Genomic DNA, 57,500 nt, shown 5'->3' on the forward strand with positions numbered 1-57,500 from the left:
CTCCACCTCTGTAACACCACACATATAGATACTTGTAAGGTCCCTCAGTAAAGCAGTGACCAGGGAGGTTTTCCAAAGCCTCGCAAAAGGGCACCGATTGGTAGTAAAAACAATTAAAAGCAGACATTGACTATCCCTTTGAGCATAGTGAAGCTATTCATTACACTTTGGATGGTGTATCAATACACCCAGTCACTACAAATATACAGGCATCCTTCCTAACTCAGTTGCCGGAGAGGAAAGAAACTGCGCAGGGATTTCACCATGAGGCTAATTGTGACATTTTAATAAACTTTTTTTTTTTTTATCATCTTGGTCGAACGAAGGAAGTCTGTTTCTTTCGACCAATCGATTGTTTAATAAAAATGTTTAAACACAATACGTGTTTCAATAAAATATATATGAATTTGTGTCTTATCTCAATCATTGTCATGTAGTTAATCTAAATTATTTCTAAATGGAAAGGATACAAACTTAAAGTATCTTCTATTGCTGTTGCCAACTATGTAAAAATATCCTACATAAAGCCAACAAATGAAAACATTGCAGGTAGAAAATATCCTGATAAAAAAAAAAAAATATCAATCACATTGGCAACATGTCTGTAACGAACTTGAAACATTCTATAAAACGATTGACTTGGATCCGGGCTGAAGCTTGAAATACCAAACTTGCAACATTGTATACAATATTAGTGGTCCTCAGAGTTGTCTCCACCAGTGAGCTCCGGACAGACACAGCAGTAAACATTTTTTATTTAAGAAAGTCAGTTAAGAACAAATTCTTATTTACAATGACGGCCTACCCCGGATAACGTTGGGCAAAATTGTGAGCCACTCTTTGGGACTCTCAATCACGGCCGGATGTGATTCAGTCTGGATTCGAACCAGGGACTGTAGTGACGCGTCTCTTGCACTGAGATGCGTCCATGTGTGTGTGTTAACTATTTAACTGTACTAGAATGCTTAAAAAGGTCGCTAAAATGGTAAATATCGGTATCGGTTCTTTGGCAAGGAAATAATCGGAATTGGACAAAAATGTCATATCGATGCATCACTAGTTATCGTGAATCGCCCATGAATTTGAAGAAATTGAGATATGACCAAGGACAAGATATGATACTCCTAAAGAATGCATGAAGTGCAAAGCCTTCAGGAAATGACCATGACCAATCACCTAGCAGCATATAATTCCCAGAGGAAGTGCAATCACACGGGCAATTCAAACGGAATTACGCTTTGACTCAGTTTTTTCACTTTAAAATGTATGCCAATTTTTTTTTAAATAACATTGATTTCAAAGTTTAACAAACCATACAACTATGCACAATGACAAGTCCAGTCAAATATTTGACAAAAAAATGAATTTAGTAGAAGATGCAAACTTTGTTAATGGAATTACGATAAAAATCAGTTTTTTTACGAGACCACGTTTTCAAAACTATATATAAAAAAGTACAGAGAAGAAAAGCCGCTCCTTGCATCACCTAAAAAAACAACGCAGATCCTTTGAGTTTCCTCCTTACTTGCCCACGTTCCCTTTCCATACCTAGTGTTTGGTTGCCATCTCATTGCAATAAAGGATTTATGCAAAACAAAAAGTGTGTGAGATAACTTGTATGATGTCCACATGTCCATATTCTGACCAATCCAATAGTGCACTAAACGAACCTAAAGTTACATGTTATAGTCCAAGGACCGTAAATGTGTTGTTTAATTCAAAGGAGAATTTGCTCTGGAGTGTCTCAAAACACCATCCAAACGTAAATCAATGATCAATTTCGGTGATGGTTCTGGAAACATGAACCCCTCTGTCATATATCGCATAATAATTTCACAAATACAAAATACACACTTACGGTACACTGTTCAGATCGAGCGTCGGGGCTCTTTAATTAACAAAACTACTACACAGAAGACGCCTTTGTCCAATTAATCTTATGTGTAATGGAATTGACAGCCATGATCAGTGGCTAATTCTGATAAACATCACTCTCTCCTATCGTCCATGACTCTTGGATTATCGGATTCAAGCGAGGTAGTGGCAACGTTCCCTTCCTTTTACACGTTCATTGAAATGCTGCGCTGCTCAATATGTTTGGTGACACTTCCGCTTTCACTCCCTGTTTCTGTAAACAGTCCATGTTTTACTTTGACCTCGGTCCGTGGCAGATGTGCGTGGTCGTGATGGGAAGTTCGGCTCTTTTTACGGACTCGGATCTTTTCGACTCGTTCGGTCAAAATAAGGAATCGTTCGACTCTCCCGAGGTTCTGAGCCGGAGGAGCGTGTAGGACAGGTTATCAGTCCTGCTGTAGGCTGGGAGTCATTGCGCAACGTTTCCTCTTAGCAGGTCAAAACGAACGACTAAAATTAACGAGTGGCGATTAATGACTCTCGAGTCAGTAAAGAGAGTCGTTGAAATAGAATGAATCGTTTTCGAAATGCACATCGGGGAGTGTGGTGACATAGAGGTGTCACCGTTTGTCTTTACTGTATCAGTTATCCTGTCAGAGCTGCAGAATCCACTGCGCTGTTTCCGGCGCCACGTTTATGGCCATGTCGCATCAGTATGTAGGAGGGCATGGGACAGATGTGTGTAATGTCGGGTTAGTTGGAATGGGTATTTTATATGTCCCTTTTTCCCATTTTGTATCACAAAGTATAATAGTTTTATATTATGGTCCAGTTGAGGGCGATAATGCGACTTATTGGATGCCATCCGCAGGTTAAACCCCACCGAAGAAGAACTGCGCATCACCAGCGCAGATATTTCACCGGATGTATAAATGTGAAGCATCCGTTTGGGGTTTCCACGGTAGTGAGAGGAAGCCCAGTGTCCGGCAGTGGGAGAAGATGAAACGATATGGATTTTGGCCTACATTTTGCACATTTTATCATCGATGAAACATTTGATATCAATACCATGTTCTGTTCCAAAAAACTAGAATATGTTACGAACAGAGTGGAATACGTTTTGTACATTTTACCCGTTGCTAAAGTTTTAAAAAATAGTGTTGTTTAGAAGGAGTGCAAAGAGTAGGCGTTCCCTAACCGAAATATGCAAATATATGTGCTAGAACGCGCCAATAGAATCGCTCTGGATCGGGCTTGGCTCTGCCCACAATGACTAATTTGTTCCTGTTTGAAAGGAAAGGCTGTGATCTATCTTGGTCTAGTTATACATATCTGTGTCACTGGCGTGAGGTTCAACGTGCAAAGCGTCAGAAGAAAACAACAGCAGCAGCATGAAGGTAAGATAACTGCAAGAAAACAATGAAATAAACATCTCTAAACCCAATTAAAACGTACACATTAACGGCCTGTTTCAATGCAAAGTCACGGAATGCTGTAAATACATTGTCTTGGGATGCTTTTGAACAGAGTAGCCTGCAGAATGGTGAGCCCTTCGTGATTGCATGGCAGACACAGGTTCAAGCCAAGGAACAGAGTCCATTTATTGCCATTAGTGCAAAAGGACAAATGTAGCTAACGAGAGGCTTAGGCCTTCGATCTTTGGCCTCTTGTTTTGTACAGTATTACATGATCTGGGTCAGTGTTGTTGTCTGCTACAGGGTCAGTGTTGTAGTCTGCTACAGGGTCAGTGTTGTAGTCTGCTACAGGGTCAGTGTTGTAGTCTGCTACAGGGTCAGTGTTGTAGTCTGCTACAGGGTCAGTGTTGTAGTCTGCTACAGGGTCAGTGTACCATGTAGCCTAGCCTCTGTAGGTCTATATATCAGATGGTTACAGGCATTGGGCCTTATGTCTCTCCTCTCCCAGCCCCAACAGAAGTTATTAAACTCGGTAGACCGCTGTGTAGACGAGGCCCTGGAAGGCATTGTCTCTAGCTCTGGATATCTCTCTCTGCTGAGGGGCCACAGGGTGGTGGTCAGGGCTGATCTGGAGGCCCTTAAGGGCCGGGTGGCCCTGCTGTCTGGAGGGGGGTCTGGACATGAGCCAGCACACGCAGGTAGGACACTCGTTTACCTGTATAGACACATTCAGACACCAACGTTGTAAATCCAAGGGAAGCCCTGACTGGGAACCTGAGTCCAGCGACTGTCAACCCAACCGTTCTTGATGAGGTCTCTAGGTGTTGGTGTGTATGCACACACACAGTCCCTCTCTACTGAGGGGCCACAGAGTGGTGGTCAGGGCTGGCCTGGAGGTCCTCAGGGGACGAGTGGCCCACCTTACAGTGAAATGCTGAAATGCTGAATACAACAGGTGTAGTAGACCTTACAGTGAAATGCTGAAATGCTGAATACAACAGGTGTAGTAGACCTCACAGTGAAATGCTGAATACAACAGGTGTAGTAGACCTCACAGTGAAATGCTGAATACAACAGGTGTAGTAACCTCACAGTGAAATGCTGAATACAACAGGTGTAGTAGACCTCACAGTGAAATGCTGAATACAACAGGTGTAGTAGACCTCACAGTGAAATGCTGAATACAACAGGTGTAGTAGACCTTACAGTGAAATGCTGAATACAACAGGTGTAGTAGACCTTACAGTGAAATGCTGAATACAACAGTTGTAGTAGACCTCACAGTGAAATGCTGAATACAACAGGTGTAGTAGACCTTACAGTGAAATGCTGAAATGCTGAATACAACAGGTGTAGTAGACCTCACAGTGAAATGCTGAATACAACAGGTGTAGTAGACCTTACAGTGAAATGCTGAAATGCTGAATACAACAGGTGTAGTAGACCTCACAGTGAAATGCTGAATACAACAGGTGTAGTAGACCTCACAGTGAAATGCTGAATACAACAGGTGTAGTAACCTCACAGTGAAATGCTGAATACAACAGGTGTAGTAGACCTCACAGTGAAATGCTGAATACAACAGGTGTAGTAGACCTCACAGTGAAATGCTGAATACAACAGGTGTAGTAGACCTTACAGTGAAATGCTGAATACAACAGGTGTAGTAGACCTTACAGTGAAATGCTGAATACAACAGTTGTAGTAGACCTCACAGTGAAATGCTGAATACAACAGGTGTAGTAGACCTTACTGTGAAATGCTGAAATGCTGAATACAACAGGTGTAGTAGACCTCACAGTGAAATGCTGAATACAACAGGTGTAGTAGACCTTACAGTGAAATGCTGAAATGCTGAATACAACAGGTGTAGTAGACCTCACAGTGAAATGCTGAATACAACAGGTGTAGTAGACCTTACAGTGAAATGCTGAAATGCTGAATACAACAGGTGTAGTAGACCTCACAGTGAAATGCTGAATACAACAGGTGTAGTAGACCTCACAGTGAAATGCTGAATACAACAGGTGTAGTAGACCTCACAGTGAAATGCTGAATACAACAGGTGTAGTAGACCTCATAGTGAAATGCTGAATACAACAGGTGTAGTAGACCTTACAGTGAAATGCTGAATACAACAGGTGTAGTAGACCTTACAGTGAAATGCTGAATACAACAGTTGTAGTAGACCTCACAGTGAAATGCTGAATACAACAGGTGTAGTAGACCTTACAGTGAAATGCTGAAATGCTGAATACAACAGGTGTAGTAGACCTCACAGTGAAATGCTGAATACAACAGGTGTAGTAGACCTTACAGTGAAATGCTGAAATGCTGAATACAACAGGTGTAGTAGACCTCACAGTGAAATGCTGAATACAACAGGTGTAGTAGACCTTACAGTGAAATGCTGAAATGCTGAATACAACAGGTGTAGTAGACCTCACAGTGAAATGCTGAATACAACAGGTGTAGTAGACCTCACAGTAAAATGCTGAATACAACAGGTGTAGTAGACCTCACAGTGAAATGCTGAATACAACAGGTGTAGTAGACCTCACAGTGAAATGCTGAATACAACAGGTGTAGTAGACCTCACAGTGAAATGCTGAATACAACAGGTGTAGTAGACCTTACAGTGAAATGCTGAATACAACAGGTGTAGTAGACCTTACAGTGAAATGCTGAATACAACAGTTGTAGTAGACCTCACAGTGAAATGCTGAATACAACAGGTGTAGTAGACCTTACTGTGAAATGCTGAAATGCTGAATACAACAGGTGTAGTAGACCTCACAGTGAAATGCTGAATACAACAGGTGTAGTAGACCTTACAGTGAAATGCTGAAATGCTGAATACAACAGGTGTAGTAGACCTCACAGTGAAATGCTGAATACAACAGGTGTAGTAGACCTTACAGTGAAATGCTGAAATGCTGAATACAACAGGTGTAGTAGACCTCACAGTGAAATGCTGAATACAACAGGTGTAGTAGACCTCACAGTGAAATGCTGAATACAACAGGTGTAGTAGACCTCACAGTGAAATGCTGAATACAACAGGTGTAGTAGACCTCATAGTGAAATGCTGAATACAACAGGTGTAGTAGACCTTACAGTGAAATGCTGAATACAACAGGTGTAGTAGACCTTACAGTGAAATGCTGAATACAACAGTTGTAGTAGACCTCACAGTGAAATGCTGAATACAACAGGTGTAGTAGACCTTACAGTGAAATGCTGAAATGCTGAATACAACAGGTGTAGTAGACCTCACAGTGAAATGCTGAATACAACAGGTGTAGTAGACCTTACAGTGAAATGCTGAAATGCTGAATACAACAGGTGTAGTAGACCTCACAGTGAAATGCTGAATACAACAGGTGTAGTAGACCTTACAGTGAAATGCTGAAATGCTGAATACAACAGGTGTAGTAGACCTCACAGTGAAATGCTGAATACAACAGGTGTAGTAGACCTCACAGTAAAATGCTGAATACAACAGGTGTAGTAGACCTCACAGTGAAATGCTGAATACAACAGGTGTAGTAGACCTCACAGTGAAATGCTGAATACAACAGGTGTAGTAGACCTCACAGTGAAATGCTGAATACAACAGGTGTAGTAGACCTTACAGTGAAATGCTGAATACAACAGGTGTAGTAGACCTTACAGTGAAATGCTGAATACAACAGTTGTAGTAGACCTCACAGTGAAATGCTGAATACAACAGGTGTAGTAGACCTTACAGTGAAATGCTGAAATGCTGAATACAACAGGTGTAGTAGACCTCACAGTGAAATGCTGAATACAACAGGTGTAGTAGACCTTACAGTGAAATGCTGAAATGCTGAATACAACAGGTGTAGTAGACCTCACAGTGAAATGCTGAATACAACAGGTGTAGTAGACCTTACAGTGAAATGCTGAAATGCTGAATACAACAGGTGTAGTAGACCTCACAGTGAAATGCTGAATACAACAGGTGTAGTAGACCTCACAGTGAAATGCTGAATACAACAGGTGTAGTAACCTCACAGTGAAATGCTGAATACAACAGGTGTAGTAGACCTCACAGTGAAATGCTGAATACAACAGGTGTAGTAGACCTCACAGTGAAATGCTGAATACAACAGGTGTAGTAGACCTTACAGTGAAATGCTGAATACAACAGGTGTAGTAGACCTTACAGTGAAATGCTCAATACAACAGTTGTAGTAGACCTCACAGTGAAATGCTGAATACAACAGGTGTAGTAGACCTTACAGTGAAATGCTGAAATGCTGAATACAACAGGTGTAGTAGACCTCACAGTGAAATGCTGAATACAACAGGTGTAGTAGACCTTAGTGAAATGCTGAAATGCTGAATACAACAGGTGTAGTAGACCTCACAGTGAAATGCTGAATACAACAGGTGTAGTAGACCTTACAGTGAAATGCTGAATACAACAGGTGTAGTAGACCTTACAGTGAAATGCTGAATACAACAGTTGTAGTAGACCTCACAGTGAAATGCTGAATACAACAGGTGTAGTAGACCTTACAGTGAAATGCTGAAATGCTGAATACAACAGGTGTAGTAGACCTCACAGTGAAATGCTGAATACAACAGGTGTAGTAGACCTTACAGTGAAATGCTGAAATGCTGAATACAACAGGTGTAGTAGACCTCACAGTGAAATGCTGAATACAACAGGTGTAGTAGACCTTACAGTGAAATGCTGAAATGCTGAATACAACAGGTGTAGTAGACCTCACAGTGAAATGCTGAATACAACAGGTGTAGTAGACCTCACAGTGAAATGCTGAATACAACAGGTGTAGTAACCTCACAGTGAAATGCTGAATACAACAGGTGTAGTAGACCTCACAGTGAAATGCTGAATACAACAGGTGTAGTAGACCTCACAGTGAAATGCTGAATACAACAGGTGTAGTAGACCTTACAGTGAAATGCTGAATACAACAGGTGTAGTAGACCTTACAGTGAAATGCTGAATACAACAGTTGTAGTAGACCTTACAGTGAAATGCTGAATACAACAGGTGTAGTAGACCTTACAGTGAAATGCTGAAATGCTGAATACAACAGGTGTAGTAGACCTCACAGTGAAATGCTGAATACAACAGGTGTAGTAGACCTTACAGTGAAATGCTGAAATGCTGAATACAACAGGTGTAGTAGACCTCACAGTGAAATGCTGAATACAACAGGTGTAGTAGACCTTACAGTGAAATGCTGAAATGCTGAATACAACAGGTGTAGTAGACCTCACAGTGAAATGCTGAATACAACAGGTGTAGTAGACCTCACAGTGAAATGCTGAATACAACAGGTGTAGTAACCTCACAGTGAAATGCTGAATACAACAGGTGTAGTAGACCTCACAGTGAAATGCTGAATACAACAGGTGTAGTAGACCTCACAGTGAAATGCTGAATACAACAGGTGTAGTAGACCTTACAGTGAAATGCTGAATACAACAGGTGTAGTAGACCTTACAGTGAAATGCTGAATACAACCGTTGTAGTAGACCTCACAGTGAAATGCTGAATACAACAGGTGTAGTAGACCTTACAGTGAAATGCTGAAATGCTGAATACAACAGGTGTAGTAGACCTCACAGTGAAATGCTGAATACAACAGGTGTAGTAGACCTTACAGTGAAATGCTGAAATGCTGAATACAACAGGTGTAGTAGACCTCACAGTGAAATGCTGAATACAACAGGTGTAGTAGACCTTACAGTGAAATGCTGAAATGCTGAATACAACAGGTGTAGTAGACCTCACAGTGAAATGCTGAATACAACAGGTGTAGTAGACCTCACAGTGAAATGCTGAATACAACAGGTGTAGTAGACCTCACAGTGAAATGCTGAATACAACAGGTGTAGTAGACCTTACAGTGAAATGCTGAAATGCTGAATACAACAGGTGTAGTAGACCTCACAGTGAAATGCTGAATACAACAGGTGTAGTAGACCTCACAGTGAAATGCTGAATACAACAGGTGTAGTAGACCTCACAGTGAAATGCTGAATACAACAGGTGTAGTAGACCTCACAGTGAAATGCTGAATACAACAGGTGTAGTAGACCTTACAGTGAAATGCTGAATACAACAGGTGTAGTAGACCTTACAGTGAAATGCTGAATACAACAGTTGTTGTAGACCTCACAGTGAAATGCTGAATTCAACAGGTGTAGTAGACCTTACAGTGAAATGCTGAAATGCTGAATACAACAGGTGTAGTAGACCTTACAGTGAAATGCTGAATACAACAGGTGTAGTAGACCTTACAGTGAAATGCTGAATACAACAGGTTTAGTAGACCTCACAGTGAAATGCTGAATACAACAGGTGTAGTAGACCTCACAGTGAAATGCTGAATACAACAGGTGTAGTAGACCTCACAGTGAAATGCTGAATACAACAGGTGTAGTAGACCTCACAGTGAAATGCTGAATACAACAGGTGTAGTAGACCTCACAGTGAAATGCTGAATACAACAGGTGTAGTAGACCTTACAGTGAAATGCTGTATACAACAGGTGTAGTAGACCTTACAGTGAAATGCTGAATACAACAGGTGTAGTAGACCTTACAGTGAAATGCTGAATACAACAGTTGTAGTAGACCTCACAGTGAAATGCTGAATACAACAGGTGTAGTAGACCTCACAGTGAAATGCTGAATACAACAGGTGTAGTAGACCTCACAGTGAAATGCTGAATACAACAGGTGTAGTAGACCTTACAGTGAAATGCTGAATACAACAGGTGTAGTAGACCTTACAGTGAAATGCTGAATACAACAGTTGTAGTAGACCTCACAGTGAAATGCTGAATACAACAGGTGTAGTAGACCTTACAGTGAAATGCTGAAATGCTGAATACAACAGGTGTAGTAGACCTCACAGTGAAATGCTGAATACAACAGGTGTAGTAGACCTTACAGTGAAATGCTGAAATGCTGAATACAACAGGTGTAGTAGACCTCACAGTGAAATGCTGAATACAACAGGTGTAGTAGACCTTACAGTGAAATGCTGAAATGCTGAATACAACAGGTGTAGTAGACCTCACAGTGAAATGCTGAATACAACAGGTGTAGTAGACCTTACAGTGAAATGCTGAAATGCTGAATACAACAGGTGTAGTAGACCTCACAGTGAAATGCTGAATACAACAGGTGTAGTAGACCTCACAGTGAAATGCTGAATACAACAGGTGTAGTAGACCTCACAGTGAAATGCTGAATACAACAGGTGTAGTAGACCTCACAGTGAAATGCTGAATACAACAGGTGTAGTAGACCTTACAGTGAAATGCTGAATACAACAGGTGTAGTAGACCTTACAGTGAAATGCTGAATACAACAGTTGTAGTAGACCTCACAGTGAAATGCTGAATACAACAGGTGTAGTAGACCTTACAGTGAAATGCTGAAATGCTGAATACAACAGGTGTAGTAGACCTTACAGTGAAATGCTGAATACAACAGGTGTAGTAGACCTTACAGTGAAATGCTGAATACAACAGTTGTAGTAGACCTCACAGTGAAATGCTGAATACAACAGGTGTAGTAGACCTTACAGTGAAATGCTGAAATGCTGAATACAACAGGTGTAGTAGACCTTACAGTGAAATGCTGAATACAACAGGTGTAGTAGACCTTACAGTGAAATGCTGTATACAACAGTTGTAGTAGACCTCACAGTGAAATGCTGAATACAACAGGTGTAGTAGACCTTACAGTGAAATGCTGAAATGCTGAATACAACAGGTGTAGTAGACCTCACAGTGAAATGCTGAATACAACAGGTGTAGTAGACCTTACAGTGAAATGCTGAAATGCTGAATACAACAGGTGTAGTAGACCTCACAGTGAAATGCTGAATACAACAGGTGTAGTAGACCTTACAGTGAAATGCTGAAATGCTGAATACAACAGGTGTAGTAGACCTCACAGTGAAATGCTGAATACAACAGGTGTAGTAGACCTTACAGTGAAATGCTGAAATGCTGAATACAACAGGTGTAGTAGACCTCACAGTGAAATGCTGAATACAACAGGTGTAGTAGACCTCACAGTGAAATGCTGAATACAACAGGTGTAGTAGACCTTACAGTGAAATGCTGAATACAACAGGTGTAGTAGACCTCACAGTGAAATGCTGAATACAACAGGTGTAGTAGACCTTACAGTGAAATGCTGAATACAACAGGTGTAGTAGACCTCACAGTGAAATGCTGAATACAACAGGTGTAGTAGACCTCACAGTGAAATGCTGAATACAACAGGTGTAGTAGACCTCACAGTGAAATGCTGAATACAACAGGTGTAGTAGACCTCACAGTGAAATGCTGAATACAACAGGTGTAGTAGACCTCACAGTGAAATGCTGAATACAACAGGTGTAGTAGACCTCACAGTGAAATGCTGAATACAACAGGTGTAGTAGACCTCACAGTGAAATGCTGAATACAACAGGTGTAGTAGACCTCACAGTGAAATGCTGAATACAACAGGTGTAGTAGACCTCACAGTGAAATGCTGAATACAACAGGTGTAGTAGACCTCACAGTGAAATGCTGAATACAACAGGTGTAGTAGACCTTACAGTGAAATGCTGAATACAACAGGTGTAGTAGACCTCACAGTGAAATGCTGAATACAACAGGTGTAGTAGACCTCACAGTGAAATGCTGAATACAACAGGTGTAGTAGACCTCACAGTGAAATGCTGAATACAACAGGTGTAGTAGACCTTACAGTGAAATGCTGAATACAACAGGTGTAGTATACCTCACAGTGAAATGCTGAATACAACAGGTGTAGTAGACCTTACAGTGAAATGCTGAATACAACAGGTGTAGTAGACCTTACAGTGAAATGCTGAATGCAACAGGTGTAGTAGACCTCACAGTGAAATGCTGAATACAACAGGTGTAGTAGACCTCACAGTGAAATGCTGAATACAACAGGTGTAGTAGACCTTACAGTGAAATGCTGAATACAACAGGTGTAGTAGACCTCACAGTGAAATGCTGAATACAACAGGTGTAGTAGACCTTACAGTGAAATGCTGAATACAACAGGTGTAGTAGACCTTACAGTGAAATGCTGAATGCAGATAATATAGATCAGAGATATGGAGCCTATCACTAACTAACAGCTCTAGGATCAGATAATATAGATCAGAGATATATAGCCTATCCCTAACAAACAGCTCTTTGATCAGATAATATAGATCAGAGATATATAGCCTATCCCTAACTAACAGCTCTAGGATCAGATAATATAGATCAGAGATATGGAGCCTATCCCTAACTAACAGATCTAGGATCATATATTATTTCAGCCCTCTAATGGTTCAGTGTGAACTTAAGGTTAGATTATCTGATCTTAGATCTGTGGTTAGGTAATAGCTACAGCTACTTTTATATGAAGCTACAACTACAGCTACAGCTCTACCTCTGTGCTCTACTGACACCTATAGGAAAACAGGGAAATTACACCAGAGAATACCTGAAAGACAATTTTTTAATTTTTTTTAATTTTACCTTTATTTAACCAGGCAAGTCAGTTAAGAACATATTCTTATTTTCAATGACGGCCTGGGAACAGTGGGTTAACTGCCTGTTCAGGGGCAGAACGACAGATTTGTACCTTGTCAGCTCGGGGGTTTGAACTCGCAACCTTCCGGTTACTAGTCCAACGCTCTAACCACTAGGCTACGCTAGGCTCTCAATTTAAGGTGCTTTATTGACATGGGAAACATATGTTTACATTGCCAAAGCAAGTGAAATGAACAGTAAACATTACACTCACAGAAGTTCCAAAAGAATAAACACATTTCAAATGTCACGATGTGTTGTAACGATGTGCAAATAGTTAAAGTACAAAAGGGGAAATAAACAAACATAAATATAGGTTGTATTTATAATGGTGTTTGTTCTTCACTGGTTGACCTTTTCTTGTGGCAACAGGTCACAAATCTTGCTGCTGTGATGTCACACTGTGGAATTTCACCCAGTAGATATGGGAGTTTATCAAAATTGGATTTGTTTTCGAATTCTTTGTGGGTCTGTGTAATCTGAGGGGAAATATGTGCCTCTAATATGGTCAAACATTTGGCAGGAGGTTAGGAAGTGCAGCTCAGTTTCCACCTCATTTTGTGGGCAGTGAGCACATAGCCTGTCTTCTCTTGAGAGCCATGTCTGCCTACGGCGGCCTTTCTCAATAGCAAGGCTATGCTCACTGAGTCTGTACATAGTCAAAGCTTTCCTTGGGTCAGTCACAGTGGTCAGGTATTCTGTGAACAGCTGAAGTTTAAATACACGATCGTCGGCAGGGTGGAAATGACCGGAAGGTGCAGCAACTTTTTATTTCTTGATAAATGTCACCAACAGAACAAGGAAAAGACCCTGAGGCTTACTTAGGCTATACAGGCCACTAACAAAGACAACTACCCACAACTAAGGTGGCAAAACAGGCTGCCTAAGTATGATTCCCAATCAGAGACAACGATAGACAGCTGTCCCTGATTGAGAACCATACCAGGTCAAAACATAGAAACAGAAAACATAGAAAACATAGAAATAAACTAGAATGCCCACTCTAGTCACACCCTGGCCTAACCAAAATAGAGAATAAAAGCCTCACTATGGCCAGGGCGTGTCATACACCTTAGCCAAATACATTTAAAAACAGTTTCACAATTCCTGACATGTAATCCTTGTAAAAATTCCCTGTCTTAGGTCAGTTACGATCACCACTTTATTTTAAGAATGTGAAATGTCAGAAAAATAGTGCCTTTTAAAATATTTAACTTGTCAAACATTTCAGGTAGCCTTCCACAAGCTTCCAACAATAGGTTGGGTGAATTTTGGCCCATTCCTCCAGACAGAGCTGGTGTAACTGAGTCAGGTTTGTAGGCCTCCTTGCTCGCACACATTTTTTAAGATCTTCCCACATTTGGGTCAAATTTGGCTCAACTTAAAATTTGTTTAAGTATTGCCACTTGTAATTTGTGGTCTGTATATTTGATCATTGTTACGGTTTTCTAGGTGTGAAGGAGAGTCGGACCAAAATTAAGCGTGTAGATTGCGATCCATGTTTAATGAACAACGTGAAAACGAATAAACACAAAACAAAGAACGTAACGAAAACCGAAACAGCCTATACTGGTGCAAATAAACAAAGAGATAGGAACAACAACACTAAGGACAATCACCCACAACAAACTCAAAGAATATGGCTGCCTAAATATGGTTCCCAATCAGAGACAACGATAAACACCTGCCTCTGATTGAGAACCACTCCAGACAGCCATAGACTTTGCTAGATAACCCCTCTAGCTACAATCCCAATACATACACACCAAAACCCCAAGACAAAACACACCACAATACAAAAACCCCATGCCACACCCTGGCCTGACCCAATACATGAAGATAAACACAAAATACTTAGACCAGGGCGTGACAATCATTTCATTGAGGATGCCAACAACACCACAGGCCTTTCTGGGTTGGAAGGTTTGTATGTTGTCCTGTAGTTCATTCAAGGTAATTGGAGAATCCAGTGGGTTCTGGAATCCAGTTTGTTCTGGAATTCAGTGGGTTCTGGAATCCAGTTTGTTCTGGAATCCAGTTTGTTCTGGAATTCAGTGGGTTCTGGAATCCAGTTTGGTCTGGAATCCAGTTTGTTCTGGAATCCAGTTTGTTCTGGAATTCAGTGGGTTCTGGAATCCAGTTTGTTCTGGAATCCAGTGGGTTCTGGAATCCAGTTTGTTCTGGAATCCAGTGGGTTCTGGTCGTCTTTAATAGTAGATTCTAAGATTTGTATTTGATCATGTAAATGTTTTTGCTGTTTGTTGTTTGTTGTTTGTTATAGAGACAAAAAGATTGGAGAAGTGGTTTACCCAGACATCTCCATTTTGGATAGATCATTCTTCGTGTTTGTCACGCCCTGGTCGAAGTATTATTGTGTTTGTCTATATTTATTTGGTCAGGCCGGGGTGTGACATGGGTTTATTGTGGTGTGTTTTGTCTTGGGGTTTTGTTAGTTATTGGGTGTGTGGCTTAGTGGAGGTATCTAGCAAAGTCTATGGCTGTCTGGAGTGGTTCTCAATCAGAGGCAGGTGTTTATCGTTGTCTCTGATTGGGAACCATATTTAGGCAGCCATATTCTTTGAGTGTTTTGTGGGTGATTGTTCCTGGCTCTGGGTTTTCACCAGATGGGACTGTTTCTGGGTTTTCACCAGGTGGGACTGTTTCTGGGTTTTCACCAGGTGGGACTGTTTCTGGGTTTTCACCAGGTGGGACTGTTTCTGGGTTTTCACCAGGTGGGGTTTCTGGGTTTTCACCAGGTGGGACTGTTTCTGGGTTTTCACCAGGTGGGACTGTTTCTGGGTTTTCACCAGGTGGGACTGTTTCTGGGTTTTCACCAGGTGGGACTGTTTCTGGGTTTTCACCAGGTGGGACTGTTTCTGAGTTTTCACCAGATGGGACTGTTTCTGAGTTTTCACCAGATGGGACTGTTTCTGAGTTTTCACCAGGTGGGACTGTTTCTGGGTTTTCACCAGGTGGGACTGTTTCTGGGTTTTCACCAGGTGGGACTGTTTCTGGGTTTTCACCAGGTGGGACTGTTTCTGGGTTTTCACCAGGTGGGACTGTTTCTGGGTTTTCACCAGGTGGGACTGTTTCTGGGTTTTCACCAGGTGGGACTGTTTCTGGGTTTTCACCAGGTGGGACTGTTTCTGGGTTTTCACCAGGTGGGACTGTTTCTGGGTTTTCACCAGGTGGGACTTTTTTTTCCTTCATTAAATCAACATGAACAACGCTGCATTTTGGTCCGACTCTCCTTCAACTAAAGAGAACTTAGTGTTAAGTGTTTTCCAATTTTCCCAGAAGTGGTTAGTCTATGGATTCTTCAATTACATTGAGCTGATTTCTGACGTGCTGTTTCTTTTTCCGTAGTGTATTTCTGTATTGTTTTAGTTATTCACCATAGTGAAGGTGTCAACTCAGGTTTTCTGAGTCTCTGTTTTTGTTGAACAGGTTTCTCAATTTCTTTCTTAGGTATGTCTGCTTAAATTTTGATTTAGATAGGGAAGCTGAGAGGTCAAATACACTGTTTAGGTTTCCTACTGCACTCTGTGTGCAATAATAGTGTTTAACATAATTGTTTTGAATGACTCTCACCTCTGTAAACCACACATATAGATACTTGTAAGGTCCCTCAGTAAAGCAGTGACCAGGGAGGTTTTCCAAAGCCTCGCAAAAGGGCACCGATTGGTAGTAAAAAACAATTAAAAGCAGACATTGACTATCCCTTTGAGCATAGTGAAGCTATTCATTACACTTTGGATGGTGTATCAATACACCCAGTCACTACAAATATACAGGCATCCTTCCTAACTCAGTTGCCGGAGAGGAAAGAAACTGCGCAGGGATTTCACCATGAGGCTAATTGTGACATTTTAATAAACTTTTTTTTTTTTTTATCATCTTGGTCGAACGAAGGAAGTCTGTTTCTTTCGACCAATCGATTGTTTAATAAAAATGTTTAAACACAATACGTGTTTCAATAAAATATATATGAATTTGTGTCTTATCTCAATCATTGTCATGTAGTTAATCTAAATTATTTCTAAATGGAAAGGATACAAACTTAAAGTATCTTCTATTGCTGTTGCCAACTATGTAAAAATATCCTACATAAAGCCAACAAATGAAAACATTGCAGGTAGAAAATATCCTGATAAAAAAAAAAAAAATATCAATCACATTGGCAACATGTCTGTAACGAACTTGAAACATTCTATAAAACGATTGACTTGGATCCGGGCTGAAGCTTGAAATACCAAACTTGCAACATTGTATACAATATTAGTGGTCCTCAGAGTTGTCTCCACCAGTGAGCTCCGGACAGACACAGCAGTAAAACATTTTTTATTTAAGAAAGTCAGTTAAGAACAAATTCTTATTTACAATGACGGCCTACCCCGGATAACGTTGGGCAAAATTGTGAGCCACTCTTTGGGACTCTCAATCACGGCCGGATGTGATTCAGTCTGGATTCGAACCAGGGACTGTAGTGACGCGTCTCTTGCACTGAGATGCGTCCATGTGTGTGTGTTAACTATTTAACTGTACTAGAATGCTTAAAAAGGTCGCTAAAATGGTAAATATCGGTATCGGTTCTTTGGCAAGGAAATAATCGGAATTGGACAAAAATGTCATATCGATGCATCACTAGTTATCGTGAATCGCCCATGAATTTGAAGAAATTGAGATATGACCAAGGACAAGATATGATACTCCTAAAGAATGCATGAAGTGCAAAGCCTTCAGGAAATGACCATGACCAATCACCTAGCAGCATATAATTCCCAGAGGAAGTGCAATCACACGGGCAATTCAAACGGAATTACGCTTTGACTCAGTTTTTTCACTTTAAAATGTATGCCAATTTTTTTTTAAATAACATTGATTTCAAAGTTTAACAAACCATACAACTATGCACAATGACAAGTCCAGTCAAATATTTGACAAAAAAATGAATTTAGTAGAAGATGCAAACTTTGTTAATGGAATTACGATAAAAATCAGTTTTTTTACGAGACCACGTTTTCAAAACTATATATAAAAAAGTACAGAGAAGAAAAGCCGCTCCTTGCATCACCTAAAAAAACAACGCAGATCCTTTGAGTTTCCTCCTTACTTGCCCACGTTCCCTTTCCATACCTAGTGTTTGGTTGCCATCTCATTGCAATAAAGGATTTATGCAAAACAAAAAGTGTGTGAGATAACTTGTATGATGTCCACATGTCCATATTCTGACCAATCCAATAGTGCACTAAACGAACCTAAAGTTACATGTTATAGTCCAAGGACCGTAAATGTGTTGTTTAATTCAAAGGAGAATTTGCTCTGGAGTGTCTCAAAACACCATCCAAACGTAAATCAATGATCAATTTCGGTGATGGTTCTGGAAACATGAACCCCTCTGTCATATATCGCATAATAATTTCACAAATACAAAATACACACTTACGGTACACTGTTCAGATCGAGCGTCGGGGCTCTTTAATTAACAAAACTACTACACAGAAGACGCCTTTGTCCAATTAATCTTATGTGTAATGGAATTGACAGCCATGATCAGTGGCTAATTCTGATAAACATCACTCTCTCCTATCGTCCATGACTCTTGGATTATCGGATTCAAGCGAGGTAGTGGCAACGTTCCCTTCCTTTTACACGTTCATTGAAATGCTGCGCTGCTCAATATGTTTGGTGACACTTCCGCTTTCACTCCCTGTTTCTGTAAACAGTCCATGTTTTACTTTGACCTCGGTCCGTGGCAGATGTGCGTGGTCGTGATGGGAAGTTCGGCTCTTTTTACGGACTCGGATCTTTTCGACTCGTTCGGTCAAAATAAGGAATCGTTCGACTCTCCCGAGGTTCTGAGCCGGAGGAGCGTGTAGGACAGGTTATCAGTCCTGCTGTAGGCTGGGAGTCATTGCGCAACGTTTCCTCTTAGCAGGTCAAAACGAACGACTAAAATTAACGAGTGGCGATTAATGACTCTCGAGTCAGTAAAGAGAGTCGTTGAAATAGAATGAATCGTTTTCGAAATGCACATCGGGGAGTGTGGTGACATAGAGGTGTCACCGTTTGTCTTTACTGTATCAGTTATCCTGTCAGAGCTGCAGAATCCACTGCGCTGTTTCCGGCGCCACGTTTATGGCCATGTCGCATCAGTATGTAGGAGGGCATGGGACAGATGTGTGTAATGTCGGGTTAGTTGGAATGGGTATTTTATATGTCCCTTTTTCCCATTTTGTATCACAAAGTATAATAGTTTTATATTATGGTCCAGTTGAGGGCGATAATGCGACTTATTGGATGCCATCCGCAGGTTAAACCCCACCGAAGAAGAACTGCGCATCACCAGCGCAGATATTTCACCGGATGTATAAATGTGAAGCATCCGTTTGGGGTTTCCACGGTAGTGAGAGGAAGCCCAGTGTCCGGCAGTGGGAGAAGATGAAACGATATGGATTTTGGCCTACATTTTGCACATTTTATCATCGATGAAACATTTGATATCAATACCATGTTCTGTTCCAAAAAACTAGAATATGTTACGAACAGAGTGGAATACGTTTTGTACATTTTACCCGTTGCTAAAGTTTTAAAAAATAGTGTTGTTTAGAAGGAGTGCAAAGAGTAGGCGTTCCCTAACCGAAATATGCAAATATATGTGCTAGAACGCGCCAATAGAATCGCTCTGGATCGGGCTTGGCTCTGCCCACAATGACTAATTTGTTCCTGTTTGAAAGGAAAGGCTGTGATCTATCTTGGTCTAGTTATACATATCTGTGTCACTGGCGTGAGGTTCAACGTGCAAAGCGTCAGAAGAAAACAACAGCAGCAGCATGAAGGTAAGATAACTGCAAGAAAACAATGAAATAAACATCTCTAAACCCAATTAAAACGTACACATTAACGGCCTGTTTCAATGCAAAGTCACGGAATGCTGTAAATACATTGTCTTGGGATGCTTTTGAACAGAGTAGCCTGCAGAATGGTGAGCCCTTCGTGATTGCATGGCAGACACAGGTTCAAGCCAAGGAACAGAGTCCATTTATTGCCATTAGTGCAAAAGGACAAATGTAGCTAACGAGAGGCTTAGGCCTTCGATCTTTGGCCTCTTGTTTTGTACAGTATTACATGATCTGGGTCAGTGTTGGGCAATTGTGAGTCAGTCTTGTTGTCTCTGCTCAGGGTCAGTGTGTAGTCTGCTACAGGGTCAGGGTTGTAGTGACGCGTCAGTCTGTACTGAGATGGTCCATGTGGTGTGTGTTACATTTAACTGTACTAGAATGCTTAAAAAGGTCGGTAAAATGGTAAATCGGTAGGTTCTCTAGCAAGGAAATAATCGGAATTGGACAAAATGTCATATCGATGCATCACTAGTTATCGTGAATGGCCCTGCTTTGGAGAAATTGGATATGACCAAGGACAAGATAGGACACTCTAAAGAATGCATGACAAGTGCAAAGCCTTCAGGAACCTGACCATGACCAATCACCGCAGCATATAATCCCAGGGAAGTGCAATCACACGGGCAATTCAAACGGAATTACGCTTTGACTCAGTTTTTTCACTTTAAAATGTATGCCAATTTTTTTTAAATAACATTGATTTCAAAGTTTAACAAACCATACAACTATGCACAATGACAAGTCCAGTCAAATATTTGACAAAAAAATGAATTTAGTAGAAGATGCAAACTTTGTTAATGGAATTACGATAAAAATCAGTTTTTTTACGAGACCACGTTTTCAAAACTATATATAAAAAGTACAGAGAAGAAAAGCCGCTCCTTGCATCACCTAAAAAAACAACGCAGATCCTTTGAGTTTCCTCCTTACTTGCCCACGTTCCCTTTCCATACCTAGTGTTTGGTTGCCATCTCATTGCAATAAAGGATTTATGCAAAACAAAAAGTGTGTGAGATAACTTGTATGATGCTCCAATGTCCATATTCTGACCAATCCAATAGTGCACTAAACGAACCTAAAGTTACATGTTATAGTCCAAGGACCGTAAATGTGTTGTTTAATTCAAAGGAGAATTTGCTCTGGAGTGTCTCAAAACACCATCCAAACGTAAATCAATGATCAATTTCGGTGATGGTTCTGGAAACATGAACCCCTCTGTCATATATCGCATAATAATTTCACAAATACAAACTACACAATTACGGTACACTGTTCAGATCGAGCGTCGGGGCTCTTTAATTACAAAACTACTACACAGAAGACGCCTTTGTCCAATTATCTATGTGTAATGGAATTGACAGCCATGATCAGTGGCTAATTCTGATAAACATCACTCTCTCCTACTCGTCCATGACTCTTGGATTATCGGATTCAAGCGAGGTCGGTAGTTTTGGCAACGTTCCCTTCCTTTTACACGTTCATGAAATGCTGCGCTGCTCAATATGTTTGGTGACACTTCCGCTTTCACTCCCTGTTTCTGCTAAACAGTCCATGTTTTACCTTTGACCTCGGTCCGTGGCAGATGTGAGTGGTCGTGATGGGAAGTTCGGTCTTTTTTACGGACTCGGATCTTTTCGACTCGTTCGGTCAAAATAAGGAATCGTTCGACTTCTCCGCAGGTTCTGAGCCGGAGGAGCGTGTAGGACAGGTTATCAGTCCTGCTGTAGGCTGGGAGTCATTGCGCAACGTTTCCTCTTAGCAGGTCAAAACGAACGACTAAAATTAACGAGTGGCGATAATGACTCTCGAGTCAGTAAAGAGAGTCGTTGAAATAGAATGAATCGTTTTCGAAATGCACATCGGGGAGTGTGGTGACATAGAGGTGTCACCGTTTGTCTTTACTGTATCAGTTATCCTGTCAGAGCTGCAGAATCCACTGCGCTGTTTCCGGCGCCACGTTTATGGCCATGTCGCATCAGTATGTAGGAGGGCATGGGACAGATGTGTGTAATGTCGGGTTAGTGGAAGGGTATTTTATATGTCCCTTTTTCCCATTTTGTATCACAAAGTATAATAGTTTTATATTATGGTCCAGTTGAGGGCGATAATGCGACTTATTGGATGCCATCCGCAGGTTAAACCCCACCTGAAGAAGAACTGCGCATCACCAGCGCAGATATTTCACCGGATGTATAAATGTGAAGCATCCGTTTGGGGTTTCCACGGTAGTGAGAGGAAAGCCCAGTGTCCTGGCAGTGGGAAGAAGATGAAACGATATGGATTTGGCCTACATTTTGCACATTTTATCATCGATGAAACATTTGATATCAATACCATGTTCTGTTCCAAAAAACTAGAATATGGTTACGAACAGAGTGGAATACGTTTTTGTACATTTTACCCGTTGCTAAAGTTTTAAAAAATAGTGTTGTTTAGAAGGAGTGCAAAGAGTAGGCGTTCCCTAACCGAAATATGCAAATATATGTGCTAGAACGCGCCAATAGAATCGCTCTGGATCGGGCTTGGCTCTGCCCACAATGACTAATTGTTCCTGTTTGAAAGGAAAGGCTGTGATCTATCTGGTCTAGTTATACATATCTGTGTCACTGGCGTGAGGTTCAACGTGCAAAGCGTCAGAAGAAAACAACAGCAGCAGCATGAAGGTAAGATAACTGCAAGAAAACAATGAAATAAACATCTCTAAACCCAATTAAAACGTACACATTAACGGCCTGTTTCAATGCAAAGTCACGGAATGCTGTAAATACATTGTCTTGGGATGCTTTTGAACAGAGTAGCCTGCAGAATGGTGAGCCCTTCGTGATTGCATGGCAGACACAGGTTCAAGCCAAGGAACAGAGTCCATTTATTGCCATTAGTGCAAAAGGACAAATGTAGCTAACGAGAGGCTTAGGCCTTCGATCTTTGGCCTCTGTTTTGTACAGTATTACATGATCTGGGTCAGTGTTGTTGTCTGCTACAGGGTCAGTGTTGTAGTCTGCTACAGGGTCAGTGTTGTAGTCTGCTACAGGGTCAGTGTTGTAGTCTGCTACAGGGTCAGTGTTGTAGTCTGCTACAGGGTCAGTGTTGTAGTCTGCTACAGGGTCAGTGTACCATGTAGCCTAGCCTCTGTAGGTCTATATATCAGATGGTTACAGGCATTGGGCCTTATGTCTCTCCTCTCCCAGCCCCAACAGAAGTTATTAAACTCGGTAGACCGCTGTGTAGACGAGGCCCTGGAAGGCATTGTCTCTAGCTCTGGATATCTCTCTCTGCTGAGGGGCCACAGGGTGGTGGTCAGGGCTGATCTGGAGGCCCTTAAGGGCCGGGTGGCCCTGCTGTCTGGAGGGGGGTCTGGACATGAGCCAGCACACGCAGGTAGGACACTCGTTTACCTGTATAGACACATTCAGACACCAACGTTGTAAATCCAAGGGAAGCCCTGACTGGGAACCTGAGTCCAGCGACTGTCAACCCAACCGTTCTTGATGAGGTCTCTAGGTGTTGGTGTGTATGCACACACACAGTCCCTCTCTACTGAGGGGCCACAGAGTGGTGGTCAGGGCTGGCCTGGAGGTCCTCAGGGGACGAGTGGCCCTGCTCTCTAGAGGGGGGCCTGGGCATGAGCCAACACAGACAAGTACTCTCTGTCTCTGATCTCCCACCCCCCTCTCCCCCTCTCTCTCTCTCTCCCTCTCTCCCCCCCAGGGTACATAGGTAGCGGTATGCTATCAGCAGCGGTTGCAGGTGGTGTCTTTGCCTCCCCTCCCCCGGCCAGTGTTCTAGCGGCCATTTTGTGTCTACGTGACGCGGGGGTGTCGGGAGTTCTACTCATCGTTAAGAACTACACCGGAGACCGCCTCAACTTCGGCCTCGCTGCGGAACAGGCCCGTAACCGCGGCGTCGCAGTCGAAATGGTGATTGTCGCCGACGACTGTGCTTTTGATCAACCCAGTAAGGCTGGGAGGAGGGGCCTGTGTGGGACGGTGTTCGTTCACAAGGTAATGGATAATGCATCAGTGTTTCTCTTTTTGACCATGTTATAAATGACAGAAGTATAGCGTTTTTATGTTTAGATATATAGAATTTTAAACACACTTTAACCCCGATCATCTAGGACTGTTTTGATGTTAACACGTCGTATGAAAGAAAGTCATTGATCTCTTTTCCTCTTGCTCAGCTTGCTGGGGCTCTGGCTGAAGAAGGTTGTCCATTGGACGAGATTGTCTCCAAGGTGACAGAGGCAGTGAAGGGCATTGGTGAGATCTACACACACTCACAACCTTTTCAGCCAGTCTGCTTTTCTCTTATCTGTATCTGTCAGTTTATACTCCTCTAGTATTCTCAGAGATCGTATGTTTCTACTGTAGGTACTCTGGGGGTCAGCTTGTCTCCCTGCAGTGTTCCAGGCTGTCTGCCTTCCTTTGACCTGCCTGCTGGAGAGATGGAGCTGGGACTGGGTGAGAGAGGGGGAGGGAGGGAGGGAGCTGGGACTGGGTGAGAGAGGGGGAGGGAGGGAGGGAGCTGGGACTGGGTGAGAGAGGGAGGGAGCTGGGACTGGGTGAGAGAGGGAGGGAGCTGGGACTGGGTGAGGGGGGGGGAGCTGGGACTAGGTGAGGGAGGGGGGGGGGCTGGGACTGGGTGAGGGAGGGAGGGAGCTGGGACTAGGTGAGGGAGGGGGGGGGGGGGGGCTGGGACTGGGTGAGAGGGGGGGAGCTGGGACTGGGTGAGGGGGGGGGGGCTGGGACTGGGTGAGGGAGGGAGGGAGGGAGCTGGGACTAGGTGAGGGAGGGGGGGGGGGGGGCTGGGACTGGGTGAGAGGGGGGGAGCTGGGACTGGGTGAGGGGGGGGGGGCTGGGACTGGGTATCGATAACTTCTATGGGGGGAGAAAGAGCAGTTAGTAATTTAGATCATGTTGTTTTTCTCTTCAGGTATCCATGGTGAGCCTGGCATTAAGAGGTCGAAGGTCAGTGTAATAATGTAGGCAGTGTGTTCCAAATGGCACTCAATCTGGTTAAAGGTAGTGCACTGTTTTATTCAACCTTTATTCAACCTTTATACAACCTTTATTTAACCCTTATTTAACTAGGGCAACTCAGTTTAGAACGTATTCTTATTTACAATGACGGCCAAACCCGGGTGACGCTGCCCTATCGGTGTGCCGTATTTAATGAGACGTTGTTGGTTTGCCATGATGGATCTCTTTTAGGTGACCTCGGCGGATGAGGTGGTGAAGACCATGGTAGACCATATGACCAACCCTGCCAGCCAATCACATCTGTCGCTGAAGTCAGGTACAAGGACCACGCATTTAATCAGTGCAAAGTTCAACCGTGTCCCCCCCTCCTCCTTTAAACCGTGTCCCCCCCTCCTCCTCCTTTAAACCGTGCCCCCCCTCCTCCTCCTTTAAACCGTGCCCCCCCTCCTCCTCCTTTAAACCGTGTCCCCCCCCTCCTCCTTTAAACCGTGTCCCCCCCCTCCTCCTCCTTTAAACCGTGTCCCCCCCTCCTCCTTTAAACCGTGTGTCCCCCCCCTCCTCCTTTAAACCGTGTCCCCCCCCTCCTTTAAACCGTGTCCCCCCCCTCCTCCTTTAAACCGTGTCCCCCCCCTCCTCCTTTAAACCGTGTCCCCCCCCTCCTCCTTTAAACCGTGTCCCCCCCTCCTCCTTTAAACCGTGTCCCCCCCCTCCTCCTTTAAACCGTGTCCCCCCTCCTCCTCCTTTTTAAACCGTGTCCCCCTCCTCCTCCTTAAACCGTGTCCCCCTCCTCCTCCTTTTAAACCGTGTCCCCCCTCCTCCTCCTTTAAAACCTGTCCCCCCTCCTCCTTTAAACCGTGTCCCCCCCCCTCCTCCTTTAAACAGTGTCCCCCCCTTCCTCCTTTAAACCGTGTCCCCCCTCCTCCTCCTTTAAACCGTGTCCCCCCTCCTCCTCCTTTAAAACCGTGTCCCCCCTCCTCCTCCTTTAAACCGTGTCCCCCCTCCTCCTCCTTTAAACCGTGTCGTCCCCCCTCCTTTAAAACCGTGTCCCCCCTCCTCCTCCTTTAAACCGTGTCCCCCCTCCTCCTTTAAACCGTGTCGTCCCTCCTCCTCCTTTAAACCGTGTCCCCCCTCCTCCTTTAAACCGTGTCGTCCCCCCTCCTCCTTCCTTTAAACCGTGTCGTCCCCCCCTCCTCCTTCCTTTAAACCGTGTCGTCCCCCCTCCTCCTTCCTTTAAACCGTGTCGTCCCCCCTCCTCCTTCTTTTAAACCGTGTCCCCCTCCTCCTACCTCGTCCTCCTAACCGTGTCCCGCCCCTCCTACCTCGTCCTCCTAACTGTGTCCCCCCCTCCTCCTCTTTTAAACCGTGTCCCCCCCCCCCTCCTCCTTTTAAACCGTCCCCCCCCCAACTCCTACCTCGTCCTCCTAACCGTGTCCCGTCTCTCTCTCTGGTAAAGGTGACAGTGTGGTTCTGTGTGTCAACAACCTTGGAGCTCTGTCTTGTCTAGAGATATCTGTTGTTACTAGATCTGCTATACGCTACCTGGGTAAGACTCATGGCTCATTGCCTAACTGTTATCGTGAATAACAATGTATAATGTTGCTTTATGAACAGCTAATTGTTAACCTCGTTATTCAGGTTACCTTGTTTACATTCTCTGTGGAATCTCTTTTTTTAAATTTATTTGTTTGTTTGTTGTTGCCATGGTTACAGAGGGTCGTGGGGTGCAGGTTGCCCGGGTGATGTCGGGGTCATTTATGACATCACTGGAAATGGCGGGAGTGTCTCTGTCAATGATGAGAGCAGACCAGGAGATACTCCGACTGTTTGGTGAGAACACAGTCACCTGGTTGAGAACACAGTCACCTGGTTGAGAACACAGTCACCTGGTTGAGAACACAGTCACCTGGTTGAGAACAGTCACTCCCGATAACACACACAAACCTATCACCATGTAACACTGGCTTGTCGTTTCTCTCCCTCCCTCCCCATCTCTCTCTCTCTCTCTCCCTCCCTCCCCATCTCTCCCTCCCTCCCCATCTCTCCCTCCCTCCCCATCTCTCCCTCCCTCCCATCTCCCTCCCCATCTCTCCCTCCCTCCCATCTCCCTCCCCATCTCTCCCTCCCTCCCCATCTCTCTCTCCCTCCCTCCCCATCTCCCTCCCCATCTCTCCCTCCCTCCCCATCTCTCTCTCCCTCCCTCCCCATCTCCCTCCCCATCTCTCCCTCCCTCCCATCTCCCTCCCCATCTCTCCCTCCCTCCCATCTCCCTCCCCATCTCTCCCTCCCTCCCCATCTCTCCCTCCCTCCCATCTCTCTCTCCATCTCACTCCCTCCCTGCCCATCTCTCCCTCCCCATCTCTCTCCCTCCCTCCATCTCTCTCTCAGATGCCAAGACCACAGCCTCTGCCTGGCCCAACCTCAGTACTGTGTGTATCAGTGGGACGAGTTACATTCTGGACCCTCCAGCGAAAGACATGCAAGAGACCTCTCACACAGAAGGTACGGTTAGGACAACACTCACCTGACACAGAAGGTACGGTTAGGACAACACTCACCTGACACCTCACACAGAAGGTACGGTTAGGACAACATTCACCTGACACCTCACACAGAAGGTACGGTTAGGACAACACTCACCTGACACCTCACACAGAAGGTACGGTTAGGACAACATTCACCTGACACCTCACACAGAAGGTACGGTTAGGACAACACTCACCTGACACCTCACACAGAAGGTACGGTTAGGACAACACTCACCTGACACCTCACACAGAAGGTACGGTTAGGACAACATTCACCTGACACCTCACACAGAAGGTACGGTTAGGACAACACTCACCTGACACAGAAGGTACGGTTAGGACAACACTCACCTGACACCTCACACAGAAGGTACGGTTAGGACAACATTCACCTGACACCTCACACAGAAGGTACGGTTAGGACAACACTCACCTGACACCTCACACAGAAGGTACGGTTAGGACAACATTCACCTGACACCTCACACAGAAGGTACGGTTAGGACAACACTCACCTGACACCTCACACAGAAGGTACGGTTAGGACAACACTCACCTGACACCTCACACAGAAGGTACGGTTAGGACAACACTCACCTGACACCTCACACAGAAGGTACGGTTAGGACAACACTCACCTGACACCTCACACAGAAGGTACGGTTAGGACAACACTCACCTGACACCTCACACAGAAGGTACGGTTAGGACAACACTCACCTGACACCTCACACAGAAGGTACGGTTAGGACAACACTCACCTGACACCTCACACAGAAGGTACGGTTAGGACAACACTCACCTGACACCTCACACAGAAGGTACGGTTAGGACAACACTCACCTGACACCTCACACAGAAGGTACGGTTAGGACAACACTCACCTGACACCTCACACAGAAGGTACGGTTAGGACAACACTCACCTGACAGCTCACACAGAAGGTACGGTTAGGACAACACTCACCTGACACCTCACACAGAAGGTACGGTTAGGACAACACTCACAACAGTCTTGATGAGGCCCTGCAGGATACCTGGGTCTAGCTCAGTGGGTCAACAGTCTTGATGAGGCCCTGCAGGGTACCTGGGTCTAGCTCAGTGGGTCAACAGTCTTGATGCCCTGCAGGGTACCTGGGTCTAGCTCAGTGGGTCAACAGTCTTGATGCCCTGCACGATACCTGGGTTCCAATCCAGGCAGTCATATTGTTCCCTCACTTTTTTTTTAAAACATCATTTTTGATCTTTTGAACACACACACACACACACACACACACACACAGCTGTAAATGAATATCTTTCTGCGTGTCAGGTCCTCTCAGTGATGTGATGCGGAAGGCTCTAGAAGCGGTGTGCTTTTCCCTTCTTCAACGCCAAGAGGAACTAAACTCACTGGACAGGGCATCCGGGGACGGAGATTGCGGGAACACTCATGCCCAAGCTGCGAAAGGTGAAGACATTAATTGTGTACTTGTAGATACACTATGCAACATTTATGAACAGTATTCAGTTGAGTTTATTTTATTTTTACAGGGACAGGGCACATTAATCAACGTTTCAGTAAAAGTGCCGGTTTTAGCCAGCCGGCTAATTTTAAACCTCAGTCCCTGGGCAGGTTATTAAAAACAATTACAATATAGACAATCATTGATCAGTGAGCACACGCAGAGCAACATAGGACAAGCAAGACGTAGCATACAGACAGAGCAACATAGGACAAGCAAGACGTAGCATACAGACAGAGCAACATAGAAGAAAAAGCAACAGTGTTTCCACACCTCACAAGCTACAGACAACATGGAGAGTGGCAACACACAGCTAGGGACCATGTTCACAAATCTGATTGACCTTCAGCCATGTCTTCATGCATTTTGTAAAAGTGTGATATGTGGTGCAGTTATGTGTGTCTGATGGCAGTGTATTCCAGACATGGGAAGCTCTCACAGAAAATGCAGATTTACTAAAGGTGCTTTTCCTTAGGGGAACTATACAGTCACCTCTCATGGCAGACCTTGTGGATCTGCTGCCATATGTCTGGGTTTTCTGTTTAACAAAAGTACAGAGTGGAGGGGGAGGAGCCAGGCCATTTATAGGATCTTGAATACAAGACATGCGTCAGTGTATTGCACAATATTTTCCCAACACAGGAGCTCATGCTTTCTAAGGATGTGACAATGATGATGCTATTGGGCTTCATATCAAGCACTTTGAGAGCCTGTTTGACACATAGACATCTGGCTCAGTAGCATCAGATACCACCTGGAGCTTCTCCCCTGACACACAGACACATAGACACATATACATCTGGCTCAGTAGCATCAGATACCACCTGGAGCTTCTCCGCTGACATATAGACATCTGGCTCAGTAGCATCAGATACCACCTGGAGCTTCTCCCCTGACACACAGACACATAGACACACCGACATCTGGCTCAGTAGCATCAGATACCACCTGGAGCTTCTCCCCTGACACACAGACATCTGGCTCAGTAGCATCAGATACCACCTGGAGCTTCTCCCCTGACACACAGACACACAGACATCTGGCTCAGTAGCATCAGATACCACCTGGAGCTTCTCCCCTGACACATAGACACACAGACATCTGGCTCAGTAGCATCAGATACCACCTGGAGCTTCTCCGCTGACATATAGACATCTGGCTCAGTAGCATCAGATACCACCTGGAGCTTCTCCGCTGACATATAGACATCTGGCTCAGTAGCATCAGATACCACCTGGAGCTTCTCCGCTGACATATAGACATCTGGCTCAGTAGCATCAGATACCACCTGGAGCTTCTCCCCTGACACATAGACACATAGACACATAGACATCTGGTTCAGTAGCATCAGATACCAGGTGGAGCTTCTCCCCTGACACACAGACACATAGACATCTGGCTCAGTAGCATCAGATACCACCTGGAGGTTCTCCCCTGACACATAGAAACATAGACATCTGGTTCAGAGGCATCACATTGAGATGCAAACACGTGTCACTGAGTCACTTTGTAACCTGGACCATTACAGTAGTGAGTCACTATGTAACCTGGACCGTTACAGTAGTGAGTCACTATGTAACCTGGACCGTTACAGTAGTGAGTCACTATGTAACCTGGACCGTTACAGTGGTGAGTCACTGAGTCACTTTGTAACCTGGACCCTTACAGTAGTGAGTCACTGAGTCACTTTGTACCCTGGACCATTACAGTAGTGAGTCACTATGTAACCTGGACCCTTACAGTAGTGAGTCACTATGTAACCTGGACCGTTACAGTAGTGAGTCACTATGTGACCTGGACCGTTACAGCAGTGAGTCACTATGTGACCTGGACCGTTACAGCAGTGAGTCACTATGTGACCTGGACCGTTACAGCAGTGAGTCACTATGTGACCTGGACCGTTACAGCAGAGCAGTGAGTCACTATGTGACCTGGACCGTTACAGCAGAGCAGTGAGTCACTATGTGACCTGGACCGTTACAGCAGAGCAGTGAGTCACTATGTGACCTGGACCGTTACAGCAGAGCAGTGAGTCACTATGTGACCTGGACCGTTACAGCAGAGCAGTGAGTCACTATGTGACCTGGACCGTTACAGCAGAGCAGTGAGTCACTATGTGACCTGGACCGTTACAGCAGAGCAGTGAGTCACTATGTGACCTGGACCGTTACAGCAGAGCAGTGAGTCACTATGTGACCTGGACCGTTACAGCAGAGCAGTGAGTCACTATGTGACCTGGACCGTTACAGCAGAGCAGTGAGTCACTATGTGACCTGGACCGTTACAGCAGTGAGTCACTATGTAACCTGGACCGTTACAGTACTGAGTCACTATGTGACCTGGACCGTTACAGCAGAGTAGTGAGTCACTATGTGACCTGGACCGTTACAGCAGAGCAGTGAGTCACTATGTGACCTGGACCGTTACAGCAGAGCAGTGAGTCACTATGTGACCTGGACCGTTACAGCAGAGCAGTGAGTCACTATGTGACCTGGACCGTTACAGCAGAGCAGTGAGTCACTATGTGACCTGGACCGTTACAGCAGAGCAGTGAGTCACTATGTGACCTGGACCGTTACAGCAGAGCAGTGAGTCACTATGTGACCTGGACCGTTACAGCAGAGCAGTGAGTCACTATGTGACCTGGACCGTTACAGCAGAGCAGTGAGTCACTATGTGACCTGGACCGTTACAGTAGTGAGTCACTATGTAACCTGGACCGTTACAGCAGTGAGTCACTATGTAACCTGGACCGTTACAGCAGTGAGTCACTATGTGACCTGGACCGTTACAGTAGTGAGTCACTATGTGACCTGGACCGTTACAGCAGTGAGTCACTATGTGACCTGGACCGTTACAGTAGTGAGTCACTATGTGACCTGGACCGTTACAGTAGTGAGTCACTATGTGACCTGGACCGTTACAGTAGTGAGTCACTATGTGACCTGGACCGTTACAGTAGTGAGTCACTATGTGACCTGGACCGTTACAGTAGTGAGTCACTATGTAACCTGGACCGTTACAGTACTGAGTTCTGGTGCAGCTTGTTGTTTGCTCTTTGTACATATATCACTGTATCATCTGAACTACAGACCCAGTACAGACAGAAGGCAGATCATTAATGTACAGGCTGAACAGGAGGGGCCCCAGTATTGACCCTTGGGGTACACCCACATCATAGCTAAGAATGGGCGACAGCTCATTGCTCACTCTGACACACTGAGTTCTGCCTTCAATGTATGACTTCATCCATCTCAAGGCATCAGGGGAAAAGTTGAACTTGGACAGTTTTGTGATGAGAATCTCATGGTTAACAGTATCAAAAGCCTTCCTTAGGTCCAGAAACACAGCCCCAACAACGCCCCCTTTGTCCATCTTGGACTTCACATTTTCCAGAAGAAAGCAGTTGGCCCCTTCAGGAGCGGTCAGTGATTTGCTAGGATATTTTCTATGTTTAATCCCCACCCCCTTCTCTCTGTCTCTCAGCCATTCAGGAGTGGCTTCCGAGTCACATTGTTCCTGGGTGCCCGGGGCAACTACTGTCCACTCTCGCCGGATTGGTGCAGGAGAGAATGGGCGGGTCTTCAGGAGCGGTCAGTGATGATACATTTGCATATTTTCATAATTAGGTTTTGTTGTCAGTTTTTCATTTGAAATATGTGACATGACTCTGTTTCTCCTCTCTCTGTCTGTCTCTCTCTCTCTGTCTCACACACACACACACACACACACCTCCAGTTATACAGTTTGTTCCTGACAGCAGCTGCTGCTCTTCTGAAGGACCGCAGCGACCCCGCAGCCTGGGCCAACGCTATGCATGCTGGGACAGACGCTATGAGATGGTGTGTGTGGATGTTCTTGTCATTTCAATACACTTCTGTAATTGAATTATAAATAAAAATAAATAATAATACACACATTTTATAAAGCTTTTTTTAAGTCGCTTGAATTTGCACAAAAAATATATATATTATATATTTATTTAAATGTATATATTTAAACATATCTATTCTAAAGCAGGTTTGTCTGTCTGACAGGTATGGAGGAGCTGATCCTGGAGACAGGACTATGGTAATGGGAACTAAGGGAGTTTTCAGTTATCTTTAAAGTAAACTCTGGGGATAAAAACATTGAAGCAAAATATCTTGGTTATCTTTGTAATTCATACTGGCCTTTGAATAAGGACTCAACTCTTTTGCCAGTCCACTTCACCTATTTTGTGTCTTTCGGATGGGACGTTAAACGGGTGTCCTGACTCTCTGAGGTCATTAAAGATCCAATGGCACTTATCGTAAGAGTAGGGGTGTTAACCCCGGTGTCCTGGCTAAATTCCCAATCTGGCCCTCAAACCATCACGGTCACCTAATAATCCCCAGTTTACAATTGGCTCATTCATCCCCCTCCTCTCCCCTGTAACTATTCCCCAGGCTGTTGCTGTAAATGAGAATATGTTCTCTGTCAACTTACCTGGTAAAATAATGGATAAATAATGTCAGGGGAAACAGTGGGAGGGGTTATGTCTAGTGGGAGGGGTTATGTCTAGTGGGAGGGGTTATGTCTAGTGGGAGGGGTTATGTCTAGTGGGAGGGGTTATGTCTAGTGGGAGGGGTTATGTCTAGTGGGAGGGGTTATGTCTAGTGGGAGGGGTTATGGTAAATAGAAGAGGGGGGATATGCTGCTATTTAACTGTATGATCGGGCTTATTTTTGTAAAAGTATCAACTCTCTTGTCCAGTTGGATGCTCTGTGTCCAGCAGTGGAGGAACTGAGGAGACTAACAACTTCGCCACCTGGTGGTCACATGGCCATTCTGCAGGCTGCTGTGGAGGTACAGTACACTTCACCTTAAATCTAACTCTTCAATTCCACCATGTTGCGTAGACAACCTGGCGTACTGCAGGATTTTATTCCAACTAGGCGCCACACCTGACGAACCGAGCTAATTGATCAATTCGGTGATTGCCTAAATTCAACACACCTGGGGCCTAAATGTATCGATCATGCGTAGGCACAGATCTGAGTACCATACTTAGGCTCATTACCATGCAAAGTGCGAAATGGATCAATATTAACGTTGGCTTGAGAGTGTGTGTACATGTACACAGTGCCAAGTGAATTTTTGAGAGTAATAATTAAATTAGTAAGTAAAAATTAGTTATATTTTATTGTAGTTCCATTGGGACTTCATGCAGAAAAGTACAGCAAATTGGTCTCCTGAGTGGCGCAGCGGTCTAAGGCACTGCATCGCAATGCTTGAGGCGTCACTACAGACCCAAGTTCGATCCCAGGCTGTGCCACAGCCGGGCCATGACCGGGAAAACCATGAGGCGGCGCACAATTGGCCCAGCGTCGTCCGGGTTAGGGGAGGGTTTGGCCCAGCGTCGTCCGGGTTAGGGGAGGGTTTGGCCCAGCGTCGTCCGGGTTAGGGGAGGGTTTGGCCCAGCGTCGTCCGGGTTAGGGGAGGGTTTGGCCCAGCGTCGTCCGGGTTAGGGGAGGGTGTGGCCCAGCGTCGTCCGGGTTAGGGGAGGGTTTGGCCCAGCGTCGTCCGTGTTAGGGGAGGGTTTGGCCCAGCGTCGTCCGGGTTAGGGGAGGGTTTGGCCCAGCGTCGTCCGGGTTAGGGGAGGGTTTGGCCCAGCGTCGTCCGGGTTAGGGGAGGGTTTGGCCCAGCGTCGTCCGGGTTAGGGGAGGGTTTGGCCCAGCGTCGTCCGGGTTAGGGGAGGGTTTGGCCCAGCGTCGTCCGGGTTAGGGGAGGGTTTGGCCCAGCGTCGTCCGGGTTAGGGGAGGGTTTCGGCCGCCCGGGATTTCCTTGTCACATCGCGCTCTAGCGACTCCTTGTGGTGGACCGGGCGCCTGCAAGCTGACACCGTCACCAGCTAAAATGTGTTTCCTCCTACACTTTGTTGCGGCTAGCTTCCGGGTCACGCAGCAGCAGTACGGCTTCAAAATGCTACAGTAAATACTACAGCTCTACTGTTGACCAGGACCCATAGAGCTCTACTGTTGACCAGGACCCATAGAGCTCTACTGTTGACCAGGACCCATAGAGCTCTACTGTTGACCAGGACCCATAGAGCTCTACTGTTGACCAGGACCCATAGAGCTCTACTGTTGACCAGGACCCATAGAGCTCTACTGTTGACCAGGACCCATAGAGCTCTACTGTTGACCAGGCCCATAGAGCTCTACTGTTGACCAGGGCCCATAGAGCTCTACTGTTGACCAGGCCCATAGAGCTCTACTGTTGACCAGGCCCATAGAGCTCTACTGTTGACCAGGACCCATAGAGCTCTACTGTTGACCAGGACCCATAGAGCTCTACTGTTGACCAGGACCCATAGAGCTCTACTGTTGACCAGGACCCATAGAGCTCTACTGTTGACCAGGACCCATAGAGCTCTACTGTTGACCAGGACCCATAGAGCTCTACTGTTGACCAGGACCCATAGAGCTCTACTGTTGACCAGGGCCCATAGAGCTCTACTGTTGACCAGGACCCATAGAGCTCTACTGTTGACCAGGACCCATAGAGCTCTACTGTTGACCAGGGCCCATAGAGCTCTACTGTTGACCAGGACCCATAGAGCTCTACTGTTGACCAGGGTCCATAGAGCTCTACTGTTGACCAGGGCCCATAGAGCTCTACTGTTGACCAGGGCCCATAGAGCTCTACTGTTGACCAGGGCCCATAGAGCTCTACTGTTGACCAGGACCCATAGAGCTCTACTGTTGACCAGGACCCATAGAGCTCTACTGTTGACCAGGACCCATAGAGCTCTACTGTTGACCAGGACCCATAGAGCTCTACTGTTGACCAGGACCCATAGAGCTCTACTGTTGACCAGGACCCATAGAGCTCTACTGTTGACCAGGACCCATAGAGCTCTACTTCCGGGTCACGCAGCAGTACGGCTTCGCTGGGTAAAATGGCTAAAAGCACAAAACAACGACAAAGTAAATTGTTAAATTTCGAGGCGGCGTGTGTGAAAGGTAAACCATTGTGTAAGACTATATAAAATACTGAGATGATAGTAAATCCAAGATGGCTGACCTGCTCTGTTGGAAGATTTGAAACACTGCATTTAGCACACTGTGTTTTTAGAGACTGGTGTGTCTTTAAATTTTTTTTTTTACAGAAAGTACAGATTGGCTCATCAAATATCGTTTTCCAAGGTAAAGATTTAAGACCCACGTTAACAAACGTTAATTCCCGCAACCTGCGTTTTTGGCAACGGACACTTGCCGATCGGCATCTCACGGCCCCTCGATGAGCCAATGTTTCGGGTTGCAATCATCAGCTAAACGAACAGTAACAAGTAGTTTCGCACAACCGGTTGAAGTCCAGAGGGCTTTCTTTGCCGTGATGTCATCAATGGGTTCCCAAATACCAACAGAGCAGTAGACAGCCCCCACATTGCCATAAAAGCACCATCCCAAAACGATTTATTCTACACTGAACAAAAAATATAAGCGCAACATGTAAAGTGTTGGTCCCGTGTTTCATGCTGAAATAAAAGATCCCAGAAATATTTCAGATATTTCACAAAAAGCGCATTTCTCTCAAATGTTGTTCACAACTTTGTTGTTCACATCGCCAAGATTATCCATCCACCTGACAGGTGTGGCATATCAAGAAGCTGATTAAACAGCGTGATCATTACACAGGTGCACCTTGTACTGGGGACAATAAAAGGCCACTCTAAAATGTACATTTCTGTCACACAACGCCACAGATGTCTCAAGTTTTGAGGGAGCATGCGATTGGCATGCTGACTGCAGGAATGTCCACCAGAGCTGTTTCTAGAGAATCGAATGTTCATTTCTTGACCATATGCCACCTCTGTCATTTTAGAGGATTTGGCACTACTTCCAACCACAGGCCACGTGTACGGCGATGTGTGGGCAAGTGGTTTGCTGATGTCAATGTTGTGGACAGTGTCCCATGGTGACTGTGGGGTTATGGTATGGGCAGGCATAAGCTACAAACACAATTGCATTTTATCAATGGCAATTTGAATGCACAGAAATCCTGTGATGAGATCCTGAGACCCATTTTATTATTTTATTTATTATTTTTATTATTATTATTAGTTATTATTATTATCTGTGACCAGCATATTTGTATTCCCAGTCATGTGAAAATCCGTAGATTAGGGCCTAATTTATTTAAATTGACTGATTTTCCTCATATGACTCATATTTGCCACTGAGGGGATTTGGCGTAGGTGTGTTTTGGGTAAAAGTTAATTGCATTGGTTTTGGAACCGGGTCTGCCTTCCTGGTGTGAGCCAAGTGCACCGTGCAAAGCCCACAGCGAAGTCTGCTCAAAACAAATTGTGACGTAATTAAACACTTGGACTAATTAGTAGGATTCTATCACATGCGAAAGTGATTGCTTTTGATAAAAACCCTTTATATGCCTTCCCAATGACAACTGGTTTAAAAATGTGGACATTTTATTTGATGGAAAAGAGGTGTATGTTTCCGGACGATTCACTATGCTGCCTTGTTGACAACGTGACTCGACTGGCGCAGATTACTGTTCCATTTGAGACGGGGCTCCTCCCTCACCGCGTTTCCCCGGTCACGTCACAGGCCATAGACCGGAGCACCGGAGTTCAGATGAATAGAACTCCCCCAGTAGTTGAATATCCACTGTTCAAATAACCAGTATTATGAACCGAGGGGCTGTTGGCCACTGATTGGTTAGGTCAGTACAGTAATATCTCACAGGACGGTTTCTATTGGTTAGGTCAGTACAGTAATATCTCACAGGACGGTTTCTATTGGTTAGGTCAGTACAGTATTATGAACCGAGGGGCTGCACAGTAAAATGCCTCCCTAAAGCAGGCAGCACATTAGTGCCTTGTTGCAAACAGGAAGCAGGTTTTGGAATATTTTGTATTATCTACAAATCAAATCAAATCAAATTTATTTATATAGCCCTTCGTACATCAGCTGATATCTCAAAGTGCTGTACAGAAACCCAGCCTAAAACCCCAAACAGCAAGCAATGCAGGTGTAGAAGCACGGTGGCTAGGAAAAACTCCCTAGAAAGGCCAATACCTAGGAAGAAACCTAGAGAGGAACCAGGCTATGTGGGGTGGCCAGTCCTCTTCTGGCTGTGCCGGGTGGAGATTATAACAGAACATGGCCAAGATGTTCAAATGTTCATAAATGACCAGCATGGTCGAATAATAATAAGGCAGAACAGTTGAAACTGGAGCAGCAGCACAGTCAGGTGGAAGTTGAAACTGGAGCAGCAGCATGGCCAGGTGGACTGGGGACAGCAAGGAGTCATCATGTCAGGTAAGTCCTGGGGCATGGTCCTAGGGCTCAGGTCAGTTGAAACTGGAACAGCAGCATGGCCAGGTGGACTGGGGACAGCAAGGAGTCATCATGTCAGGTAGTCCTGGGGCATGGTCCTAGGGCTCAGGTCCTCCGAGAGAGAGAAAGAAAGAGAGAAGGAGAGAATTAGAGAACGCACACTTAGATTCACACAGGGCACCGAATAGGACAGGAGAAGTACTCCAGATATAACAAACTGACCCCAGCCCCCCGACACATAAACTACTGCAGCATAAATACTGGAGGCTGAGACAGGAGGGGTCAGGAGACACTGTGGCCCCATCCGAGGACACCCCCGGACAGGGCCAAACAGGAAGGATATAACCCCACCCACTTTGCCAAAGCACAGCCCCCACACCACTAGAGGGATATCTTCAACCACCAACTTACCATCCTGAGACAAGGCTGAGTATAGCCCACAAAGATCTCCGCCACGGCACAACCCAAGGGGGGGGCGCCAACCCAGACAGGATGACCACAACAGTGAATCAACCCACTCAGGTGACGCACCCCCTCCAGGGACGGCATGAGAGAGCCCCAGCAAGCCAGTGACTCAGCCCCTGTAATAGGGTTAGAGGCAGAGAATCCCAGTGGAAAGAGGGGAACCGGCCAGGCAGAGACAGCAAGGGCGGTTCGTTGCTCCAGAGCCTTTCCGTTCACCTTCCCACTCCTGGGCCAGACTACACTCAATCATATGACCCACTGAAGAGATGAGTCTTCAGTAAAGACTTAAAGGTTGAGACCGAGTTTGCGTCTCTGACATGGGTAGGCAGACCGTTCCATAAAAATGGAGCTCTATAGGAGAAAGCCCTGCCTCCAGCTGTTTGCTTAGAAATTCTAGGGACAATTAGGAGGCCTGCGTCTTGTGACCGTAGCGTACGTGTAGGTATGTACGGCAGGACCAAATCAGAGAGATAGGTAGGAGCAAGCCCATGTAATGCTTTGTAGGTTAGCAGTAAAACCTTGAAATCAGCCCTTGCTTTGACAGGAAGCCAGTGTAGAGAGGCTAGCACTGGAGTAATATGATCAAATTTTTTGGTTCTAGTCAGGATTCTAGCAGCCGTATTTAGCACTAACTGAAGTTTATTTAGTGCTTTATCCGGGTAGCCGGAAAATAGAGCATTGCAGTAGTCTAACCTAGAAGTGACAAAAGCATGGATAAATTTTTCTGCATCATTTTTGGACAGAAAGTTTCTGATTTTTGCAATGTTACGTAGATGGAAAAAAGCTGTCCTCGAAATGGTCTTGATATGTTCTTCAAAAGAGAGATCAGGGTCCAGAGTAACGCCGAGGTCCTTCACAGTTTTATTTGAGACGACTGTACAACCATTAAGACTAATTGTCAGATTCAACAGAAGATCTCTTTGTTTCTTGGGACCTAGAACAAGCATCTCTGTTTTGTCCGAGTTTAATAGTAGAAAGTTTGCAGCCATCCACTTCCTTATGTCTGAAACACATGCTTCTAGCGAGGGCAATTTTGGGGCTTCACCATGTTTCATTGAAATGTACAGCTGTGTGTCATCCGCATAGCAGTGAAAGTTTACAGGCTTCCTTCTTTTCCCTCTGTCATTTAGGTTAGGGTTGTGGAGTAACTACAATGTTGTTGATCCATCCTCAGTTTTCTCCTATCACATCTATTAAACTATGTAACTGTTATAAAGTCACCATTGGCCTCAAGGTGAAATCCCTGAGCAGTTTCCTTCCTCTCCGGCAACTGAGTTAAGGAGGACGCCTGTATCTTTGTAGTGACTGGGTGTATTGATACACCATCCAAAGCCTAATGAATGACTTCATCATGATCAAATAAATATTCAATGTCTTCGTTAAACATTTTACCCATCTTCCAATGAGTGCCCTTCTTTGAGAGGCATTGGAAAATCTCCCTGTTCTTTGTGGTTGAATCTGTGTTTTGAAAATCACTGCTCGACTGATTGTGACTTGTTAAGCACATTTTTACTCCTGAACCTATTTAAGGCTTGATGCACCTCCTATTCCATATCTGACACCTGCACCTCCTATTCCATATCTGACACCTGCACCTCCTATTCCATATCTGACACCTGCACCTCCTATTCCATATCTGACACCTGCACCTCCTATTCCATATCTGACACCTGCACCTCCTATTCCATATCTGACACCTGCACCTCCTATTCCATATCTGACACCTGCACCTCCTATTCCATATCTGACACCTGCACCTCCTATTCTATATCTGACACCTGCACCTCCTATTCCATATCTGACACCTGCACCTCCTATTCCATATCTGACACCTGCACCTCCTATTCCATATCTGACACCTGCACCTCCTATTCCATATCCGACACCTGCACCTCCTATTCCATATCTGACACCTGCACCTCCTATTCCATATCTGACACCTGCACCTCCTATTCCATATCTGACACCTGCACCTCCTATTCTATATCTGACACCTGCACCTCCTATTCTATATCTGACACCTGCACCTCCTATTCCATATCTGACACCTGCACCTCCTATTCCATATCTGACACCTGCACCTCCTATTCCATATCTGACACCTGCACCTCCTATTCCATATCTGACACCTGCACCTCCTATTCCATATCTGACACCTGCACCTCCTATTCCATATCTGACACCTGCACCTCCTATTCCATATCTGACACCTGCACCTCCTATTCCATATCTGACACCTGCACCTCCTATTCCATATCTGACACCTGCATCTCCTATTCCATATCTGACACCTGCACCTCCTATTCCATATCTGACACCTGCACCTCCTATTCCATATCTGACACCTGCACCTCCTATTCCATATCTGACACCTGCACCTCCTATTCCATATCTGACACCTGCACCTCCTATTCCATATCTGACACCTGCACCTCCTATTCAGTTTGTTTTTCTTATCTTTTTGGTTGTGCCGTTGTTGTACGACGTTGTGTATATTCCCCACAGGATGTAAAGGATTTTGACCGTATCGTTAGTTAGGGGTGTTGCGAGTAGCCAAGGTCGAGCACTGAGACCGAACAATTGGTATTTATCTCCCATCGGCATATATCTCCCATCGGCATTTATCTCGTACTCGTGTGCGTATGATGCTTGTAGGATTGTTTTATAAATCATCATTTTTCTACGTTTACGAACACTCAATTCCATTCATAAGTAGTATTTTACAATAGTTTCTATGTGATATTGATAAATATGAGGGCCAGTGGCCCTCCAGAACCAGGGTTATCTACCCCCTGATGTAAATCTTTATTTTTTTTCTCAGTTCTTTCAGATCAGCAATCACTGAAAAGGACGGGGTTTGTGTTTAATATCCTGTCACACTTCTCTTTCTGTCTCTTTCTCTCGCTCTCTAGAAAGCTGAACTGGGGGCGGAGTCTACCCGTGACCTCACAGCCAGGGCGGGGAGAGCCAGCTACATCGCCACAGTACACGTGACCCTTCCTGACCCTGGTGCCGTGGCGATAGCTGCCATCTTGAGAGCAGTGTTCGAAGCCCTGGGAGGACAGAAGTGATGACGGAGGGCCGGACGGACGTTGTTGTTGTCATCATTACAGCTGTTATACATGGTGATCTGTTTGAAAATGTGATATTATATGATAATGTGAAAAGCAAGATATGGTGCCGTCAAATTATATTATCCATGACGTAGAATCATGAATCTGACAATGGATGATGTCATAATGTAAATCTGATAACTATGGCGTCTTAACCAGTGAATCATAGCAATGAGGAGTCTTATAACCAGTGAATAATAGCAATGAGGAGTCTTATAACCAGTGAATCATAGCAATGAGGAATGAAATGGCAAGCGACGCTGTTAGTGAGTCTAAAGTGTTGCCCAGCAACAGCCCCAAAACATCACTGCTCTAGAGGAGATCTGCATGGAGGAATGGGCCAAAATACCAGCAACAGTGTGTGAAAACCTTGTGAAGACTTACAGAAAACGTTTGACCTCTGTCATTGCCAACAAAGGGTATATAACAAAGTATTGAGAAACTTTTGTTATTGACCAAATATTTATTTTTCACCATAATTTGCAAATTAATTAATAAAAAATCGTACAATGTGGTTTTCTGGATTTTTTTCTCATTTTGTCTGTCATAGTTGAAGTGTACCTATGATGAAAATTACAGGCCTCTCATCTTTTTAAGTGGGAGAACTTGCACAATTGGTGGCTGACTAAATACTTTTTTTGACCCACTGTAAATATATCTTATCATTCTGATAAGAATTCAGTGCTTTTGTTTCAAGGAAAAGTCCTGTTCTCTCATCTGCCCTCCAGAGGTCCTCGTTGAGCCATGGTAGAGAGGTTTTCCCGTCTCGGTTTACGTTGACATTTCCTAGTGAAAGAGGTATCCACTTTTGTCAAATGTTCTGTATCCAGACTCTGAGTCTTCATTGCTTAACAGATCAGACCCGTGAATTTCACTTATAGCTGCACCGTAGTTACTCTGCTCACTTTTCCAGGATTTTGGTATTTTTTATTATCGTACTGTTGCACCTTAAATTAATTTATACATTATTATATTAAAACAATACGGTTCTTGAATCTCTTTTTTTAGTTATCTTTCTAAACACCAATGTAACATTGTGGTCAGATATTAGTAAGTTACTGGACTTAGTTATTCGATCAGGTCCGTTAGTAAACACCAGATCAATTTGAGTCGGGGGGGGGATGACTGTGTTACTCTGGTTGGACCTTGTATTATTTGAGTCAGGTTGAAATAATCGGTTTGAGTTTTTTTTTTGTTTTCCTGCAAATATTTTCCCAGTTTAAATTGAAATCGCCCATGAAGATGATCATATTCTTTAAGCATAACATTTTAGATGGTCATAAAACGAGGTATCAGATGACGGTGGTTAATATAATCCGACAATAGTGAGAGACATATATGAAGTGAGATACATTCAAGGTCAATGGCATGTTTCCATATGATACCATTGCATTTAAAGAGACAGAGAAAGTTTTTTTCATGTACATAAGCAATCCACACTCTCTGCTCTCTGCCCCTGTCCCTCCTGAATATTGTAGTGGAAATGTCCTGTATTTACCAAACCATGAGAGAGCAAACCACCACACAAGTCAGAGTTATATCATAAAGTCCATCTTTAATTATATATGAGCTTCACCATAAGCCCTGTGACTCTCAGATCTATTCAGTGTCTATAAATGAATTCTCTGAGAGTGCTTACAAAACAATTCTTAGTATCATTTATAGCCAAGACACACCCATCTCCACTCACATGACGAATAACAGGTCTTAGGAACATTACAAAGGAAGACTTTACTTGAGAGAGGAGTATCCCATAGCCAGACAGCGTTAGCTATAAATTATCGTTCAGTTTGCTCTCCTAAAACGAGGTTCTACTTCTCGTTCTTGGTACAACATAATACCAAGACATTAGGATATATATCAATTGTCATTTTAGACACTCCCATTCTGGACAAGCTCACGGAGACACAGTGACTGGCACACAGACATTGTGGAGCCAAGAGATAATTGGTTCCCCCTCAATCATCCCTTCACATGGTTTAAAAGATATGTTTACATATTAAGACAAGCTTGACCTCTCCCCTCTCTGCGGCCCAAGTAACTGACCCCAGGACAGATAACAGATCACTGCAACCAGCCATCACTACAGTACAACAAGACATTCTATATGAGAAGTAACTGACCCCAGGACAGAGAACAGATAACTGCAACCGGCCACCACTATAGTACAACAAGACATTCTATATGAGAAGTAACTGACCCCAGGACAGAGAACAGATAACTGCAACCAGCCACCACTATAGTACAACAAGACATTCTATATGAGAAGTAACTGACCCCAGGACAGAGAACAGATAACTGCAACCAGCCACCACTGTGTACCCTGGGCCGCTGAGTAACCCTGGGCCGCTTGGTACCCTGGGCCGCTTGGTACCCTGAGCCGCTTGGTACCCTGGGCCGCCTGGTACCCTGGGCCGCTGTGTACCCTGGGCCGCTGAGTACCCTGGGCCGCTTGGTACCCTGGGCCGCTTGGTACCCTGGGCCGCTTGGTACCCTGGGCCGTTTGGTACCCTGGGCCGCCATATACCCTGGGCCGCCGTGTACCCTGGGCCGCTGAGTACCCTGGGCCGCTTGGTACCCTGGGCCGCTGTGTACCCTGGGCCGCTGAGTACCCTGGACCGCTTGGTACCCTGGGCCGCTTGGTACCTTGGGCCGCTTGGTACCCTGGGCCGCTTGGTACCCTGGGCCGCTTGGTACCCTGGGCCGTTTGGTACCCTGAGCCGCTTGGTACCCTGGGCCGCCTGGTACCCTGGGCCGCTGTGTACCCTGGGCCGCTGAGTACCCTGGGCCGCTTGGGTGTTTGGTTGATTCCGGTTTGTACGAATGAAGGCCGCCTTCTTTTGTGTTCAGCAGAGAGTTGCACTGCCAGACTCAAGAGTCAGTTTTTTGTGTTGCACTGCCTTCGAGGTCCCTAATTAACCTGAGAGTTGCACTGCCTTCGAGGTCCCTAATTAACCTGAGAGTTACACTGCCTTCGAGGTCCCTAATTAACCTGAGAGTTGCACTGCCTTCGAGGTCCCTAATTAACCTGAGAGTTGCACTGTCTTCGAGGTCCCTAATTAACCTGAGAGTTGCACTGCCTTCAAGGTCCCTAATTAACCTGAGAGTTGCACTGCCTTCGAGGTCCTTAATTAACCTGAGAGTTTCACTGCCTTCGAGGTCCCTAATTAACCTGAGAGTTGCACTGCTTTCGAGGTCCCTAATTAACCTGAGAGTTGCACTGCCTTCGAGGTCCCTAATTAACCTGAGAGTTGCACTGCCTTCGAGGTCCCTAATTAACCTGAGAGTTGCACTGCCTTCGAGGTCCCTAATTAACCTGAGAGTTACACTGCCTTCGAGGTCCCTAATTAACCTGAGAGTTACACTGCCTTCGAGGTCCCTAATTAACCTGAGAGTTGCACTGCCTTCGAGGTCCCTAATTAACCTGAGAGTTGCACTGCCTTCGAGGTCCCTAATTAACCTGAGAGTTGCACTGCCTTCGAGGTCCCTAATTAACCTGAGAGTTGCACTGCCTTCGAGGTCACTATTCTCAGTAGCCACTTTTTCCCAGCTTCATTTTTAAGCATTTTTCTTATTCTTCTTGGAATGAGAGGTCACTGTTGCAGACTCTGGCTCACCAGTTACCAACGCCAATGTTTCATTCACTCCGTCTTTGTCCTTGGGAGCCGAGGACTTATCCTCTTGAATCTCAGTCTCACGTTCTGTCATATCAGCTGAGATATGTGATACGTCTGCCCTACTCATGGGGACAGGATCGTTGTCCCGCACATGGTGTGAAAACATTTCCTCAATGCACCTTATGCTGTCCAGTGTAGTAGGACTGTACTCTATCATCTCCTGACACCCCCCTCTAGTGTGGGATTGTATCAGCTAGTCCTGTCAACGCGTAGCACCTTGTCCATCATAAAATACTTGGACCCAGTGAGGGGCCCATCTTTACAGACCGTGTTATAAATGATGGGGGCTGATGGGGGCTGATGGGGGCTGCTTCAACATAAACAAACGGATCTCCAAAGAAGCTGTATGTTGTTGACCTTTGACCTTTGTATCTTATCATGTACCTCGTCACCTTACATCCAGCTTCAGAAACTCAGTCACAACACTGTCATCTGCTGGTCATATCATCTGCTGATCGTATCATCTGATCGTATCATCTGCTGATCATATCATCTGATCGTATCATCTGATCATATCATCTGATCGTATCATCTGATCATATCATCTGATCGTATCATCTGATCATATCATCTGATCATATCATCTGATCATATCAGCTGATCATATCATCTGATCATATCATATGCTGATCATATCATCTGATCATATCATCATCTGATCGTATCATCTGATCATATCATCTGCTGATCATACCATCTGATCATATCATCTGCTGATGGTATCATCTGCTGATCATACCATCTGATCATATCATCTGCTGATCGTATCATCTGATCATATCATCTGCTGATCGTATCATCTGATCATATCATCTGCTGATGGTATCATCTGCTGATCATATCATCTGATCATATCATCTGCTGATTGTATCATCTGATCGTATCATCTGATCGTATCATCTGATCATATCATCTGATCGTATCATCTGATCATATCATCTGCTGATTGTATCATCTGCTGATCGTATCATCTGATCATATCATCTGATCGTATCATCTGATCATATCATCTGATCATATCATCTGCTGATTGTATCATCTGATCATATCATCTGATCATATCATCTGCTGATTGTATCATCTGATCATATCATCTGATCATATCATCTGCTGATTGTATCATCTGATCATATCTTCTGATCATATCATCTGCTGATTGTATCATCTGATCATATCATCTGATCATATCATCTGATCATATCATCTGATCATATCATCAGCTGATTCCGGTAGTTCTTTAATTGTAACTTGAATTGAGTTCTGGTCAGCCATGAGCATAACTTCAAACTGAACAGATGATTCTCTTTGAAAACAACATGTTATTCCTCCGATCAGAATCTTTGCCCTCACTTCTTTACTGAGAAGATATACACACGCCAGAGTTCATGTACTCCCTGTACTAACCTCAAGTGGTTTGGGTTAGTTTCCTGTGGATCTCCTCCTCTTTAATGGGGTTGGCTATGGCCTCTTCCTTTTGTCAGGATTTCTCTCTCCGTGATAAAAAGAGGTTAAACAGTTTCCTTTGGGGATTTTCCACCCACAACCTTGCTCCAGTTCTCATTTTCCTTGACATCATTATTATTTTTTATTTTTTTGCATCGCTGGAAATAGCCACAACTACAGCAGCCATTTTAATTGTAGTGTTAAAAATATATCAACAAAACTATGGCATTATCACAACCATGAAACTCAGTAACTGTTTTAAAGTCACCATTGGCCTCTTGGTGAAAAATCTCTGAGCGGTTTCCTTCCTCTCCGTTAACTGAGTTAGGAAGGAGGCCTGTATCTTTGTAGTGACTGGGTGAAACACCATCCACAGTGTAATGAATAACTTCACCGTGTTCAAAGGGATATTCAGCTTTCTGCTTTTGATTTTACATTGAAAAACCTCCCTGTTGTTTTTTGTGTGTGGTTGAATCAGTGCTTAAAATGCACTAATGTCTGAACTTCTGAGAGAGATTGAAGTTCATTCATTGGTCGATCTACTGGTCGATCTACTGGTCGATCTCCACGGCGATAAATTCTTGTGCTCATTTTTTTTAAATTTTATGATTTATTTAGGGCTGTTGCCGATAGGCGCATCCGATTCGGCTGCTCTGTTCTGAGCTGTTCTGAGCAGCACCTCAGAACTGTTGCCATTGTGAATCATTTCACGTGTCTGTAGCTACAAACACTGCCTTCCCTGCAGACCCAGAGAGCAAATCAAGTGCCCGTATGAGCTTAACACGGGCCAATTGGATGTCTCAGATGAACAGGTCTGCAGTAAAGTAGCAGGCATAAAAGAAAGTGAGATTTTCAAAACGTTTAAAACCACGACTAGAGACTGTCAACGAATACAGCAAAGAGCTGCTGTTTCTAGCTGCCGACTGAGTTCATGTTTAAGTTCTTACTCGGCACTGTCAACACTTTTATAAGCCATTAAATGAGCGTTCTTCCTACTTCCACTCAGCGCTACAACAAGCACTGCAGCAGTAATGAATGAGGAGGAAAGTGGATCTACGGTCTTGAGTTGTTGTTATTAAGCGCTTGGGTCTTTTTTCATATCGAGGAATATTTCACTTACTCTGGTCATAGGAAAAAACAACATGAATTTGTGCACGAGGCAGAATTAATGCAATGAGACTCGAGTTTCGCCATCAGCTGGAAGACTGTGTCCCTTTTTGGTCAGAGTCAGTGGATGCTGGGAGGCGGACCTTCATTCTGCTGCTCTCAGCCCTCCACCAGAGAATGTGAGCGGAGCGAGGAGTGGAGCGTGCTCTATTCGACTGGAGCACAGAGCTCCACAGATTCCCAAAGGCTGGAGCACCCCCCCCTCCAATTTCACTCACTGCACCAGCTCAGAGCATGCCCGGACCAGCATGCATCTGTAGTCTACTTGCACAGAGTCAATGTGGAGTCTATATACAGGGGGTACCGGTACAGAGTCAATGTGGAGCCTATATACAGGGGGTACCGGTACAGAGTCAATGTGGAGGCTATATACAGGGGGTACCGGTACAGAGTCAATGTGGAGGCTTTATACAGGGGGTACCAGTACAGAGTCAATGTGGAGGCTATATACAGGGGGTACCAGTACAGAGTCAATGTGGAGGCTATATACAGGGGGTACCGGTACAGAGTCAATGTGGAGGCTATATACAGGGGGTACCAGTACAGAGTCAATGTGGAGGCTATATACAGGGTGTTACGGTACAGAGTCAATGTGGAGTCTATATACAGGGGGTACCGGTACAGAGTCAATGTGGAGGCTATATACAGGGGGTACCGGTACAGAGTCAATGTGGAGGCTATATACAGGGGGTACCAGTACAGAGTCAATGTGGAGCCTATATACAGGGGGTACCGGTACAGAGTCAACGTGTAGGCTATATACAGGGGGTACCGGTACAGAGTCAATGTGGAGGCTATATACAGGGGGTACCAGTACAGAGTCAATGTGGAGGCTATATACAGGGGGTACCAGTACAGAGTCAATGTGGAGACTATATACAGGGTGTTACGGTACAGAGTCAATGTGGAGGCTATATACAGGGGGTACCAGTACAGAGTCAATGTGGAGGCTATATACAGGGGGTACCGGTACAGAGTCAATGTGGAAAAGGCTGTATAGAAGCCTCTTAGACTTGGTGCTCCGGTACCGCTTGCCGTGCTGTAGCAGAGAGAACAGTCTATGACTAGGGGGGCTGGAGTCTTTGACAATCTTTTTAGGTTCTTCCTCTGACACCGCCTGGTATAGAGGTCCTGGATGGCAGGAAGCTTGGCCCCAGTGATGTACTGGGCCGTTCTCACTACCCTCTGTAGTGCCTTGCAGTTGCCAAACCAGGCATTGATTCAACCAGTCAGGATGCTCTCGATGGTGCAGCTGTAGAACCTTTTGCAGATCTGAGGACCCATGCCAAATAAAAACAGCATGATGGTGTACTTAATACGTGCACATGCTAACAGAAAGGAACCAGCTGGGTAGCTAGCTAAGTGTGTCGTTGTAGCAAAGTATTTATAAACCAAAAATCTAAATCTCTTAAATGTTTCATTCATTTTTGTTCTATTATCTATACAATAGGCCATAATTGATTTTGGCCCAATAGCATATTCCCACGTTCAATGAGATTTCTGTTTTCATAGGGTTATTTTTGCCTAAAAACCTTTAGGACTACCTATAGAAAAATAAACAACTCTGCATCTCTGCCCAGCCTGGCAAGAGCATCCTGAAGGGTGTTTATTATCCCCAGTGGCTTTGAAAGTGTGGATATTCTCTGCTGCTGGTCTGTTCTCCAGGCACCATCACATTGAGCCTGAAGCCCCAGACAGGCCAGACTCCTGTTCCTAAAAATTAATTCTTAAAAATGAATTTTAGAAATGAATTCTAAAAACGAATTCTTAAAAATGTTTTCTAAAAATGAATTCTAGAAATGAATTCTAAAAACGAATTCTTATAAATTAATTCTAAAAATTAATTCTAGAAATGAATTCTAAAAACAAATTCTTAAAAATGTATTCTAAAAATGTATTCTAAAAATGTATTCTAGAAATTAATTCTAAAAACGAATTCTTAGAAATTAATTCTAGAAATTAATTCTAAAAATGAATCCTAAAAATCTATTCTAACAATTAATTCAGCGGCACTATTAAGTCATGTTTTATTTCATTTGTATTTCATTCTAAGTAAGTCACTGCCTATATAAGCAATTTATAGACTATAATGATTGCATACAACAAATTGTTGTTAAAATGCTGAGTGGTTTATGTCCCTACCAGCCTATTGTGTCTCACTCACAAATGATTCACAATGTATTTCTTTCTAAGCTAAAGCCTTGAAATAATATAGCCTAAATAATATAGCCTAAATGATATAGCCTAAATCGTTAATTTAGTTCCTTCTTAGTCCCCCTGTCTGTCTCCACACCTATTTACAGTGTTCATATGCTGTTTAATATGACATCTAGTCTATTTGAAATGATGACCTCTTCTTACATTCACCTTTTCATGATTATTCAAATACCTTTCATTCAAATCATATGGTTTGGTTTCAATAGTTCAAAACCAAATGGTAACAATAGATGGGTGTTGGTTAAATGGTAGGGCCCGGTAGTCACAACAATAGATGGGGTGTTGGTTAAATTGTGATTTTTAATGAATGGAGAGAATTTGGAGCCCAGTTTTTTTCTCTCCTGTGAGTGCAGAGCGGTTGGAAAGGACATGGAGACCCTCTCTGCTGTGAGCGGAATTTTCAACTGCTAAACTTCATATGGTCTGCCCTCCGTTGACACTGACCATCACATGGAGGCACCATCAGCCCAGTAAAATAAAAAGCAAATTATTTGAATGTGTGCTCACTCAGCTGTGCCTCACAAGTAATACAACAACAGATCTATTACCGATGTGATCATTATAGCCCATCTCAAATATTGAAATACAATTGCAATGCATTGGCAGGGCAAAGCCATTATGAGGTGATAATGTATTGGGCCTTTAGCTTACTGCACACACCTCATTGCTACAGAACTGTTTTTAATTGGTTCATATTGCAGAGCCGTAAGTTAGTAAGTCATGTTGAAAATGATCACATCTCGGTACATCGCGGCACATCTCGGTACATCTCGGTACATCTCGGTACATCTCGGTACATCTCGGTACATCTCGGCACATCTCGGTACATCTCGGTACATCTCGGCTTGCGTTTTGACCCAGAAATTGAACATTGACTCTGAAAAGATTGGTGACCACTGTTCTAGAGTTTTCCCTGTTAACACTAGCAACGTTTCCCTTTACAGTGGCCATTGTAATGAATCAACGCAACATTAGCCACTTTCAATGCAACATAGCGAAACAAAACTAACTATGCAAGAGATTTTGTTGTATGCAGAATGCATCAGAATAGGATTCTATTGCATTGACACCACTCTACCATAGTCCTCACAGACCGGTGCAGCATACCCAATCAGAGTTGCAGTAGGCCTATATGTAAATAGACCATTGCCATATATGGTTCTGTGTCATTTACTCTGAACTGGACTGTGTTTACAGCATGTGCGGTCGTGAGTAGATGCGCTTGTTTTGAGATTAAAGTGAGAGCTGCACATTTTGTTCATATCCTTGGCTAGTTAGTGAGTTATTAGCCCAGTTATAGATCATGTGTTCATATCCTTGGCTAGTTAGTGAGTTATTAGCCCAGTTATAGATCATGTGTTCATATCCTTGGCTAGTTAGTGAGTTATTAGCCCAGTTATAGATCATGTGTTCATATCCTTGGCTAGTTAGTGAGTTATTAGCCCAGTTATAGATCATTTGTTCATTTCCTTGGCTAGTTAGTGAGTTATTAGCCCAGTTATAGATCATGTGTTCATATCCTTGGCTAGTTAGTGAGTTATTAGCCCAGTTATAGATCATTTGTTCATTTCCTTGGCTAGTTAGTGAGTTATTAGCCCAGTTATAGATCATGTGTTCATATCCTTGGCTAGTTAGTGAGTTATTAGCCCAGTTATAGATCATGTGTAGTCAGCAATAGAGGAGTGATTGCTTCCTACAAGAGCACAAAATGTAAATTTCTAGACATCTAGTGAGTAATGGTAGAGCTTTTTTCCGTCTTAAAGGGACAGTGTTGTATTTTGAGACAGGCTTGAATAAGCTCAGTAGCCAATAGGCAGAGAGTAGAATAATGTGTCTCCTTTCGCTGTAATAATGGTAAGGGAATAATAATGCATTTTATTTTGTAAAGTGGTTTCTTGCATCTAACAACACAATAACATGTTCAGTCACCTCCTTGTCTGAAGGACAAGTGGACAAACAGGTTAATGTCAAGCCCTGCATGTTTCTTTCAAAAGTCTGATGGAATGTTGGTCTACACTGAACACCACACATCGGCTGCTACTGTAGGCTGAATGACAACACAGCTATTTCCATGTTAAAATATTATGGGATGCATTTTCCCCATTGTTTTTGATGGTAGGCCACTCTGGTAGGCCTACATTATGATCAAATAACCATAGTAGCCTACTTGACCACTGCTAAAAGTAACTTAAAGTGGGTACAGCCTCAGTGTTCACAGTAAAACTGTAACTTAGTGGGTACAGCCTCAGTGTTCACAGTAAAACTGTAACTTAGTGGGTACAGCCTCAGTGTTCACAGTAAAACTGTAACTTAGTGGGTACAGCCTCAGTGTTCACAGTAAAACTGTAACTTAGTGGGTACAGCCTCAGTGTTCACAGTAAAACTGTAACTTAGTGGGTACAGCCTCAGTGTTCACAGTAAAACTGTAACTTTAAAGCAGGTACAGCCTCATTGTTCAAGTTAGGATCTCTCTGTACTTTGCTCCATTCATCTTTCCCTCGATCCTGACTAGTCTCCTAGTCCCTGCCGCTGAAAAGCATCCCCACAGCATGATGCTGCCACCACCATGCTTCACTGTAGGGATGGTGCCAGGTTTCCTCCAGACGTGACGCTTGGCATTCAGGCCAAAGAGTTCAATCTTGGTTTCATCAGACCAGAAAATCTTGTTTCTTATGGTCTGAGAGTCTTTGGGTGCCTTTTGGCAAACTCCAAGCGGGCTGTCATGTGCTTTTTACTGAGGAGTGGCTTCCGTCTGGCCACTCTACCATAAAGGTCTGATTGGTGGAGGGCTGCAAAGATGGTTGTCTTTCTGGAAGGTTCTCCCATCTCAACAGAGGAACTCTGGAGCTCTGTCAGAGAGACTCAGGTTCCTGGTCACCTCCCTGACCAAGGCCCTTCTCCCCCTATTCCTCAGTTAGGCTGGGCGGCCAGCTCTAGGAAGAGTCTTGCTGGTTCCAAACTTCTTCCATTTAAGATTGATGGAGGCCACTGTGTTCTTGGGGACCTTCAATGCTGCAGAAATGTTTTGGTACCCTTCCCCAGATCTGTGCCTCGACACAATCCTGTCTCGGACAATTCCTTTGACCTCATGGCTTGGTTTTTGCTCTGACATGCACTGTCGACTGTGGGACCTTATATAGACAGATGTGTGCCTTTCCAAATTATGCTCAATCAATTGAATTTACCACAGGTGGACTCCAATCAAGTTCTAGAAACATCTCAAGGATGATCAATGGAAACAGGATGCACCTGAGCTCAATTTAGAGTCTCATAGCAACGGGTCTGAATACTTATGTAAATAAGGTATTTCTGGTATTTATTTTTAATACATTTGCAAAAATGTCTAACCTGTTTTTGTTTTGTCATGATGGGGTATTGTGATGTCATGAGGGGGTATTGTGATGTCATTATGGGGTATTGTGATGTCATTATAGGGCTATTGTGATGTCATCAGAGAGGTATTGTGTGTAGATTGCTGAATGAAAAACATGTATTGAATCCATTTTAGAATAAGGCTGTAATGTAACAAAATGTGTAAAGGGGTCTGAATACTTTCCGAAGGCCCTGCATATGATCACACTGGTAATATATAATTAGTTGTATTACTTGTGAGGCACAGCTGAGCATAATGACTCACCACCCCTCCTCTCTCCACCCCCCCCCCACTGAGAAACGGGTCCTTCAGACACATGAAATGGTTCAAAATGGGAACACGACACACCTGCTGGCTACCATCAACAGCGCAAAACGGGAAAAAAATTATAATAATTGGAACGCATAAATGTTTGGTGATCGACTAGGAATGGCTTGGAGATCAGCTGGTTGGCGACCACTGTTAAAGACAATTTAGTGTTCATATGGTTAAGATTGGAAAAAAGCTGATTTTAGTTTACCTTAGACCTTGTTTTGTTGATTGATTTAATGAAAGGTTCTGTTCTGTTCATATTTTGATTTATTTATTTATTTAAAGGTTCTGCTCGGTGTATTTTGAAAGAAAAAAAAAATATTCTAGCAACATAAAAAGCTGATCGTCGATATTTGTTGTCATATGAGATTAACCTTGGATGTTTAACAGGTATCAATTATAACAGCGCTTTAGCTTGGTCCAGGTCACAATTCTTTCATATGTGACACACACACACATAGACAAACACATATACACACACACACACACACACACAGTCACACACACACACACAGTCACACACACACACAGTCATACATACACACACACACCATAGCAACAAGACATGAAATCTGAATAATTCAGTAAGTATGTCTGAATCTTACAGTTCAGTAATCCCAGACAGCAAGCCTTATTTAAACACAAACTGACACCATATATTTTATATCTTATCAGTGAAATGGTAACATGGAATATCAACCATAGACTTGTAGGGAGAGTGAAAGTGGGGGATGGAACGACTTTGACAGACTGTGTGTGTGTGTGTGTGTGTGTGTGTGTGTGTGTGTGTGTGTGTGTGTGTGTGTGTGTGTGTGTCTGTGTGTGTGTGTGTGTGTGTGTCTGTGTGTGTGTGTGTATGCAACTACTCAGAGATGTTGCTTGAATCATCATGGTATGCGGATGGCTGACTCTCACTTTCTCTCTCTCTTTCTCTTTCTCTCTCTCTCTCTCTCTCTCACAAACACATTTGCCAGGGTATCTATTGCCGCTGTTAAACGATACAAACCCCAGTGAAAAAATGTGATCACACACACACACACACACACACACACACACACACACACACACACACACACACACACACACACACACACACACACACACACACACACACACACACACACACACACACACACACACACACGGCTGCATGCTGTTAACAGAGACAATCCTTTATTTTCCTGTTGAAACCATCACTCCATCTGTGCACCCCCTTATTTCCTATGTAGTTCACTGCTTTGGACAAGAGCCTTATGGGAGGGAGAGAGAGATTGAGACAGAGAGAGACATGTTTCCCTTGCCAATAAAGCCCATTGAATCAAATTGAATTGAGAGAGAGAGATCTGGAAAGCGCTCAGTGTTTTTATCTTAGCCCCTAAGGTACAATTAACAGTAGCCTAACAGACAAACTGGACCAGCCAGTTGTAGCCATCAATTTAATTCACAAAGATCTTATAGATGCTTATTGGTGTTAATCTAGGTGTTATTATCTATTTATTTATTTATTTTAATCGTCAAAATCATGTTTTGTATTTGTCTTCTGTGCAAATTAAACAATTTATTTCATTAAAAAAATATATATATATCTGCGGGTCACAATTTATATTTAACATAGACTGACGTCGTGTAACCTAGGTTACTAGGCTACTCAAACATGTTCAACTAGGGAAGGAGATATAATCTATTCCGCTATGGAGAGTAAAGTCATCGAGGAAATGTTTCTAGAGCCGTAATGAACCCTGTTAGGGAGACTCGTAGTGGTTATGATGGATTGTCTTGAAGAATAGATCAAAGAAAGTTAAGTAGCCTACTAAAGTGGCGACTGGCAAATGTATCAGGGACCGTCAACTAGATTCAGCCGCGACATGATGTTCTTCTTGAGCGGATGGTCAGAGGACCGTAACATGTTTGATTTATTTATCCTCTATTTAACTAGGCATAACAAAAAACAAAAATACAAATAATTTGTAGACTGCAAATTAACAGCAAAGAAGCCCAAACATGTTTTAATATTAGACTATAACATATATCATTTCAACCGTTACTTACATTTGATTTCCAAAATTAAAATCACTTGGGAGACGATTTTACTGGCGTTTTTAACAGTCTTTTATGTCCAACAATTAAAAACGTTTCCAGGGACTCAAAATAAAAGCACCAGCTAGGAACGCTGTGGTTAGTAGTGGGGCTATGGTGTCTTTAGCAGTGAATGAACGTGTTAAAATATGTGGCAGACGGAAAGAGAGAGAGAAATATATATATATATAGAGAGAGAGATGAGCACTGCAGAGAGAGAGAGAGAATCACTAGAGGAGTTGCGTTTGGAGAGAGGGAGGCACTGAAGGAAGAGAGAGAGAGAGAGAGAGAGAGAGAGAGAACGAGAGGACGCGGAAAGGGCCAAAAAAAGACGAGAAAGAAGAGAGGAGGAAATAGTAAATAAATCAGGACTATCGTTTATTTTGTCTACGTAACGTGAAGTTATCAGTAGAAAACGGACAAGTCAACCGCTTTTTCAGACGTTTTTACAACACCACGAGGACAGAGACGGGAGAGCCGCATGGAATCTTTTCTCTTTGTACTGAACAGGACACTCTTTGCTATATCTGTATTTTTATACGACGAATTGTCACAGTGGAAATAAGCCAATTTTATAGTCTATTTTTGATGGTGATTTTGATTTGGAAACCACGAAGTGAACCTAATGCCATGCTCTTTTGCAAAGAAGGGAACAATAGCGTTACAGAGACTTGACTCGGTACATTTTCTATCTGCTCCTGTAGAATCAATACCGCGTTAACGACCACACAACACGGAGAACAATACAAAACTCTACCAACAGGACTTCCAGGATCTTCTTCAGCCGACAGACCATGGCTGCGGTTACCAGCCCAGAGACGAGTCCTCAACCCCGGGTATATTTCCAGACGGCAGCTGCCGGTTCCACCGAAGAACCGGAGACCCCTGTTCGGAAGCAAGGGCGAGTAACCGTGAAATATGACCGAAAAGAATTGAGAAAGAGACTGAATCTGGAGGAATGGATAATCGATCAGCTAACGGATCTTTACGACTGTGAGGTGAGATACCGATAAATGAATAACACAACGATTAGGTTGAATGTCGCAAATGCTACCCACCCTATATAGTGCACTACTTTTGACTTGGTGTAATAGGGGCTATGATTAAAAGGAGGGTACTATTGAATAGGGTGACAATTTGAGGTCATAAAGGCTACTGTAATGAACTAATTGAATCTATCGATTGGGTTTAAGACCCCCCCCCCCAGGTCTAATAATCAGTTTATCTGGTATTTCATGTGAAAGTTGAACAACGTGGCTGTAATCAGGAATAGATTAAGACTAAACATCACAGTGTCATCATAGCATGACATGACCTTTCTATTAGGCCTGTAGCCTGTAGCCTGTAACATGTAGCCTGTAACCTGTAGCCTCTAACCTGTAACCTGTAGCCTGTAACCTGTAATCTGTAGCCTGTAACATGTAGCCTGTAACCTGTAGCCTGTAACATGTAGCCTGTAACATGTAGCATGTAACCTGTAGCCTGTAACATGTAGCCTGTAACCTGTAGCCTGTAACCTGTAGCCTCTAACC

General features: G+C 44.1%; 2 protein-coding genes across 7 annotated transcripts in view; both read left to right on the forward strand.

The window, feature by feature from the left end:
* Nucleotides 1-14,811: 14,811 nt before the first annotated feature.
* tkfc (triokinase/FMN cyclase) lies at nucleotides 14,812-42,218 on the forward strand. 5 transcript variants are annotated; one of them, XM_031815874.1, is made up of 16 exons: nucleotides 14,812-19,731; nucleotides 22,983-23,172; nucleotides 23,503-23,795; nucleotides 23,975-24,053; nucleotides 24,165-24,254; nucleotides 24,727-24,761; nucleotides 25,005-25,089; nucleotides 26,227-26,316; nucleotides 26,484-26,600; nucleotides 27,159-27,272; nucleotides 28,610-28,747; nucleotides 32,289-32,395; nucleotides 32,541-32,644; nucleotides 32,840-32,873; nucleotides 33,537-33,629; nucleotides 41,503-42,218. In XM_031815874.1, exons 1-16 carry the CDS (start codon nucleotides 19,726-19,728, stop codon nucleotides 41,659-41,661), a joined length of 1,734 nt encoding a protein of 577 aa, XP_031671734.1. In that variant the 5' UTR covers nucleotides 14,812-19,725; the 3' UTR covers nucleotides 41,662-42,218. The 5 variants fall into 5 exon arrangements, with proteins under 5 accessions (XP_031671734.1, XP_031671736.1, XP_031671733.1 ...); XM_031815873.1 differs by lacking the exon at nucleotides 14,812-19,731 and adding an exon at nucleotides 22,076-22,457; XM_031815876.1 differs by lacking the exon at nucleotides 22,983-23,172.
* A 13,964-nt stretch (nucleotides 42,219-56,182) lies between these two features.
* The window catches only part of ppp1r14bb (protein phosphatase 1, regulatory (inhibitor) subunit 14Bb), a 43,755-nt gene continuing 42,437 nt past the window's right edge, over nucleotides 56,183-57,500 (forward strand). For both annotated transcript variants that reach the window (XM_031815877.1, XM_031815878.1), the window contains exon 1: nucleotides 56,183-56,966. In XM_031815877.1, the coding sequence (XP_031671737.1) occupies nucleotides 56,763-56,966 (204 nt within the window). In that variant the 5' untranslated portion in view covers nucleotides 56,183-56,762. The remainder of the gene's footprint in view (nucleotides 56,967-57,500) is intronic.

The sequence above is a fragment of the Oncorhynchus kisutch genome, unplaced genomic scaffold, assembly GCF_002021735.2.
Source record: "Oncorhynchus kisutch isolate 150728-3 unplaced genomic scaffold, Okis_V2 scaffold663, whole genome shotgun sequence".
Lineage (NCBI taxonomy): Eukaryota > Metazoa > Chordata > Actinopteri > Salmoniformes > Salmonidae > Oncorhynchus > Oncorhynchus kisutch.

What these genes read in the sequence shown, in the direction of transcription:
- tkfc (XM_031815872.1), top strand. Translation starts at nt 22,746, where the DNA reads ATGATCTGGGTCAGTGTTGTTGTCTGCTACAGGGTCAGTGTTGTAGTC. An exon ending in TCATGCCCAAGCTGCGAAAG is followed by an intron (nt 28,748 to 32,288) that starts GTGAAGACATTA and finishes TCTGTCTCTCAG; the next exon opens with CCATTCAGGAGTGGCTTCCG. An exon ending in GGGACAGACGCTATGAGATG is followed by an intron (nt 32,645 to 32,839) that starts GTGTGTGTGGAT and finishes TCTGTCTGACAG; the next exon opens with GTATGGAGGAGCTGATCCTG.